Source organism: Nyctibius grandis, chromosome 11 (assembly GCF_013368605.1).
Source record: "Nyctibius grandis isolate bNycGra1 chromosome 11, bNycGra1.pri, whole genome shotgun sequence".
Classification (NCBI taxonomy): Eukaryota; Metazoa; Chordata; class Aves; order Nyctibiiformes; family Nyctibiidae; genus Nyctibius; species Nyctibius grandis.
In genome coordinates this window covers 26,561,176-26,631,360 of record NC_090668.1, presented here as the reverse complement: position 1 = coordinate 26,631,360, position 70,185 = coordinate 26,561,176, and the positions used below count along the sequence as shown (strand labels likewise).

General features: G+C 46.3%; 1 protein-coding gene across 3 annotated transcripts; it reads left to right on the top strand.

Moving 5' to 3' along the window:
- Positions 1 to 12,464: 12,464 nt before the first annotated feature.
- UACA (uveal autoantigen with coiled-coil domains and ankyrin repeats) lies at positions 12,465 to 53,288 on the top strand. 3 transcript variants are annotated; one of them, XR_011048943.1, is made up of 20 exons: positions 12,465 to 12,574; positions 26,808 to 26,941; positions 27,448 to 27,536; positions 28,405 to 28,469; positions 28,733 to 28,790; positions 28,933 to 29,003; positions 29,108 to 29,214; positions 30,150 to 30,331; positions 30,785 to 30,822; positions 32,154 to 32,240; positions 33,367 to 33,474; positions 34,520 to 34,552; positions 35,049 to 35,147; positions 35,337 to 35,373; positions 36,254 to 36,306; positions 37,718 to 40,405; positions 41,022 to 41,174; positions 42,128 to 42,193; positions 42,570 to 42,700; positions 52,971 to 53,288. XR_011048943.1 is itself a non-coding variant. In XM_068410021.1 (19 exons), exons 1-19 carry the CDS (start codon positions 12,518 to 12,520, stop codon positions 42,639 to 42,641), a joined length of 4,197 nt encoding a protein of 1,398 aa, XP_068266122.1. In that variant the 5' UTR covers positions 12,465 to 12,517; the 3' UTR covers positions 42,642 to 42,726. The 3 variants fall into 3 exon arrangements, 2 of the variants coding, with proteins under 2 accessions (XP_068266122.1, XP_068266124.1); XM_068410021.1 differs by lacking the exon at positions 52,971 to 53,288 and having other exon boundaries at positions 42,570 to 42,726; XM_068410023.1 differs by lacking the exons at positions 12,465 to 12,574; positions 52,971 to 53,288 and adding an exon at positions 23,165 to 23,509 and having other exon boundaries at positions 42,570 to 42,726.
- The last annotated feature ends 16,897 nt before the right edge of the window (positions 53,289 to 70,185 follow it).

Genomic DNA, 70,185 nt, shown 5'->3' with positions numbered 1-70,185 from the left:
TTTGGGGTGTGCCAGGGCAGCGTGTGCCCTCCTCGGGGCACTGTGCCGCGGCAGGTTGGGCACCGCTTCGCTCTCGGTGTGGGTGCGTCACACAGTGGCACCGCACAGGGCTGTGCTCGTTGGCAGAGCTGCCTTGCTCCGCCGCCAGTGAGGGAATAGAATCACAGAATCACAGCCTGGTTTGGGTTGGAAGGGACCTTAAAGCCCATCCAGTCCCATCCCCCCGCCACGGGCAGGGACACCTTCCACCAGACCAGGCTGCTCCCAGCCCCATCCAACCTGGCCTTGAACACTGCCAGGGAGGGGGCAGCCACAGCTGCTCTGGGCAACCTGGGCCAGGGTCTCACCACCCTCACAGCAAAGAATTTCTTCCCAATATCTCATCTCAATCTCCCCTCTTTCAGTTAAAACCATTCCCCCTCGTCCTGTCACTATTTGCCCTTGTCAAAAGCCCCTCTCCAGCTTTCCTGTAGCCCCTTCAGGCACTGGAAGGTGCTAGAAGGTCTCCCTGGAGCCTTCTCTTCTCCAGGCTGAACAGCCCCAGCTCTCTCAGCCTGTCTCCACAGCAGAGGGGCTCCAGCCCTCGGAGCATCTCCGTGGCCTCCTCTGCACTCGCTCCAACAGCTCCGTGTCCTTCTGATGCTGGGGGAAGGAGCTGGAGGTGCTGCATTGCATCCCCACGAGAGATAAGGCGCTTACACCAGGGAGTAAAGAGCTAATAGGTCCCCCCGCGGGGCTTGAGCCAAAGTCCATTAAGTCTACGTGTGGCTCCCTGTTAACTGCAATAGGCTTTTCCGTGCGGGCGCTCGCTCTAATGCCGCACGAGGATTACGCCAAAGCCTTGCCCTGCTCACTCCTGTTAATTAGTAACACAAAGCGGAATTAGCAAGTTGAACAGTGGAGAAACACAGAGAGTGGAGAGCACCTGCAGAGCGTGTGTCCCAGCCCCCCGCCCCGCAGGACTCCAGTGAACGCGGCTCCGAAGCCTCCCGGCCCCAGCACGGGGGCTGCTGCCTGGGTGTCAGGACACTGTCACCGGCTTCTCTCCAAGTAAATCAGATTTCTGCAGCTGCTCTGGGGCCAGGAAGGAGCAGGGGCTGCCTGGGAGGAAACTCCTCATCCTCCCAGCAAAAAAAATCATCCCTCCTGCCTTCACCAGCCACCTCTTCCCAGAGGGACGAGGCCCCACGAGCATCGCGTGGCCAGGAGACGCTCGGCCCCTCGTACGTCCCCGCGTGGGAATCCCGGCCGCGCTGGACCAGCAGAGAAGCAGAGATGTTTTTCCCTCTCTCCAGGCTCCAGTTGTCTCTGGGAAGTAAAAGATTGTCCTTGTTTTAACTCTGGCGCACAGGAGCTGCACCCGGAGCCCTGCACCCGCTCCCAGAGCCATTCAGCTGCCGAGGGCGGCTTGTGCCAGTGCCCGGGTGCCCGGACATGCCTGCTCACACCTTTTCATTACACTGTTTGCCTTGTGCCACTGCCTAAAGCTTTTGTGTGGGCAGGGAGCCGCTTTGTGCCAGGCACGCTGTGAGCCTTGGGCCATAGACACTGGCCCAGGTTGCCCAGAGCAGCTGTGGCTGCCCCCTCCCTTGCAGTGCTCAAGGCCAGGTTGGATGGGGCTGGGAGCAACCTGGGCTGGTGGAAGGTGTCCCTGCCCGTGGCAGGGGGGTGGGACTGGATGGGCTTTAAGGTCCCTCCCAACCCAAACCAGTCTGTGATTCTACATCCTGGCAACTGCCCTCGGTGCTCTGACATGGACCATTTTTCCCCCAGATTTTGGGTGCTGGACTCAGCCGCCGGGCCCCGGGAAGGAGGGAGCTGGTGTGCGGCAGAGGCAGGAGAGCTGAGCTGCTTGCCGGGGTGTGCCAGGGCAGGGTCCACCCAAACCTCTGGGGGCTCAGGGCCGTTTCCCATGGGGAAGGGGCTGCCTTCCCTCTGCCCCGGAGGTTTTGGAGCCGTAGTTGGTGAACGTGGATGCAGCTGAGAAAGTCCCGAGTCCCTCAATAGCAAAATGAGATGATGCTTAAACGACAGAAAAACCCCAAAGCTACTGCCGTGCCCTCGAAACAGCCTCAGTTTCTCACTTTGGTCCCTGTGCCGTTGTGGTGTAGACCTGGTTTGTCGCAGTGCTCCACCTCCTTCTGCTCCTGCTTGGGAGCGTCTTCGGGAGGACTGGGGGCAGCAGGCGGGGAGGAGGCAGGTGCCTTTGGGCCTCCCTGGGGCTGGCGGAGCTGCTGACATAAAACCAGGGGCTGATGTTACCCTGAGAGCCCGCAGCCGCCTGTGCCCCACGTCAGAGCCCGAAGGCGGATTGGGGACGCGGAGCTGAGGCTGGAGAAGCTCGGTGGGAAGGCTGCTCGTGGCTGAAAATCTCTCCACAGCGTCCCAGGTGGTTTGTGTCACTGGCTGAGTGGCACCCAGGAGGGCATGGGATGGGAGCTCCGGGGAGACGGGGCAGGTGGTGGCCAGTGCGCGGGGGGCGAGGGTTGCCCGTGCCACACAGGGCAGAGGGGCACAGGGGGATGGAGCAGAAATACCAGCCGGTCCCTCACTGGGGACGGTTCCTGGCAAAGCTGCCAGCTGCTGTTTTGAGAATATTTCTCCTGTTGTTGCATTTGCGGGTGGTCTGCAGGGAAGGGGGACAGTGCCGTGGGGTGGCTGTTGCGCAGGCGTGGCTGGACGGCCTCAGTCTTAATCAGAGGAAGTTAATTAGTGACTTCCATCCCCTTCCCTTCCCCACGGACTGCTCAAGGGAAATCTGCCATCAGTCAGTCTTGCTTTAGCTTTTAATTATTTCAAAACACCTCTGGCGGGGTCAGAAGGGGGCTCTTGAGTTCCTCCTGCGTGGTTACAGCTTGCAAAAAACCCCACTCTAATTTCTTGAGGCTCCAAGTGCATCTCCACTCTCTTCTTCCTTCCCCTTCCTTCCTCTCTCTCTCGTCCCCATTTCTTTAAATCCCAGGGAAGGGCAGGTTTCCACTCGATGATCTCCAGCGGTCCCTTCCAACCCCTGACATCTATGATTCTGTGATTCCGATGCCCGCTGATGTCTGAGGGACGCCGGGACAGAGCTGCACGGGGAGGACTGGGCTGTGCTGAGCTTCAAGGGATTGCCACTTTTCCCTGCTGACTCCCTGGGTTGCCTCAAGTACATCAGCGATGTGACACCCGGGGACCCTGGGAGCGAGGAGTGCCAGGGCTGCCAGAGCCCCTGCCCGCTGCCGGCAGCTCTTGCCCAGGGCTGGCATCTCCCCCGTGCCCCAACCAGCACATCGGGGCTGCTGTCTGGGAGCCCTGACCTGCTCGAACCTCCAGCTTGAACCCGGCTGCAGGTGAAGGTGATGCTCCTCCTCCCGAGGAGGGATAATTACTTGCTTGGCCCTTCCTTGCGTGCTGCTTGCTCTGTCGCTCTCGGCAATTAGCCCTTGGGAGCGGCTGGGGAGTAGTTTCTCCAGTTCATTCTTTCTCACGGGAGTTTCACATCAGCAGCTCTTCCCCATAATTTGCTCTGATGTGTCCCTTTGCCCCAGCTGAACCTGTGCGGCAGCCGTAACCTCACCTGCCCACACGTCAAGATGAATAAAATGCTGGTCCGGCCGTAAAGCCAACACCCGCGGTGGGTGTAAGGCTCCACAGAGCTACCGCTGCGTCTCTTCCCTGCTGCTTGCGAGGGACCCTCTGCTTTCCAGAAATCACTCGTCTCATCTCTGTGCAGCAGAGGTACCTCTGGTACCCAAATAATACCTTGCAAACAGATGCAGTTACACGTGCTGGTGGTTTGGGTTTTTTCATCCTGGGAGAATTAATGATATATAAAAATTAATTTTGATTAGGAACTGGTGTATCACAAAGCGTTTTGGACTTTTAAATAAGGGAAAACCCAGCTACCCCAGAATAATCCCAAGCTGGTGCCTGAGCCAGTCCTCTGAGGCATGCAAGGAGATAAAAATCAATCAGCGGAACAGGGGAAACTGAGGCAGGAGGAGGTAAGAGGAGGTGACAAGAAGACACAGCCTCAAGCTTGGCCAGGGGAGGTTCAGGTTGGACATGAGGAAGCATTTCTTCTCAGCAAGGGTCATTAGCCATTGGAAGGGGCTGCCCAGGGAGGTGGTGGAGTCCCCATCTCTGGAGGGGTTTAAGAAAAGCCTGGACATGGCCCTTAGTGCCCTGGTCTAGTTGCCATGGTGGTGTCAGGGCAATGGTTGGACTCAATGAGCCCAGAGGGCTCTTCCAACCTCAGTGATTCTGGGATTCAGTGAGAACGTGCAGTAGGACAGAGAGCTCACGTCTCGCAGCCGTGGTCTGCAGTCACGGGGGCTGCCAGCGGTGGGGACCCTCTGCTCGGCCACGCTCAGCTGCCTCCGGCTCTCACCGCCCGGCGCTGACACGATGCCGACGGGCAGCGGTGAAGGCTGCGGGAGGGACGGGGCCAGCGGGGCTGGGGCGGGGAGCACGGCAGGTTCGCCCGGCAGAGCTGGTGTTTGACAGAGGCCACTGACAGTTTCGGTGGTCGACCTTCAGAGCCCCTCCTCTGGGCACCCTCCTGGGACCCCCAGCACCTCCTTTCCCTGGGGCTGCTCCGCTCAGAGCCCCAAGGCAGCACGCAGTGAGGTGCTGGGGTACGTGGGCCGGCCGGGTGTTGTGTTTGTGCCACGCTGCCCAAGCCACGTAACCAACCCCTGCAGGTGCCCTGAGCGGTGTCTGGTATGTTCCTGCTGACCCCGAGTGGAAACAGGCTGGAGCGATGGGGCGAGGACGTTGCATCCATTGGGATGCTTCTACTTTTAACATGTTAAAGATCATGTCTGCTCTAATTTTAGGCTGCGGTATATCTGCACTGAATTCCCAGCACGGAGGAATGAGTGCAGGTGTAAAATTAGCTGTATTATTTCTGGGCTGGCGGTTACCAGTGCTCCATCACTAAAAAGCGCCGTGCCCATTCCTGTCCCCACTTCACACCAATCGCCCACCGCCGTTTCCCCACCCCAGGATTAGCCTGCAATCAAAATCTTGTTATCCAGGCGGAGGTTTATAGGGAAAGGGCACCATTCCTGCATTCAGGAATTGATCTGTATTAGGATCAGTTAAACAGAGCAGCCTTTCATTCTCGGTGGCTTTGGCTGGCAAGAGCGAGAAAAGCTCTTGCCAGCCAGATGGTGGAGTCACCATCTCTGGAGGGGTTTAAGAAAAGCCTGGACATGGCACTTAGTGCCCTGGTCTAGTTGCCATGGTGGTGTCAGGGCAATGGTTGGACTCGATGAGCCCAGAGGGCTCTTCCAACCTGGTTGATTCTGTGACAAGCTCGCTTAACCAGAGGCTGAGCAAGTATAAACGGCGTGTTTCTGACCTCTGCCACAGCTGGAGGAAAGATTATGTGAAATAACTAACATGGAAATGTTAATCAGCATTAGCTGTACTCCAAATTCCATTATTAGGAATGCCAAATACAGAGGAGGAAAGCACTTGGATTAGGGTGGCTTGGCCACAGACTCTCTTCCCTGATGTTTGCGTCTTGTGCTCCAGGATTTAAGCTTTTATTTAAAATACAAGTAATTTTCTTTCCCTCGTCAATATGAACAACAAAAATGTCAGAATATACAGCAGCTGTGAATCAGTGCAGTGATGCGCAGGCAGGCTGCAACACTCTTCTGAGGACACGTTAAAGCAGCAGCTAACAGCAGAGCACATCTGTATGGTCCTGCCCGTCCCCCTGCAAACCCCACTGCGCTGGAGGGACCTGCCCTGCCGTGCAGAGGTTTGTGGAAGGAAAGGCTTTGTCCCTGAACGTGATCTCCTGAGCTTTTGGTTTGTTAACACTATTACTTTGTATTACAGAATCACAGAATCAATGAGGTTGGAAGAGCCCTCTGGGCTCATCGAGTCCAACCATTGCCCTGACACCACCATGGCAACTAGACCATGGCACTAAGTATTAGACTGTTCAGTCCCTGATTCCAGTGCTTTTCACTGCAGTACGGAGAGCTCACGTTACCCAGCTGCTGAACCGAAGGGGCAGGTATTTCAGGCAGGTATTTCAGGCAGGTATTTCAGGCAGCCTCTCGCTGCGCACGCTGCGGGGAGGCACAGGAATCAGGACACAGCGTGCCGCCTTCTTCCAGGGCTGCTCCGAGGGCCGAGGCCTCTGCTCTGTGCTAGGTCAGCTCCCAGGTTTGTGTACAGATTGCTGCCTAGCATGAGCCAACGCTCCTTTCCAGAACGAATCCCAGTCACAGGAAATTCACACCCCGTTTTTCATCAGCCAGTCAACGCAGGCGGAAGATTTATTCTGCAGGAGCATCATGAGGTCGGTGGGTGCAGGAACCGGGCAGTGTGAGCTGGCAGCCGTGTGCCAGCCTCGTGGGTCACCCCAGGCATCCCGTTCTCCCGGCGTTACCCTGGGGTTTGTGCACCCCCCCAGCCACCTCCTCTTCCTCCTCTGCTGCAGCTCTGTTCTCACTCCCCCAGTGAACCCCGGGCTGCCCCCGGTTTTGCTGCTGCGGGTTCAGCTGCTGTCTCAGCAGGAGGCAGGAGTTCAAACCTTCCTGGTTTCCCGCTGATCAGACCAGATGGAGAGCAGACAAAGTGCAGCAGAGATAATGAAGCTATTTCACGAGGCGTGGGGAGCTGTGTGCTGTGTCTCTGGCTTCAGCAGGCACTGCCGTTTAGGATTATTGTGGGAGACGCTGCGGTTGCTATTATTACACTGCAAATCCATGCCTGGATGGTTGCTAACCTGAGACACTGCTTGCTCTGCTCCTCATGAACCTAACCATGAATCAAAGATCTCTCCTGTGCTGACAGGAGTTCCCAAGAGGAGACATGATGTGAGGGAGCTACTGAAGGTCAAGGGGCTCCGGTTTCACTGTTGATCCATTTGAGCTTCAACAAGGCTCCGAGCTGCTGATGGGCCAACCCCAGGCATCAGACATACAAGGATAAGAAGCTCAGGAAGACCCTTCCCTTTGCTACTGACTCCACTGCTAAAGCTTTGGAAACTGTGACCGGTGTTGCCTAGGAGCCCGGTTTCCAGTGTAGCCAGCCAGCAAAACCCATCCAGTGAGGATGGAGAAAGACGTGCTAATGACAAACACCCATCTGAGATGTTTTCCTCTGAACGAGGCTGGCTCCCCACAGACAGAGCATCATCTCTCTGAAGGCCTGTCTGCAGCTCTGCAGTGGTCAGATGGATTTGCACACTATACATTCCCACAGAGACACATTTTTCTCTCTCTCTTCCACTGCAAATATATCAGTCGTTAAACTGGAGCATGATTACTCCCTGGCTAGTCTGTTCTAGCAGGCACACAAAGGCATTCAGGTCTGGTTAAGTTCCTTTTGATCTTTGCATTCCTTTAGGCTCCTTATCACTTCTCTTTATCCCCGCTATTTGTCTGTCCTCCCTGTATTTGTGGTAAGGCTTTATCTCTGTGACCAAAGGAGTCCCTGGGTGATGGGGCTTTCTGTATGTGACACACTGCCTTTACTTTCACTTGAAAATTCAGCTCCCTTACGCTTGTTGGAATGTGCTGCTTAATTAATGTGATTTATCACACAGGTGCTGCGGACCACAGTGCTAAAACACAGGTTTACTGGCTGTCTCTGAGTGCTGTTGACTCATCACAATTTCACTTCTCTGAAAACATATTTGCTTTCTCTCAACAGCAGAGATGCTCAGCAAGGCTTGGGGACCCAAGATAAGATGCCTTTACCTGTACATCTTCCCTAGAGATATTTCAAAGTCTTCCCCTTACAAGTGGAACTACAGTCCCATGCAGTCAAGAAAATTAACTTAGCCACTTTCCTGCAAACGTGTGTGTGGGAAAAACTGAGGAGCTGCTCTGTCTCAGCCTTCATCCCAACCTGAGCTTTACCCACTGCCACTGCCAAAAGAGATTCCCTCCCTTTGGGGTGTTATCTTCTTCTGGGGTGTGTTTTGATCAGTAATGAATACATAGGACAGCCTGTTCTCTTGGCTGTCTCGGCGGGAGGCAGCAGCCCTAGTTTCTACGCCCACTTCTGACCTGATGTACAGCTTTGGAAAGCCGTATCCCTCCTGTTCCCATCCCCGTTGCTGCCCCGTTGGTTACTCAAAGGCAGTTCTCCGTGACAAGCACGGTCTAGAGCTGGGTCTGGGCATTGTGCTTCGTGTCCAGGGCTGAGTTTGCTGTGACTGCCAGGCACCGTTCTGAAATAGCCGCTAGTAATCAGTGCGAGCAGCCAAGTTGGCAGCCGAGCTTTTCTCCAGTTCAGCTCCCAAGAGGCTGGCACATGCTTTGTTTTTCCTCAGCTCGGCATCACGCCAGAGTGGTTCAGGAGCACAGTGTGTAAACACTGGCTGCACGGAGGTTTCCGTCTAAACATGTTTCCTCCTTTCTCCCTTTCTTGGAACCCAGAACAAAATGGGGGTGAAAGGAGAAAGAGGAAAGCTTGGACACTGGATTGACTTTTGATAAGTCAAATGCCTGGAGAAGTTTAATATATTGAGTCTGATCTGCTTTGCTGTTTTATAAACCAGCGGAGAACCAAAGCTGGTTGAGACTTCTCTTGGCGACAGACGTTGTCTTGGGGTGGTTTGTTCAGAGGGGGCTCCCCAGCCAGCTCCCTGTGTGGCGCAGCGAGGATGTCACTGAGCGTAGGTGGAGGTCCCGGAGTCACAGTCCGTGTGGGAAACGGCTGCTCAGTTGTCTCTCCTGCTCACAAACCAGGAGGTCGGTGTCACCTCGCTTTGTGGAGTGTGTGACCGCCCAGCCTTGTGCTAGTTTGTGACTCTGATTCAAACACTTGAACTCTGACTGCGAGTGAGAGAACTGCACAAATGGAGTGCTTCTAGTAGCGCAGGCAGGCAGACTCTGAAAAACCCTCCACCGTGGTGAAGCTCTTCCTCCTATCTCACTGTACAGCTTGGCTCCAATCAGTTTGTCTCCACTGCTAGGTGTGCAGGCCAACACTGCTTCTATTTCAGGGGAACTTGCCAGAGATTAATTAGATCCCAGGCCTGTTAGAGGACCGGCCAGCAAATTTTGTGTGCCATTAACTCCGTACTTATCACACAAACATTGGTGGAATAAATATACCCTTTGTTGTGCTGCTGTAAGTGAAGGTTATCGTAAAAATGAAACATTTGAGCAGATACAGAGTGATAGTTTCTGAGCTACATAAGCTGCTTGCTTAGATCAGATTTTAGCCCCGGTTACTGAAAGTGTGTATCAGTGCGTGCAGCCCTGCCGTGCTCAGCAGTACTCTGACAGTCCCCGTGGCCACCCGTGGCAGCGGCTACCGCGTACACAGGATTGCTGATGCATGAGCATCTGATGGCATCCATCAAACCCTGTGTCAGCGTACAAGGAGACGTACAGTGTCAGTCACTGTTCCAAAGAAACCTGTGGTTTGAAGGATAAAGTCACAGAGAAAGAAATGTGTGGAGTTGGGGAGCCAGTGCAACATATCTCCAGCAAGAGCTGCAGATTTCCATTTGGTCTCTGTTTGTCAGCAGTGAAGTGACCTTATCTAACCACCCTCAGGTTGTGCTCCACCGTTTGTGCCCACGCAGAGCAAATACAAGCCACAGCAGATTGGCTTGTATTGGCTCGTCTCACTTACAAGAGAGCTGGGGGAAAGTCTAGCCAGATAAGCAGGGAATGAGGCGATAGAAGCCAAGAAGCAGTAAGAGAGTGATGGTGAGAGCGTACTGCAGAATAAATGAGGCTGTGTCTAGCTAATAGGCAGAGAGGGGATGGGATGTGGAGAGGGGTGATGTAGTGGGAACTACATGCCAAGAGTCTTAGCAGCAGCAGCTTGAATTAATTTGGAGAGCAAAGTGAGAAGTCTGGAGAAAAAGACTGTAGTAGATGTGTCCAGAATCAGGGAATAGTTCTGGCATAGTGGTCAGGGGAAGGACCAGAGCATGGACGTCTGTCCAGATAGCGCTGCTATGGCCCGGCTTGGGCTGGTGAGTCAAGGGCAAGAGCAGCAGCACGTCCTGCTGAGGCAGTAAGATTAGCTGGGTTCCCTCCTGCACGGCCTGGATGCCAGTCAAATGCACAAGTCAGTCCCTAGTAATTTAACGTGAAATGTCTTGTTCTCGTGCTGACACATGCAGCACCAGGGCTGAAAGATGGTGTTCAGACAGGGAGCTTTCTGCTTTGACAGGAGTGAGAAAAGGGGAAGGCTCCGCTCCGGCTGATCTGGCTGCTTGCTGTACCCTGCACAGAGCTGGCTAGTGAGGAACGTGGTGTGGCTGGGACAGGCTTCATCCACAATCCACTCCAGCAGGAGGAAGCTGGTTCACAAGGCAGATGCCATCCTCTTACTGCAGAGGCTGATGAGCCTTTGGAAGAGCAGAGACCCAGCTGGTCGGTGCACACACATGTATGCGTGCGATTATCCGGGGACAGGGAACGACTCTGGAAGTGGTTGGGCATTTGGAACTGCTACGTGCAGCTGCTCAGCACTGACATGACAGCAAGGAGTTGTTTTTAAAATTCTGCTTTCCCTCATACTGGAGTGACTCAGAAGGAGCTTCCTTTAAACAGCGTAAATTTGGTGGAAGGAGGAGAAAGCTACCGCTGTTACCTTGGTCCTGGAAGTCAGAGAATATTTTGTAAAGCTGAAACTTTCAGTAATAAAAACTTATTTTAAATGAACCAACTACTTTCTGCGACAACTTGGCAGACAATGGTTCTGATTTGAACAACTCGAACCAGTTCATCTGCCCCAGGTTGGATTGGTGCTGGGGCTTAGCTTTGCGCTTGGATTCGTGAGTGGACACGGACGCTGCTGGCTCACGTTTGTGCCGATCCTTACGCAAACACCCTTTCGAGGTGCTGTGGCTTGGGTGCGCTCGAGGACTTTGCTTTTTCAGTTCTGTACCTTCAGCTAAAGGAAACCACTGCTTGGATTGCCATGGGTAGAAAATAACCGGGGAATCCTGATCTCACCAGCTTCCAGCTGCTGCTGTCATTTTACCCACCACGTCACTTTGATTTGTGCCAGGCAGGGTCACGTTGCCTGCGCCAGCAGTGACAGGGTGGCGGTCCCAGGCTGAAGTGGTGGGAACCAGGGTTCAAAGGGGACTCACAGGCCTTTGAGAGCCAGAGCGGTGCTGGCTGGCTGAGTGACAGAGGTGACGAGAGGTGTTTTATTTCTGCTCTGAGGGAAAGCTGGTCTTGGAGTGTCTGTCAGTGTCTCAAAAGCGTGGAGGCATCCACAGGGGGAAAGGGGATGGCTCCTGAAAGGAGAGAGGCTGCCTTTAGGGAGGAGAACCCCAAAACCATTAAATGGCATTCCGAGCATGAACTTTTTTCTCTGAAGACTTCAAATCTGGACTTAATCCCTTTTAGATGAGGTTAGGCTGCGGGTTAGACTCCTCTGGGGAAGGTTTTCATTTCGGAGCATGCTGCTACTTCCCAGCGACCCTGATGTGCGCAAAATGACGGTATATTATTTAAAGACACCGGGTATCTTTCCCTCTAAACACGCCACCTATAGAATAACCTAAGTGTTTGAACACATGGTTAGCCTGAATTTATTAAAAAGCAGTGGCATTTACCTAGAGCTCTGCTTATACGAGAGAGATATAGTTTGCCTAACTCTAATCCAGCTGTAATAAGCAAGGTTTTTGAGTTTAAACACAACCCATGGGTTGTAATTAAATAGTCTCAAAACTGTGCATGACCTTAAACTTCGCAGTGCTGTGCCATTGTGTGTGACAGGGCTGTGAGTAATGTGATGAAAAGGAGATGTTAAATAGACTTCGGGCTGAACAAAGCTGTGACCGAAACAAGCAAACTGCCACCCTCAGACATTCCTCACGCAGAAGCAGGGAGTTAATTACATTATTTTAAACGCTGCCTCTACTCAGCCCGTAAGATCTCTTGCAAATGAACGCCTCCTTTATTAAGAAGGAGGATGTTTGCAAGGACAGCAATCGGTTTGCATTTTCCGCTCCTGGCAAGCGTGGGCCAGGCTCCTACCCTCTCCCTCCTGCCACCAGGCCCGGGAGCTCCGTCCTCCCGCCCCAACCCGGCAGGATGGAGGCGGTCGGCGTGCTCCCAGGGACAGGGACACGGACACGGACACGGACACAGACACGGACAGGGGCGGCCCCGGCCCGGCCCCGGGCGCCGCAGCACACCCAGGCCCCGCCGCACTCTCTGTGGTGCCCCTGAGGCGCTGCCCCGGCGCCAGAGCGGCGCACCGCCTGCCGCGTGCCTCTGCCCCGCCCGCGGCGCGCCCCCTGGCGGGCGGGCGGCTCCGCACGGGGTAAGACCCCGCCGCGCCGCTCCCGCCCACACCCCCCCTCAGGCGGCCTTTAAAATGAGGAAGTCCCTCACGCTGTCCCGCCTGCTGATTGGCCGCGGCGCCCGCGCGGGCGGGCGGCGATTGGCTGCCGTTCCCGGGTGGGCGGGGCGGCGGGTTAGAGGTGCCGCGGCGGGCGGGGGCCGGCTCGTCCCGGCCGTGGCGGCGGCGGGTGCGCGTGGCGGGGCCGGTGCCGCGCCCGCCCGCCCGGGGCCGCGCCATGAAGAGCCTCAAGTCCCGCCTGAAGAAGCACGAAGCGGTCATCGGGGGCAGCGCGGTGGGTGCCGGCAGGGCTGGGTCGGGGGTAGAGGGCAGGGAGAGCCCCCTCCCCGGGGGCGGGGGGCTGAGGGCCCGGGGGCTCCTGTGAGGGCGGGTGGGGCTGAGGGGCTGCTGGGCTGTGGGAGCTGAAGGCCCCTGGGTGTACCGGGGGGATGGAGCGGTGGGGCTGAGCTCTGCGGGCGGGCAGTGGGCGTGCGGCTCCGTGGGGAGCGCCGGGGTGGAGGGTGGGCTGTGCTGGGGGTGCATGGCTGGGGAGCTGAGGGGTGGGTCCGGGGGTGGATGGGGCAGGAGGGCTGGGGGGTGCCTGGGAGCTGGGGTGAGAGGAGTGGAAGGCACTGGGCAGCTGAGGCCTTGCTGGGGGCAGGGAGCGTGGAAGAGCTGGGGTGAGCTGGGGGTAAAAGATACTCAGGGGTCTGTGGGGAGTGAGCGCTCTGGGGCAGACATGGGGCAGCAGCACCCTGGCGCTCAGGGGAGCTGGGCTTTGGGGAGCTGCTGGAGGAGTGGAGGTCCTGGGGGTTGGTGTGCAAGGGCTCAGAGGGCAGGAGGTGAGCCCCCGGGCTGCTCTGTGAGCCCCCGGGCTGCCCCGGGCATGGGGAGGGGGCGAGGCAGAGAGAGGAGCTTGGAGCGCTGGCGTGGGGAAAAGCAGAATGAGAATATGCCCCACACCTGGCACCCAGCCTCTCGTTCAGCTGCCCTAGATGACCTGCAGCTCGGAAAACAAGCGTGCAAGTGCATGTTCCCTCTGCCTTCGGTTTTGCTTACTGGCCTCAGCAGAAATTAACACTTTTTTTTCCTGTAAGAGCATTGGGAGCAAGTGTTGAGCTCTGACTGGCAGCCTGCCCTGGGGCTTGCTGAGATATGTGTGCATGGCATTGTCAGTAACTTGTTCAATGTTAGTAACTTCTGTGGCAAATTCGGAGCACTTATCCCAGTACACAGAAGGAGGATTTGCTTAGAAAGTGGACAAAAAGCTTTCAAAGTGGCTAGTGACTTTACACAGTTGTGATTTCTGATCATCCAGTCTGGGAATACTGGGCCAGGGGAGTTGCAACCTCTGGAAATGAGGTACCTTTGTGATGGTGCAGTTGTCTGTGTCTTGTTCTCTGTGGCTTCCAAAATTTAGGCTAGTGTGAACTGGCTTTAAATGGCTTTATTGTTTTTCATTTTTACTTCATTCATCTCTGCAGATGACTTTTGATGAGAGAGGTCTTTGTAACTGAAGAAAGCTATATTGGGAAGTTACTTTGTGTGGTAAATCGTGTTTAATTGTGACCATTCAGTAGATGCTTCCCTGGGAGTCCGCTGGGGCAGTTGCACTCTGAAGCTTAATCCTGTCTTCCTGCACTGATTAATTAAGCTTGCCACTGGCTACATGGAATAGCGGAAAAGGGCAAGTTAATGTGATACACTGACTTTTATCAGTTGTCTTTTAAGATACTGGCTGTCTCTGAAATACTCCTGCACATTTGTCTTGGATCTGAAGCTATTACTTGAAAATAATAGCTCATTTGAAAGATATGTAGATATTCAGGCTTGTAAACTGCTGACCCAGCTCCTCTGACAAAATGACAGCTCCGTGTGGAAGTGCATCACTCTCCTGAACATTTCACTATGCAAAGGAGTGATTCAGAAGTCTGTTATGATAATTTGTAATGTGTAGGCTGGCACTGTTTGTTATTCATTAGCTGCCCTATACTTTAGAACTGTTTGTTGTTTCAGAATAAGCCTACAATAATTAAATTTCAACAAACACTTACAGCACCCGTATTTGTTCTTGAATAGACATGGAGATTTTTCACTTCCATAGGTGAAGGTTCAACCAGACTTCCTTTCAAAGTAGGCTTGAGCAGGCTTAATGCTTTTAAGAGCTGAAGTCATTCTAAAAAGTATGAAGGGAAATTAGTTTCAGGGAGATCCTTTAAAAACTGGGTTTTGTTCCTGTGGTGTACTTATTTCCCCTGTTTATTACATATTTTGGTTACATGATTGCTCTACCAGCTAATCAAACATCAACTTAGAACCTTCTATATGGGGAAGAAAAAGTTCATCTGCATGGGTGGGTGTTACTGGTGAGGCTGAAGGGGGGATGCTTGGGTAAAGCTGGGTCTCTGTTCCCAGCTGCTGGCGAAGGAGGGGAAGTGGGTGGGAATCCTGCCAGCGTGAGCTTTATGGATCCTGCTTGAAGCCAGTGTAAAAGGGTTGCCTGTTTGAGAAACTTCATCCCTCTCTCCTGTCCCCACCCAGTGCTATTTCCTGGGGGAGGAGAGAAACTTAATCCCTTCATTATGTTCTGAAAATTTTCCTCCAGGTTAAGGTAATAGTTACATACCTTCTGTCTTTGATGGTGATCTTTTGGAAACGGCTTCGTTACCTGTCTCGCGATGGAGGGAAGCCATGAAAAGCAGCAGAAAGTAAAAATGATAGTTATTACCAATGCCACAGTTATCCAGAATGTGTCTGAAAATGGCATTGTCTGGTTTTGCCAGCTCCAGCTGGCTGACGGTGCTTGGAAAATAATCTGAGCAGCCTGTTCAGTAACTTCAGCGCTCTGAATAGTGAGACAAATGCTTGTCATTTGTGGTGGTGTAGGCTGGAAACTTGAACACCAGATTCTGTGGAGTACAAAGCCTTGAGAGCATGGTCCTCGCTTTCAGTCAGGGGTGATACCTTGTTCACCAACATTTACAAGGTAGATTTTAATTAATGTAGTCAGTCATATTGGGGTGACCACAGCAGCATGCACTGCTAGTATTTCTGAGATTCCGAAATAAATGCTGATATTGTAAGTGTATGTTTGTGATTTTGTTTGTGTTTAGGAAATGTATTCTCCTGGTAAAGCTAGAAATTCTGTTTGTAGCTGTGTGTACAAGAAGCAAATACAAAGTGCTCACTGGTTGTTTTTTCTTGAGTAGATTGTTGGGGAAAAATTGGTTTATTGTTCTGCAAAGTCATTTTTGTTCCAGACCTTTGCTAATTGGCTTTCCCTGGTGAGATTCTAACTGTTGGCCTCTGGGGAGGGGGGGAAGGTTGCCCACTTATTTCTTTAGCACTTGGGAAATAGCTGTGGAGGTGTTCTGTTAAATTTGAGGTGCATTATCTTCTCAATATGGGGGTTTTAACCTTTCTGTCCTTTGTGATGAGGTCTGCAATTTGGGGAAGGGGCTTCTGGACTGCTTGTGGAGGATGGCTGCTTACTGTGAGACATGGGATCTTGGCGCTTTGAACAGAGCTGAAGCGGGGTCCCTGAGCAGTGGCAGGTCTGCATCTCCTTGGAGCTGTTTGTCTCCTAAGATACGACATCAAAGACAGAGCTGGCGTGAGATATGGAGGCACTTCAGAACTCGGCAGCACTGCCTGGAGCACCTGCAAGGAATGAGAATGAGCAGATGGAAAACTGTGTAAAAACTTCTATCAGTGCTTTCTCCTCTGGGAGAAGTGATGTTGGATTTTTTTTTTTAATTAAGAGAAACTAAACATCATATATAATTAGCAGAAACCATTGTGCAAGAAACAAAGGTAGACATCTGAGCACTTGCCCTGGTATGATGATATGTGATTATTAAATTAATATCTGAACATGCTCTGTAGTTAGTGACAGCTGAACTTGTTTAAGGTAATATTAACACTTGTCTCCTGTGCAGACTGCCCAGTTCCATTAAATGGGTGACTTTTCCTCTATGTGAGGAGTGGAGCTTTGTGAGTTGACAACAATTAAACAACTACTACTGACCCTTCAGCAGCAGAGGGGAGGTACCACCTTCTGTTCTGATCTGACCATTTTCACTCAGGGAAGAATACTGTTTGTTGTCTGAATTTGCTAATTAATCAGCAACACTATATCTTTGTATGTACATTAAAAATGATTTGTAGCACCAGCGTGCTGTAGAATGCACATTAATAACTGAAGGAATGAAGTAAAAGAGATGTTTGGTAACCCAGTTTTAACCAAAGATTCAAGATCACTTCTCTGTTGAACTTCTTAACCAAAAAAAAAAGCTGTGCTGCTGGTGGCACACATTGGTCTGTAAACGAACAAGATTTTCATGGCATTTTGTCATGACTCTGCTCTGTGCAAAGACAAAACTGTTTTGTCAGCCACGCTGATCACAATGCTATGACCTATCAGCAGAATTTTTCCAGCGTTGCTGCTGTTGGCCAGAGCAAAGTTACTCTTCCCTCTCCCTGCCTCCCTCGTGTCTGTTGTGGGCACCTAAGGTGACTTTACGATGCCATCTTCAGCCAACGCAAAGAACCAGCAACACTGTAATATTCAAATGTCGAGTCCGAGACTGGCTGTGGTTATTCTTCAGAGCACGTTTGGCTTCCAGGAAGCTCTTAAGGCTTGTGCTAATGCTGTGTTCCTTGGAAAAAAAGCCTTTGTGATTCATTTGCATTTAGTTAAATAGAATTAAGTGCTTGTTTGTGTGACGTTTGTGGTTGATGTTGAAGAAACAGGAGGTTAATCAAGGCAGGCAATTGTGGTTCAGCAAAAGCTTTGTGGTGCAGCCTGTTTACAGGTGCATTGTAATTTTCGGGAGTATTTATCAATGCTTTATCATTTTGGAATGTAGCAATTAAAAATATTTTAAATATTGGAGGTACAGTGAGTGCCTGTGTGTAAGTTAAATATCCTTAGCTGATTTGCAGACGTAATTACGCAGATAAGGCTGTTTGGTTAGCTGTTTTAAGGTCATCTGACCTTTTGCTCAGATACAACTTACATAGTACTTTGTCAGTATTTAAATATTAATAGTTATTAGCTTATAACGTCTGCGAGACTGATATTGTCTCCTTATTTTCATGACTGAATGGTGACCAAACAGGATCAAGTCAGATGTAACATGGTATTCCCTTCTCCATGCATATGTGCTTGAGGCTGCTTCCCTGCATGATGAGATAGTCATGTCGTGTTTCATCACCCCCTAATATTTTCTGATGCTTTGTTATTAACAAATGGAAGCACACAAATCAATCAGTCCTTGCCTGTGATTTCAAACTCCTGGTTTGCCTCCAGTCCCGAGGAAGGCGGTGTGATATGCTGCTTCTAATGGCAGACAAAGGCAGCTGGACTCTGACCTCGCTGCTGCTTTCTCCCCGTTTAAAGGGGAAATACTTTCTCCTGGGCACTTGCGGGGGCAAAGCTGGGCTGCAGCAGGACCTGGGCTTCCAGGGCCCCCCGTTATTTTTGTGGTGAGAGCCGTGATGCTGTAAAAGGGTGTGATGTTCTTTGATGTGTGTAAGTCTGGCCCCAGTGACCATAAATTGTACCTAACGGACTGTTTTAAGATGCAGCTGCAAAAACACTGCTTTGTTTCCAGAGTGCATAAGCAGTTCTGATCACTTTTGTTAGTGCCTGAGTTGGTCTGTATCTCAGGGCTGAGAATTTGATGTTTTATCCATAAAGTGCACTTGAGCTGTATGTTGGCAATGTGACATGAGGAGGTTGTGTTTAAAACCAAAATTGAATTATTTAAAATTTTAGCAGAATTTGCATCCTTCAGGAGTTATATGCAGAGTTCTTTGACACTTCCACTGCACCTTGTGTGCTGCTGTAGTTGATGTTGGTGGTTTTTGCCCTACCTCAGCCATGTGGAAAAGAGAAACTGGCTGTGCTGTTAGGTACGTGTTACTTGTAGATGGAAATCACAGAATCAATGAGGTTGGAAGAGCCCTCTGGGCTCATCGAGTCCAACCATTGCCCTGACACCACCATGGCAACTAGACCAGGGCACTAAGTGCCATGTCCAGTCTTGGAAATGTAGCCCAGAAATGTACTATTTGACACAGATTTAGAGCCCTTATGATGGTTCTGAGAGGACTATTTGGTGTGTCACGTAGAAGTAGATTTGAATACTTTCTTGATACTTAGTAATTTGATCTTGATGCACTACAACCTCCCTTCAGGTAGTTGTAGACTGCACTAAGGTCACCTCTGAGCCTCCTCTTCTCCAGGCTAAACACCCCCAGCTCCCTCAGCCGTTCCTCGCAGGTCATAGGTTCAACTCCAAAACATTTGTCTGTGAATACAGACATATCCTGATATGCTTATAAAATATAAAATGATATTTTTCTCCCCCATTTGAGCTAACTCTTTCACAAACCTGGGATCTGCAGTATTTTCTAGCCAACTGCAGACAAGCCAAAGTCTGTAAGATAGATGGGTATTGGCCGATGAGCATCTGTGCTGTAGGGGGAAGCTACACCTGGTGTGTACCTTTAAACAATAGTTTCAGCAGTCTGACCTATCCTTTCATTTGTCCATCTGTGCCGTCTTCAAATAAATCAAACTACTTCAAAAGCAGTTGTCATTTTGTGCCACATAAAATCCCAGGGTGTGCCTGCTCAGATGTTAGTTTTGATCACAAATGTACTCTGACCTCTGTAGAAAGAGCAGGAAAATTAAATGTGCGGGCTGATAGATGTGCTGAGCCTGCCCTGCTCATCTGTGCTCAGCCTACGTGACACACGTACGTTTTTCAAGTAACTCTCCTTTGTCAGTGTCAGCCTTTCTCCACAGGAAAAACCACATGAGACCTGAACTGGAAAAATTAATGTCTTGTGACAAAGATGGGCCTAAAATTAATAATTCTCAGTGTATTCTTTGACAAGAATTAGTCTATCTAATGGTCTTCACAGCCTTCAGAAACTGCAGGTTTAGTAGTTTTATAACTGTTTCCACAGGAGTATGATGTTAGTGGTTTTTGACTAGATAATTTTTAGGACCATTCATGTATTTGTGAGCACTTGCTCTAAGTGGTGCCGGCCTTGTTTTACCAGAGCTCTCTGCTCTTGGTGTATCTATGTGCTTATGTCACCCACTAATGGCATTAGAGGAGGATGTGCCCTGCTTGGTTTTTTCATTAATAGGATTATCTGCCTAGCCCAGCAGTGACGAGGAGCTGTGTTCACTTTCACAGGTTTATGTCAGCTTTCAGGCTGAAAGGTTTAAGAATGGCTTTGAATTACAACTGGTGAGTTAGATGACTGTTAAAGATTGTCATGTTTTATTGAAATATGCTGTTTATTTATGTAGTCAGTGTTCTGCAGCTGTGTGGGCAAAAGTCTCTAGAGACTCTGGATGAGCAATTCCCAGTTCAGCTGGAATATTCCTGAGCAATACTTATATTTCAGCAAGAAGTTAACTTGTCACAGTTTGTTTCACTGCAATATTAAGACCAGTGTTTCTTGTGCCCCTGGCCCTGCATTGCCTTTTTAAAGAGGTCAGTGCATTCTCAAATGGGAGTGGTACCTCATGGATTGTGCTCAGATTGGTGACCAGAAATCTCTTCTTGTGGGCTTTTTGCTGGCATGAAAAGGCTTGGAAGTTCCCTTCTGGCTGCTAGAATTTAACTCCGGAGAATATTTGTGTTGAGAAAAATCTCAGCAGAAGAGCTGCTGGGATTAAAGGGTTATGGATTGCTTTCCAAAGGCCTTCAGGGTTGGGATCTTCATTTGTCTGTACTGTTTGGGTCCCCATAACCCCAGTATTACTCTCTCCTCCTCTCATGTCTCAGGATCACTAATAAAGCACTTTCTTTGCTCAGAGTTCCTCAGTGGGGACCCTTCGCTGGGTGGTGGGGTGTGCAGTAGTCCTGTGCACGGCTTTGGGGACTTTTGCTTTTCTTTTTTTGGTTGAGAGCGAGAAGATGCCCAGTAGCTTCAGGCTGATATTTCCTAAGTATGGAGCTAGATTTGTTTATTATTGTTATAGGATGTATATTTGTCAATAAACTTTAAACATTAACTTTGCTAGTAGGTTGTCAGTAGTGTACAAATATATATATTTATTCTTGTAGCCTATCAGAAGTACCTTTGCTGATAGCACCCCATGGCTGTCCTTGCCAGCAGTGGTGCGCCCTTTCTGCTGCCTTCAGTAACTAGAACATCTTGTCTTGCTTTGCTCAGAAGTGAGAGTAATTAGTCTGGGTACCAAATATGCCCTAAGTGTAAATACCTCTAGTGGCTGACATTAATGCTCTCACTGCTCTCATCTTTAAATACTTCACTGTAATGACGGGTGAGGAACAGGCTTGTTTTTGAAGGCTGTCATTTTGAAGAGTCTCCTATAAACTTTGAACTATGCTGTGTGCTATTCTTGGTAAACAACTGAGAGTGGTGATATTCTTTATCTGCTGCCTGAACTGGTGCTGCTTGAGAGCGTTGTGGCATGCAGGGTAGGAGGATGTAGCAATGTTATGTGATGGTCCAAAGATATCTACAAGATGAGAACTGCAGATAGGTCAAGTAGCTTGACTGCTGTTCTGCTAAGTACCTGGTAAGACAAGAGGCTTCAGGTTCAGAGAGAACAGAAGGAGGTAATCATTCATGCAACATGTAGTTAAGTTTTACAGTCCCTTACCAAAGGGTGTTGAGGATGCTCAAAGCTTACCTGGACTTGAGGAAAAACTGGGTAAGTTAATAGAGCGATTCATTCAGAATTATTCAGCATGTAGGTAGAATCCCTCTAGCCCGGGAAGTTTAAATCATTCATGGAAAGCTGGGAGAGCTTTTGGAAAAGGAGACTGAACAAGCACAGAATATGTTCTTTTTCTGAGCATGCTGGTGTGTATGTGTGTCTCTGCACCACTCCTGAAGGTGTTACGCTACCAGGTGGGTGTACAGAGTGTGTGCAGACACCTAAGGTATCTGCTCGGTGTAAAGCCCTTGAACTGAGAGCACACCCGATACAAGTGATAGGAACGAGTACTGCATTTGATCCTAGCCAGATGGTGGGGATGGGGTACTCCCTGATCTTTGGGGACCTGGAGCTGGGAAGAATTCCTGGCAGACTGAGCTTAGGGAAAGCAGGTGCCCTGTGCTAACAGAAAATGGGCATTATTGGCCTTAGCGAGGTGTCTGTGATGTGGTTGGCAATTTAGCACCTCCAGAGATCTGTGCTGCTGGTCTGTCTGATGATGGTCTTTGTTCTGAAAAACCGAATCTGAATTAGGTTCCAAACTTTGGTTACACTGAAAGAATGCGACACAGGCATGTTTCATTAGTTTCTACCCCTCGTGCCCTCTGAGATTCATCTGCTTTGGAGAACAATTTAATTGGTGTGAGTTTGTAGCCGGGCTGTGTTTACTGAAGCTGCTCAGTGCTGATGGAGCCACGAGAGCTGCGTTGCCTGAGAACTGTTCTCTGTGCTTCCTCGGAGCTGGGCAGGAGTGGGGAATGTGGTTTAGCAATCCTGAGTCTTGTGGCCAAGACTGTCTTGGGAGGATCTTCAGCATAAAGGGACTGCAGGATGAGTGCAGCTCACGAGTCACGAGGAATGTCTGCAGGCAGATAAAAATGGAGACAAGCGAAACCTTTGGGATAAATAAATCAACGACTCTTCACCATGTCTTACCTACATGGTTTCTCACCAAACTGACTTAAGTGTTTTTTTTTCCTGTTGCTGTCACTTGTGAAGTATTTTTTTTTTTCCTCCCCAAAATGCCATTTTTAGCTTGAGGAGACAGACTTGGTTCTGGTCAGAAGATAACTTGACATAGTCATTGCACTGTTTTGGAGTGGCTTCGTCACGTGGACGCTAATTGCAGACAGGTCTTGGAATGTTCTTTGGAGAAACACGTTAGCGCTGCGAGGCAAAGGGCTGGTGCTCCCAGCAAGTGACGTGGAATAGTTTAGCAGTTACTGGGAAAGAGAATTTGTGCAAATATGAGTGAGTGATTTTAAAAATATATTTCCTGAGAAGACCCATTGATGGGGTTGTTTGCAGTCTCCTGTGAGCCTCCTCCAGGGTGTGTGTGTGGCTTTTCTGGCTCTGCACCATGTTTCCCTTGTGCAGACAAAACAGTGCATTGCTTGCAGTGTTGACCTAGTCCTCTAAATACGGCACTCAGGGGAGCTCCATTTAAATTTAAGACTTGTGAAAGGAGACTCTGCATCTTCCCCACTGTTAATCATTACGCTGTCTATTTAATGTTTTCACAGCCTCTGTGACTCCTCTCGTTTAACGTGTTGGGAGACAGACTGGCAGCAGCAGTAAGCTGAAACCAGGTTCTATTCAGAATGGGTTTCATCGCTGTAAAAGGAGAATTTTTTTTAAAGCAGAGGCATGCGTGTTTTCTAATTTAAAATCGGGTACATTTCTGTCAAAATAGGATCATGCATTCCATCTGCTCTGCAGTTGTAACTGTCTGAAGTCTGACCGTGAGTCTGGTTTCAGCTTTGTGGTGGGGCGGAATGGGAAAAAATTACTCCTGCAAGTATTTCAGTCCTCCTGTGTTATTAAGGGTGATAAGTATGACCTTCGTTAATGTCAGTGGGCAGTTAATTTGACTAACGTGTTTGTTATTTTAAAGTGAGTGTTTGCATGTCTGGAGAACATAACAACACTGTAGTAAAGTTTCATGCATGCTTGTCTCCTTAGTTAACGTTAAACCTAAAATGCATTACTCAGGGCACGAGCACGCGGGGAATGTATTAATAGCTATTGCTTTCTATCGCCTGGCTATCAAGTACTGGGTTATCAGAAAATAGATCTGGGCTGATGAGACTGTCTACGTATTGTTTACAAGATATTTCGGATCTGGGCAATATTTACTTGTGAGTCTGAGTCACTCTGGCAGTCTGTCTGCAACGCAGGAACACAAGCTTGGGGAGGGTTTTCTTGGGGATCGCTGGGACCCCGAAGGGCTTCACCGGCCGGGCAGCCTCTGGCCGGGGGTAGCCCATATTTTTTAAGAGTTATGAAGTCTGAAGATGATCCTGAAGATGGGGAAAATATCCTTGGGGAGCCAAGTTAAGTGAAGGATGGAACAAAATGACTTCAGGGCAGCGGGGAGAATACATTTCTCGAAGCAGCCTGTTTGAACTCTGGCTTGGTGCTTTGTGACTTGATGCGAGATAAACTGATTGCTTCTGGCAGCAAGAAGCTGCGGGGTCTATGATGACTTGGTGGTTTTCTTGTGCAGCTAAAGACACAGTAGGTATCTTAGATTTCGTATCAATGGCAGGAGTTTACAACTGCAAAAATGCAAAACAAAACGTTGAATTTTGTAAATGTTTAACTGTTCCTTTTTAATGTGTGTTGTATCAGTATTTAACAATTCTTCCTATGAGGAATTTTCTTCAATGTGAATTTTCTTTAAATGTGAAATGCTTAAGTGACAATATTTGATTTACATTGTAAGTAAATTGTATCCTTTTCCTAAGTGTTACAAGCAAAGGAAAAAAAATATATTAGGATAATAGTAATTAAAAAAACCTCCTCCTGTTAATCAGAAGATTTATGAAATAGGAAAGAACGGCTGGTGGAAGGTTTTCTGTAGATTTGAGTGAGCTTGTGCTCGCGAGTATGAGCTGCAAGTATGAAACTCAGCGATCTAAACCCAGTGCAGACATGCAAGATGTGATCGCTTTCCTCTAAGGATGTGAAAAGTGTCATATGCAAAAGAACTTAGAGGGGACAGAGCTTGATGCTGTGTTTGTGCAGTCTCTAAGGTATTTAAAAATAAAACATAAAACTTGTGTGATAAGGTAGCTTAGCAGAGGAAACTTGGCCAAGCTGGAGAGGCTTTTGCTGTGAACAGTAATGTCACCAGTGCAATGACTTCATTATGCCAGCCAGGCTGGCTTGGCTTTTAAGCTAAAGGATGTTTTAATTGATTGACAAATCAGTACTGCACTGTAGCTGGACAACGCTGGTGGTTGTAATTTCATTAGTTGTCTATTTTTATTACTTCATGTCGCTTTTAGCAAGAGTTGTGCTGAATAAGCTATTGCTAAGACTTCATGATGACTGTAATCTTGTTTATCATGAGAATGGGGAATAAAGATAATGATAACGCCGTTATACAAATCATTCTACAGATGCAGGGTGGTGGCCGTGGGTTTTTGGTTTTGTTTTATATCTCCTCTTTTACCTGGCAAACCCTGGCTCTGGCACAAGGTGAGACCTCGCTTGCTGCAGCTCTGGGCTCTGACCATTTTGAGAACTGGCTACTTGGCATTGGCGTGCTCCATCGTGGATCTGCCAGAATTCATTAAGTTAAATGTTGAAAAATCTCAGTCTTTGCTAGTAAGACAGTCTTAAGGAGAAGGTAGTTCTGTCTTGATGGAATGTACCTTTTTTTTTTTTAACATGAAGATTGTACATAGCTTTTGGTTTTTATCTATTATTGGTCTTCTTGCTTTCACATGGACTGCCGAGGCTTTTGTGTAGTGGGTTTGGTGCTTTAAGGAGGCAGAGGAGTATATTGTGTTGAACCCGACATGAAGGATGTAGGATTGATAGGCTGTTTTCTCACTTAAAGAAACAACAATGTTTTCAGCTACTCTTTGGCTGCTTTATTTTGGAAATTATTAGGTTTTCTTTATGCAGTGAGGTGTGGAACTTCAGATCCACAGCGATAAGTAACTTCATGCACCTACAGGCTGTGTGTGTCTCACTGTTATCAGTAAATTCTTTTGCTGTGTAGAATTAGATTTGAATATAATATGCCTTTATTACCCTTTTTGTTCTGTTAGAAGCTTCTTGAATATCATCATCAGCGTCCAGCTTGGCCCTGAGGTTTCTGTCACAGAACAGAATTTCCTGAAAAGTGTAAAGCCATTCAGCAAGGATGGTTTGGCAATGAAGAGAACAAGCTCTGCGTTTTGGGATGGGATGCTTGGCCTGTGTCCTGAAATTCTAAATTTGAAGTAAACAAGGAAAAAGTGGAGGGTGACGAATGTCTGAGACTGAATGTGTGGTGGTCTATTTATAACTGACTTGTACTTTCTTTGCACTCTACGTTGCTTTGGTAATTGCAGGCAACTTAAAGCTATAAACTTTGAATTTCTTTCTACAGCTCAGTCGATGTTCATCTCTTGAATATTACCCTTGGCTAAATAGGGGTTTCTTACCCACTTGTGTGAGTGGGTAAGGTGAAAATAGAAAAGGATAGAATTGCTTTTCTGATGTTCTTTCATCAATTTTAGTTGGGCGTTGGACATGAAAAACTAACTTTCAGTAGAGCTGGGAAGCTCAGCAGTTCTTGATAAATGTGAACTTGGTTTAGAGAGGGCTAAATTTAGTACATATTGCATGTGTTGCTGAATCCATGAAAACTGAAGTCTGCTGTTGATCACATATGGAATCATAGAATGGTTTGGGTTGGAAGGGACCTTAGAGATCATCTAGTTCCAACCCCCCACCACGGGCAGGGACACCTTCCACCAGACCAGGTTGCTCACAGCCCCATCCAACCTGGCCTTGAACACTGCCAGGGAGGGGGCAGCCACAGCTGCTCTGGGCAACCTGGGCCAGGGTCTCACCACCCTCACAGTAAAGAATTTCTTCCTAAGATCGAATCTATAATATATTTCATAATTGTCCTGTTTAAATGTCTCACAAAACTCACCTGTTGAGTTCTCTATGCCACCTTTGCTATATAAGGGTTGATAGAGGGGAAAATTGTAGCAGCTGTGTTTTATCTGCCCACTTCCTTGTGAAATCATGTTTTAATGAATACTGAAAAGCTTATACTGAGGATGATTACTTAGACTGGAAGTTGTTAACAATACTATTTTGGGCTCTGTTACTTGTGATTCCTCACTTATCTGTTCATTTGTGTTGCATTTGTTTATTAATTTGGACTTTTTGAGGCACAGATAGTTAATATATAGAAATGAAAGACTTAATTGTTTTATTTAGACTGTTACAATTAAAATGATTGACAATAAAGACAAACAATAAACCTTCCAGTTTTCATATAGTTAATCGAGTTAATTGCCTTGTTGGTGTGAGAGAACAGTTGATGTGCCTTCCCTAAAGGGCATGAGATTAAGAATAGAGACAGCTTTTAAGATATATAGGTGCTGCAGAGAAAAGGAGAGGGGGAGTTCTTAATGTGCATAGTGGAGAGATTAAAATGTGATAACTAGGCATTAGGAAAAATGTTCTCTGATATGATTAATGAAGGACTGAACTGCAGGTCTCCTTGGACACTCTACCCTTTCCTTCAGTGGAGCTTTTGAGTTAGATGAGTACCAGGACCAAAGTGACTTAACCATCTTGTCTTGTAGCACTGTACCTTCAATGTGCACAGCCTGATTGAAACGCTACCTAATGATGTTACACATAAATAACTCTAAACATCTTAACAGGTACAACTCTGCAGACCAAGATATTTTTTGTTGTATCCCCCAGCTCCATACGATTCAGCCTTTTATTGAAGTTCCTTCAGTAGATCAGTGGTGTACCATAAGCTCACTTGCTTTTCTCATTCTGTCTTATGCAGCTGAACACAGACTGGAACAAATATGACGACAGGTTAATGAAAGCAGCTGAAAGGGGTGATGTGGAAAAGGTTTCATCAATCCTTGCCAAAAAAGGAGTCAGTCCTACTAAACTGGATGTGGAAGGGAGATCTGCGTAAGTACCTTCCAGTACTCCAGTAATGATGTTGGGAAGCTGCTAAGAGTTACTCAATTCCTGAATCTTCTTGCTGCTCTAAAACCTCTTTTTTTATTAATATATAAATCTATGTAATACCTCATGTCATATTCTAGCCTCATCTAAACTAGAATACCAGATAGCTAGAATGTGAAATTCTCATAAACAATCTTCACCTTAAAGTGAAGATCAGTATTTAACTACTTGCTCTTGCCAGATTTAAATATTGAAGAGAAATGGAAAACATTGTTTTTTTCACCTGGCTCAGTAATTCAAGGTAAATAGTGATTGCTTCTCAAGAAAGTTATCTTGTTCCTTAAAGTAATATCTGCAAGACTCTAAACTGGATTTGGATGCTGTCCACAGCTGGATTTGTGATGTATAGTGCTTTCAGTATACAGCTGTTTGCTTTGACTTGCCTGGTTAATAATATCTTTTTTGTGTATAAAACAGTTGTGCTCTAAGCAGGATGGTTTTATTTTTAGATTCCATGTTGTAGCGTCAAAGGGAAACCTGGATTGCTTGAACACCATCCTTATTCACGGAGTGGATATCACAGCCACTGATGCTGCAGGTAGGCTTCCTCAAATGTCCAAGTGCAACTTGTTAAAGTTCTCAGCTTGGTTTTTATCTTGGAGTAGAATTAAGCTGAACTACAGGATAGGTCTTCCTCCTTTCTGTAGTTTCCTGTAATTGGCAAAAAAATTGGTTATCTGTGTGACTTGTTGCTGAACTTTGAGGAAACTGGTCGTGTCCTGTCATGTAAGTTCATGAATGCAGCAGAACTTTAGAACTTTGGTTTTGTGCTGCTGTAAATGTATATATACTCTGCTGCAGACTCACTGGTGAGTTCAGCATTTCTGGTTGAGAATAACAGTATAAGAAAGTTTTAAATGAATTTCTGTTCATTTAAATACTAGGAGTATTTCACTGAGACTTGTATGGTGTGCGATGGGGATTCGAATTAAATGATATGGTAGATGTTCATGCACCCATACTGAGCCCTCAGAACTTCAGAGCGTGTCTATGTGGCCTTCTTGATTTGTGTGTGTGATATCAGTTTGTGTGAAGGTCTTATGGAAGAGGTAGTTAAAAACAGGTGCTAATTTTGCCTCAATTGTTTACCTCGTAATTTAACATGACTAATGAATGTTCTCTTGTTTTCAGCTTTGTTACAGAAATAACCTAGCCTCCTCCTTTCATGTGACAGATTATTTTTAAAATGCTTTAGAATTATGGAGGAGGAGGATGACAGTTTTTTTCTTCAGATGAAATAAACTATGCTAATGCTTTAGTGAAGTACAAATTAACTTCTTATGAATTAGTGTTGAGTCATTAGTAATAGACTTTCTGAGAAATGACAGAGACATGTTGAATTTGTGTGTGGTATTTCTACATGCACGTTCAAAATAGATCCTGAATTGGTGTTGATCTCTTTTTAGGTAGAAACGCATTGCACCTAGCTGCAAAATATGGACATGCTTTATGTTTGCAGAAGCTGTTGCAGGTACTGAAAAATACGACTTGTCTGTTGTTAGTTTTTATTCTTGAGAGGAAAAAAGGTGCTTTTAAATATAGAGATTTAAAATTGGGATTTTAGTGCATGTACCCATAGCTCTTTCATGAATGTCACTATATTTGTAAACTACAAACTCACTTTTTTTTTTCTTAAATCACTTTTTATTGCTTTAATTCAAACCTCAAAACATTTCATGTTTTGTAAGTGCAGCCTGAATTGTAACTCATAACCAGGGTTGCTTATTTTAACAGTACAATTGTCCAACGGAGAATGTGGATCTTCAAGGAAGAACTGCTCTTCATGACGCAGGTAAAAGGTTTTGCTTTTCTGGTAACTGCAGTATGAAATCTAGACTTAATTAATAAAAACCAAATACACCCGTGGAGGTGTTTGGGGTTTCCTGCAGGCTGTTTTCAGCCATATAACTTGCTCTTTCTTTTTCTCTTGAAAGCTATGTCAGACTGTTCCTCTAGCATACAACTACTGTGTGATCATGGCGCCTCGGTGAATTCAAAAGATGGAGTAAGTTGCTGCTTATAGCTCTCTCCTGTACAAACCCTACTGGAGTTCTGTGCTTTCTCTGCTTTCTGTCTCTTTCCTTATTTCTCCCCCCTTCTTTTCCTCAGGATGGGAGGACACCACTAGTGCTGGCCACTCAGATGTGTCGTCCCACTGTTTGTCAGCTTCTGATAGACAGAGGAGCAGATGTTAATGCCAGGGACAAACAAAACAGGTAATGCATGTGGAGTGTTGTCAGAGTGCCTGCTGACATTTAAAGGGTAGAAAGCTGTCCCTTGGCTGTCAGCTTACAGAATAAATATACTAAATTCAGTGGAAAAGAACCTGGGATTTAGTTCAGAAGTAGATGTGCCGATTCAATAATGCAGATAAGCTTGGCCTTTTTTTATTGCTTGTTCTTGCATCTAAAACACATATAGGCTCGTTACTGCCAGCAGAGAAACAACAGTTGGTTTTTTAAGGGTTTGTCTGTGCAAAGCTGCATCTTGCACCCTTTGGGATCAATATGCAAAATGGGTCATGACAAAAGAGGTACTCTGTCAAGAAGAACTTGAGTCCCACTGGAGCTCCTAAGGGGCCTGAAGGCCTTGAAATGTTTGCTTCTATATTAATGAAAGGGGCTCAGGGAGGGGTTTTCTATTTGTAGCTGCTACTTCTGCCAGTTATTTCTTGAAGGATGACTGCCTGCTGGCCAGTGGGCATGAGGCTGCTGGGGGACAAAGCATGGGTACTTGCATTGCATGCTCAGAAGCTGGCAAGCGTTTGGAAGGCGTTGCCAGGGCTCCTGAGCACTGCTGGAACTTTGGCTAAACTTTGGCTTGTTTGTTGTGTCTATTGATGTTTGTATCTAAGTAGAGAGGAAGCCAAAAGTCACATGAGTTTTCAAAACACTGGGTAGCTCAGCTCAAAGGCTTATGTTGGGTTTCATGAAAGTACTTCTGTTATAGTGGGTTTGTTTGCTTTTTAACAAATATTTAAACATTGACTAAGTGACTTTTTAACACTTAGTTTCCTCTCTTGATAGAGGAAAGATTCTTTGACTCAAGTTATGATTAGACATAAGTGTACGAAGGTTTATTTCTGTAAGTGATTGCTCCAATAAAGCGTGAGATCCCAGAGTCTGATTGCAATCTTTCTCCCCATCCTCAGGACTGCCTTAATGTTAGGCTGTGAATACGGCTGCAAGGATGCTGTAGAAGTTTTGCTCAAAAATGGTGCGGATGCTAGTTTGACTGACGGCCTCGGTCATGACTGTGCTTACTATGCCAGAATGGGTGACAATATTGACATTTTGGCTTTAATCAAAGCTGCTGTGGAGGATTCCAGCAGAGGTACGAAGAACACAGCTATAACAGTTTGCTGTTATTCTTTCATTTAAATTGTGTGTCTTCCCACTGCTGTATGTCTTCAGCAACTGTTCTTTGGAGGGCAGCTGTAGTCCTTTAAACAAAAAGGTGATAAACTGCCTGTTTGGGAGGGGAAAGAAGGCTTTTGGTTTCTGTTTGGTTTTAGTAGAGCTTTTAAGGTTAATGCAGGCTCTGATGCCTCAAGGTATTAATATGGCTGAACCTGGCATTGCAGTATTGATCATAGGAATTATTTAGCCATATTTATAGAAAAACTTTGTGCTTGTGAATGTTTTCATATTTGATTAACTGGGAGGTGGGGAATCTATTTCTTGAAATGTTCTCCCCAGATTGAAACTTGATAGAAATAGCTGAATGTGTTGCATGAGTCTGAATGAAATGTGTTTTTAACTTCCTATTTTTGTGGTGCTTTTTTAGCAAGAGGTAGCATGAAGAAAGGGCAGCCTGAACAAAAGGTAAGGCTTATTATCTTATTACTTTATTATCTCCTAAGGCTAGTTTCTGAAGAAAGTGTGAGAGGACACACAGCATTAGTGAAGTTTCATTCTTTTGTAACATTATGCCCTTTTTTTTCCTGTTGGGGGGAAAAAGTTACAAAACAGGGCCCAGAATGACTAGAGATTTTTGAGCCTGGTTTGGGGCTGGTGTTTATTTTCATTAAACTTTCAGCTGTCTAGAGCTGGAAGTGAGCTATTGCTGAACAAGGAGCTGGCTTTTGTGTGTCACTACAGCACCTTCAAAAGCTGGTTCTGCAAGAGGTGCTCCCCACCTGCTGTTCCCAACGTATGGTGGGGACACCTTCTGTTTTAAAACCAGGTGGGGGCAGGAGGAATAAAACAGAACTGATTTTAACTGACCTAGCAAGCTTTTTTCCAAGGTTGTTTTTTTAAATTCAGTGTTCAGTGTGTATCACAGAAAGATTATAGGTGTGTGGTGTAAATTTTACTGGGCTCTTGACTTTGCTGGGCAGCTGGCCTATAAAGGTGATTAATGAGTAAAATCACCTTCTGTCAGCTACTAATGAATGTGTAGTGTTTTTTTTCCCCAACATCAGTGCCTCATTTGATAGAGGACAATATAATGATTTTGAAATATTTCAAGATTTTGTAACTTCAAGATTCATAATCTTAACTAAAGTGATGCTGCTCAGCAGGCCTGTTACTTTAAAATTGTGCTATATGTGTGTGCTGCAGGGCAAACAAAACTTAGGTACTTTTTTTTTGTGCCTGCTGTTTTTTTTTGCCACATTTATACCAAAATACAGCTCTAACTCTGAGACGTGATTGTAAGGTCTATTAAATCTGTTCAGAGGCTTTGGAGAGACTCCTAGTACAAGAGTAGTATCATAGCTGTAGGAAATTGAAAGAGGTAAGATGTAAGCTGCTTGCTTCTGACCACTGAAACGCAGCGTACTGCTGGTGTTGCTGAGAGGGTGATTGAGGTTGTGCTGTGATGCAGAACTAGTTCAGTATTTTTTGAATTCTTAACTTCATATGTAGCTGAGAAGGTTCCCTCTGTAATCAGATGGTGTGTCTGTTTCTATTTGGGAAATATTCCATGATGTGCATAATCAGGATTAGAATTTGAACAAGCATCCCATTTGCTGTCTGGATGAGATCCTGAGTGACCTCTTCCTGAGGAGCAATCTGTCCAAATGTGAACGTTGGTCGTATTGCTCCCCAGTGGGAGCTGGAGTGGAGGCTGGGAGCAGCCCGCTGTCCCCAGAAATGGATGGCTTCAGAAAGCAACAGGAGTGTAAAGTAATACTTTACTGTTGCCATAACAGATTACTAATATGTCACAGAAGTGGAATCGGCTGCATGCGCAGGAGGAGGTGAATGTCAAGCTGTATCAGAAGGAACATAATGCTCAGGTAAGTGAGATGGATTTCTGTGACTTGTGTATTCCCGTATGCGTAATGAACCAGACATACTAAAGACAAGATGTGCTTGTAGAATAAGCGTTAGCAATTCCATTAAGAAAGGTCATATATATTGCTGTTTACTTAAAGCTTAATTGCATGACTGTAATATGGCAATTATGCAGATAAGCTGCAAACTTTTTCAGGAAAAAAAAAATACTTATTAGTGTAACAAATATTTGCAAGTCTCTTCATGTCTTAACCCTGCCCATCTGCTACTTTTGCCTGTGGTAAAATCATAGGGTCACAAACCAGGAAGATTTATTTTTTTTAACATTCTTGAGAGATGTTTAAGTGTCTTACTAAAAACAACCTGTTCTACTAACTGGTATTAATTTTCTCCTTTTGTTACTGTGTCATTACAGTCTTCAAAAAGGTAAACAATGTTTTAAGCTGTGGGGAACAAACCACTGAAATATTTAGTCCTGCATTCTGAAATGTTTTGTAATAAAAGGATAAAGATCTCTGAATGCAGCTTCCCTCGTTTGAGCTAATGTAGTTATCCAGTTAAGGCAGCGATTATCAGGCAAGAGTTAAACATGCATGGAGCACTGGACTGATTGATGGTGCAAAGACCTACCATTTTCATGTGTTGGATTTATTATATGTTACTAGAGTGATTCTTGTGGCTGCTGGAACAGTTACCACATTTAAAGGTTGCTACACTTCACACTGGTGAGGCTTTTTTGTTACACCTCTGGCTGCAGTGGCTGGGTTTCAGCAACTGTTTTAACATTAGTTATTTTTACTTGTTAACAGACAGCAGATAAGCAGCCTCTTGAGTGCTGTCAGCATTGAATGTAATCTTACTCTGCTCATAGTTTCAAAACCTGTGTGTATGCTTATACGAGAATGAGCTATCTAGAGCTGAAAAGCTTGAAGACTCTGGAGCTTGTGCTTATGTAAACCTTCAGAATGACACAGACCTGGAGTAAGGCCACAAAATCATTAGGGGACTTATTAAGCAAGGCTTGGTGTCTTTAATAACTGTTAAAATTGTTGGTTCAGATATTTTTGTTTTCCTAATGCGTGTGTAGTGTGGTGGTGGTTTTTTTAATTTTCTTTTTTACTTTTTAAGGAATTGGAGTTAGAAAATCAAGATTTGAAAGAGCGAATGAGAGAAGTGCAAGAGGAACAAAGGATGTTGCTGGATAGAATCAGTGGGCTACAACTACAACTGAATGAGGTAAACCTGGTATTGGAATAATCTGACCTGAAAGCTGTAATAACCACCTGATGCTGACAGTGAAGGCTGGTAGAAGTAGAAGGGAAAACATGTGTCATTGGGATGTGGTCTTCACTGCTTTCCTGTGACTTATTTCTATATCTGTCCCTGTCACTTTCTACTGCAAAAGCCTTTGGTCTTGTAATAATATTCAGAATGTGAGGAGACCTGTTACATCATTCACTGATACACATAAATTTGATCAATAACAGTTATGGCTATACTTAGCAGTGTAACATGAACTGTGAGATGTTCTGGCATGCTGTAATTTGGAGAGTAAACTTCATTTGCCCAATTAAATGTAGGTGTTGTGTGTCAGTACTTTATCATAGCTGCTGCTTATTTTCCAGCTGTTGTAAGTGGAAACACAGAAAATTCTTCAATTGGCAAAAACAGAAACAAGGGTTTTCAATGGGGAATTTCTCACTCAAATTTGAAACTATTTTTAAAAAAAAGTTCCCTCCTCTTAGAGGTCTAACTGACCAGTACATTTGAGGAAGAAAATAAAAACAGGATTTTTTTTTTGCTTTGTGGAGACTCACATTTATTCCTTCACTGTATTTTTGCAGAGGTACATTTAAAAAGTGTATGCAGCTTCCCCTAAGTGTAGCACATGGAGAGAAGGAATATTTCTTCTTGGAATCATTGGCCTGTCTGAACTTCTTTCATAAGCATTGCCTTTCTAAAATAAACAAAATCCACAAACTCCTTAATACTCACTTTCCAAAGCTTCTACTGAAAAACTACTCTGCTGCCTCAGGAGTGTGTGATCTAGATAATTGAAAAGATATTCCAGTTTCCTAGTATGCATGTGAAGAGACATTGCTCTGTCAAACATCCTTAACTTCTGTTTATCTTTTTCTTGATGGTAAATGGAAGGGGAACAGTCAGAAGCATGTAGCATTAGAAACTGGGGTAGGCTTGTCAGCTAATGAACTGTGTATAAGCCCCTTAAACATTATTGAAAAAATGATTTGTGGGGGAATTTTTTTTGTTATTTTTGCAGGAGCAAATGTTTGCAGATGATCTTGAAAATGAGGTACGATATATCGCCTTAAAGTGGAATAGAACTATGAAATAGGGGAAGCGACTATTGCATTTAAGTAATGGTATTTAACTAAAAAGAAAAGCTATCTATAAATGCTAAACAAAATATATACTGATATGTAGTCTGTTTATACAGCTGCACAGCACTTCTATTACTACAAATAATATATGTAATCCCTATGGCACCTTTAAAGCAGACTTAATATTATAAGTATCTCTTCAGTGACTTTCAGTAATGCAAGACTAATAAATGTGAATAAATTAAAGAATAGCAAATTATGTTGGTGCATATTCCCTTGACTCACTCTTCAAGACTCCTCTTGCAGAGGAGCAGTTGTTGTAGAAGAACTTGAGAATCAAAAATTTAGGGATTCTTTCAGTGCTGATCTTGGTTGAAGCTCTCCCTGAACTTTTAAAAAAGTTGCTTGAGATCTTGTAAGTCTGGCCGTTCTCGTGGCTTTGGCTATTTGGCACTCTTTCTCTTTCAGAAAGATGAGTTGAAGAAAATCCTAACTACCAAGGAAAAACAGCAGGAAGAAAGCTTAAGAACTATTGAAGCTCTCAAAGCTAAACTCAAGTACTATGAAGTACGTTAATTGATTTGAAATGCAATATAGCAATCGATATTTACAGTAGTAAATACTTAAGCAGTTTTAAATTTAAATGGTTATCTCATTGTAAAAGCTTTCCCTGCCCTTTAATCTCTAGCTTAACATATAGTAAAAATTTGAAATGACTTTTCAGCTCTATTTTTATTTGTTGCTGTTTGCTTTTAGGTTGACTTTGTGGGATCTGGAAGTAACTTTGCTAATAGTAAGTATATTTGTAAAACTTGCCATGCATGGTGCAATGTTAGAATACACAGACAAAGGGTGTTTTTTTGGTCATCTCTTCCTTTTGTTGGCCTTAGCTATAGCCAAGCATAATGTGTGTGTCCACACTTCGAACCTCAGAATGCAGTCAGCTGGCTCCAGGTGTGTTTGTACCTGAGTGTAGGGCACTATTGATCATCTCACGAGTAACTGGTCTTGTGAAATGTGCATTTAACTTCTACATCTTCTAATAACACGAAAAACAAGCTGAGCAAGACCTGTGCTCCAGACTGAGTCTCCCCCTTTCCATTCTTCATGTTTTAAACAACACTCATGTCAAAGCTGTGATCCTTGTGAAAGCTTCAGTGTAGGCGGGTTTGAAAGCGACTTTAAACACAGGACCTCAGCTTACACTTCTATTAGAAATGATTCCATGTCCAGAAACTGAAGTCTTCCCCATCCAACTTGGTTACAGGCCTGTCTTGTGCTTGTGTAACTTAAAATGTTACTTAATCTGTCATGAGCTGTTTGGCTGCCTGTCAGGAAGGATCATTTATTTGGAGTGCAAGAGGATGCTTTTCCCTGGTGTGTTCATGTGCAGACATGCAGCTAGCTCAAGGTGGCTTTCATGACTGTTTTGCAAAACAGTTTATCTAGCCTGGCATGGTTGGGGTATTTTTTACTTAGGAGAAGTTTGTCCAGACTTCTGATGTGACTTAACTAAGGTGGAGTTGGTTTAATACCAAGTACTTAAACACCAGCCTGCAGCCTAGTGCCGTCCCATTGAACGCAATAAAATTAGGAAGGAAAATCGTAATTCTTGTGATTATGTCTTGCTGTTTTTGAACAGACACTAAATGCTGTTTGCTTTGCAAATCTAGGAAAAGAAGATTTATTGCTTAAACAAAGCCAAGTGTTTGCTGTGGAATCACAGGTAATAAATATTTTGCTGCTTGAGAGAAATCTAAGATAGTTATGCTTGGGAAAGCTAAATATACTTATAAATGTATTTATATTAAACATTACTTCTGAATACACTTTCAATAATCCTTGCTTTGCTGCTTATTTTTGACTGCTGGTGCCCTCTAGAGCTGCAGATGGTTCATAGCTTTGAATGCTGTGAAGTTGTTGGATGCTGAATGGTCTGGTCCTTGATGAGAATTCTAAAAACTGAATCAACAGACTTACTGGATCAGCAGTCACAGTGTAAAATGCAATTGGTTTTTCATCTCCATAATTTTTTTCTAATTTAAATTCAGCTAAAATTCAGAAGACTTTATTTTCTTGCCAGCTATACAATTTCCTGCCAACTTTGATAGCTGGCTACCTTTTAAAGCAACAATTCAGTTATAAACAAGGTCCATCAGACCCTTACAGTGAGTCCTATAGGGATTGGTCCTGACAAGCTGTTCTTACACGTGAGTATTTTAGCTGTAATGCTTCCAGAAGTGAGTGATGGCTAGAAATAAATCTGTACACCCTGTGCTTTCTTGCCAGATTTCACTGTACATGTATTTTTTGTTCTGCTGGTAACACAGAAGAATCCAGTCTCTTTTGCCATGTTTTACATGAGGTTATCCCAATGGTCGTAGGATTTTTTTAATTCTTAGTTGAAGTTTAAAACGAGTTGACGTGCAATTCTTCACCAAAAAAGAAAAAGGGGAGTGGGCACAAAAAGCCAGCCAGCAGAAAAACCTCAAACCGTGTCCCAAGCAGGAATTAAGTGCTTTAAGCTAGTCATGTCTGGAAGCTACATGCTGCTTTCTGGTCATTGGAACATGAATGAGATCATTGAAGCAAGGCTGGGCCATGTAATAGCCATCATGGCTGGTAGTGAAGACCACACGGCAGGAGGGCAAAACTGTTTGGTTTTTTTTTTTGATATCCTTTACTGGACAATAAATTAAATGACTGTTTTCCTCAGTCCTTTCAGAGAGGAGGTTCTGTTAACCATGACATACTCTGTTCTGATTACTTTTAAAATTATTTTCACATGCTTGAGGGATGGGGGAATCTCTTAACTTTTTTCTAGCAGATGAGTGATTAAATATGGATAACAAGGGAAATAATATACTATACCTGCACTTTAATGTCAGTAGGGTCTGATGATTGGGAAACAGTAGCGTAGAGCCATATCCAAGATTTTTACTGTTAAAAGCTGAAATACAGGTGTTCTGTAATATGGACAAGAATAGATTAGTGTGTTTCTAAGAAAAAAAAATCTCAGACAAATTTTATGCTCTTATCAGCATAGGTTTAAGGCAGTTATGTATATGACAGCTCATATGTACGTGACTTTTCAATCTTCTTTACAAGTATCCAATATTGTGCCAATTTGTCTTCAGTCTAGGTCCATGCTGAGACCCCTGGAGCTCTCCCTGCCTAACCAACCATCCAGTTCAGAGAAGGAAACTTTAAAGAAAGAACTTGACAACGTGAGGACCTGCTATGGTGCAGCAAAAGAAGAAATTAGCAAATTGCAGAGAGAACTGTCTCACAAGGCATCTGAATGTAAAGCTTTGGCGTCAGAGTGTGAAAGAACCAAGGCAGAATCTGATGGACAGATAAAACAACTGGAAGATGCTTTAAAAGATGTACAGAAAAGAATGTTTGACTCTGAAGGCAAAGTTAAGCAAATGCAGACCCACTTTCTTGCTCTGAAAGATCACCTGACTAATGAAGCTGCTTTGGGAAACAGTAAGCTAACAGAGGAGCTGAAGGATCAGTTGAAAGAAATGAAGACGAAATATGAAGGAGCCTCTGCTGAAGTGGGAAAACTAAGGAACCAGATTAAGCAGAATGAATTGCTGGTGGCAGAATTTAAGAGAGATGAAGGAAGGCTAGTGGAGGAAAATAAAAGGTTGCAGAAGGAACTTGTTAAGTTGGAGATGGAGCGAGATAAAAGGGGAAGAAATGTCATGGAGTTAGAAGGGCAGCTCAAAGAAACGGCAGCAAAGTTAGCCCACTCTGTAACTTCAGAGAAATTTGAAAACATGAAGAGTTTGTTGTCAAACGAAGTGAATGAAAGAGCAAGGAAGTTAGCAGAGATGGAAGGAGAGCGTGAAAAACTGCAGGCAGAGATTCTGCTTTTAAAGAGGGAATCTGAGAGTCAGAAAGCTAAACTTGCTCAGCATGTAACGCCAGAAGACCATGAACAAATGAGGAGTGGGTTGGAGCAAAAAAATGAGGAACTTGAGAAGGCAATTTCTGAATTATCACAGAAGAATCAGACTCTGCAGAAGGAACTTGAAAGATTGCAGATCGATAACAAGGTGCTTAAGCAGCAAATCCAAATGCTAAAAACTGAAATTAAAAGCCAGAATGTGCCTTTAAAAATTCATGAAGAATTGAAGAAAACAAATGATCTGACTGTTGGTGACCTGACCAAAAAGCTTTTTGAAATAACAAAGAACTACAATGAAAGCAAAGCAGAAGCTGAGAAGTTGCTGGCAGAGAAGAACAACTTAAGTGAGAATATCAGCCACTTCCAAGCTGTCTACCTGTCTCCAGAGCAGCATAAAAAAGAAGTGGAAGCTTTAAAATCTAATGGCATTGAACTTGAAAAGCAGCTGGCTGAGCTTCAGAAAAAATATGATGATGAACAAGCAAAAGTGTGCGAACTCGTCTCTGAAAACACAGTCATAAGAGAGACGCTCAGGGATCAGTATGTGTTGGCTACAACACATGAAGAGATTAAAACAGTCTTGAATAACACGCTAGAAAAAACTAACAGGGAACTGTCAGATCTGAAGGAAAAAACTGAAGAGGTGAAGCAAGAATTCATGAGGGTAAGTGAAGAAAATGGAACTTTGAAAAATAAGGTGAAACTCTTACACAATCAGTTACAAACTGAGTATATAAGTTTAAAAGATCATGAAGCTACGGTGACTACTTTAAATAAAAGCATGCAAGAACTTCAGGAGAACAATGTTGCGATTATGGCTGAATATAAGAGGGGTCAAGAAGAAATTTCACAGTTGCATGCAGAAATTGAAGCCCAAAAGAAGGAACTTGACACGATTCAAGAATGCATTAAGTCAAAATACGCCCTGGTTGCCTCCTTTGAAGACAGAGAACAAAACTTTGAAGCCACAGTGAAAGAATTAAAGGCACAGTTGCAGGAACAGGTGCAGAAGTGCAGAGAAAGTGAGGAGGAAAACAAGAAGTACAAACAGGAGAACGAAAAGCTCAAAAATGGCATTTTGTCCATCCAAAACGACCTGCAGCAGAACTACATCCTTGCTGAGAAGTCCCGTGAAATGGAGAAAAGGTTCACGAGCAAAATGGAGGAGTTGAATAAGCAATTGAGAGAATTGCTGCAGAAATACACAGGCCAAAAAGAAAAGGATGAGCTGCAAGAGAGTACCGAGCAGCCCGTAATTATGCAGGCTCAGCATCTCTCAGCAGAACAAATGGAGGCCTTGAGGAAGGCTCTTGGTCACACTATAGAGGATCTAAAGGAAGCCCTCAGAAGTAGGAAAGAATGTTATGACAAAGAAACACTAAAAGTAGGAGAACTACAGCAGGAATTGTCGGATCTAAAAAAGTCTTCAATACCTTTGGTAGAATATACACAAATGAAGGAAATGCTAGAACAAGAGATTGTAGCCACCAAAACCAGCTTGAAAGAAAAGGAGGAAGAAAACCAAGTTAAAAATGAGAAAATCTTGAAGTTGCAGTCTGAGGTTCAACTTACTCAACAAGCTTTAACAGACCTGGAGAGCAAAGAAGTGATTGACATAGCAGAATACAAATCCATGAAAAGTACTCTGGAGGCCCAGATCAATAGCATAGCTGAAGAGTTGTCCAATATGAATAAAAAGTATGAGGAAGCATGTGAGGAGGCTTTGCAAGCTAAAAAGAGTGAGCTTTCCTTAAAGGATGAAAAGGAGTTGCTTCAGTTACGGAGCTGCAGTATTGAGCAAGAAATTAAAGACCAGAAAGAAAGGTGTGATAAATCATTGACAACAATTATTGACTTGCAGAAGAGAATACAGGAATCTGCAAAGCAGGTGGAAGCCAAGGATAACAAGGTGAGTTGTGTCAGTTAATGCTCTTGACATTTTCAGTTTAGCAGTAAGGAACTACAAATATAGTTACTTCAGTGTTCAAGCACAACTTGGTGTGCTGAGCATTAGGTGCCAGGCCCAGATCTGCTAAGGTGAAGTCCTGGTTTTGGTAGCATTATACTAAGTTTTTCTAATTCCTCCTATGTTTCAGGCATCATCTGTAGTATTTGAACTCTAGTAAAACTTCAAGCTGAGTTTCAGACTTCTGGGGTATAAGCTCATTCTTCCGTTGGAGCTGTATTTATTGGCATCTCTAGCTTGCCTTCTGACTGTTCATTGTCCTTTTTGGAAATTAGACCTAGAATACCTTTAGAGTGTAAGTCACTCGTGTTGCTGGCTGACCTCCAGGGTCCCTACCTCCATACCTCACTGATTTCAAGGTAGGAAGCACAATGCGAACTGGTGATAGCATGTCATGAAAATGAAGTCCTCTTTATGAAGTCTCTTGGCCAGCGTGATGGCAAGCTGGGACTTTGACCCTTCAGTGCTTGCTGATCTTCATCAGGCTTTAAAAAATGTTAAAGAATATTAGTTTTCAGTAAGTGAGACGTCCTTAAATGTTTTTGCGTGCTTTTTTAAGATAACAGAGCTGCTTAACGACGTGGAGCGGTTAAAACAAGCGCTTAATGGTTTATCTCAGCTTACATACACCACTGGGGTTCCCTCAAAGAGGCAGAGCCAGCAGGCTGAAATGCTGCAGAACCAAGTGAAAACACTGCAACAGCAGCTAGCTGTAAGTAACCATGCGAGGTGGTGTCTGAAATGCAGTAGCATTGTATAAACAAGGGAATATGTACATGGCCACTGGAGCACTGGGGTTGACTATTGGCTTAGACTTCAAAAGTAGAGTATTGATGAATTCCCCCCCACCACGACTGCTTGCTTCTCTGTACATTTGTCTGCTTCCTTCTGCACATTAGAGTTGCAACATGTGGGGAACTTTTCCAAATAAAAAGGACACAATTTAGAGAGAACTTGTGCTTACAAGATACGCTGCTATAGTTCATGCCAAGACCATTTCTGCATGCAAGTGCCATGTTAATATTTTCTTGCAAAAAACACTAGCCATGTACTTTCTCACTTTGAAAGTGAGGTGGTCCTTTCTCAATGGATTTGACTTCGTGTTCCCTTATCTGCAAATGTTGTGAAGTGTATTGCTTGTCATTAAGTACTAACAGTAAAGGGGAGCCCTTCATGGTAAGTGCTGTGGTTTTGTGCACAAACACATTTGTGGCCCCCGTCACTTCAATAAAGCTCATAATTAAAGCTACATATGTAAGCAAAGTTAATTATTTGTAAATCTGCACAGAAGTAGGATACATCTTTAATGGTATTTGCAAGGTTTACCCTTATAAGGCAAAACGTTCTTAAATGGGGTGGTTTTAAACAAATAGGTAGTGCTGTTGATGAAACAAGTTTTAAGCCTTAGCACCAGGGCTGACACACTAATCAGCCTGTCTCTGATTGCTTGTCAGCAAAGTTGCTTTGCTACAAGTAAGCAATAAAAAAAGTGAAAAAGTGCCTTTTTTCTTGATTAACAGAGGGGATATAGCTGACTTTAACCTTGAAATTATGCTTTGGCTAGTCTATAAGTGCACAAAACCAAGCCCAAAAAGTTGGAAATAGGCAAGAGTAGATGTTAAAAATCTGATGACTTCACCTCCTCTTCCTCTCTTCTTTTTCTAGGATGCTAAAAGGCAGCATCAAGAGGTAGTCTCAGTTTATCGGACACACCTTCTTAGTGCTGTACAGGTATGATAGTCCCAAGCTCAGATTGTTTTACTCTGTCATCTCAATGTAGAGATTCTTGAGACACGTTTCTAACTGCCTTACTGGAAGACCTCAAATAAACTTGAAACTAGCATCAAGTACCTGTTTTCCTGTTGAGAGTTTTAATTTAGAATGGACTGATCCAGCGAAAAAGCAAACACACCACAGCTGTAGTCTTATAATAATAACAGGATTCCTGGAGTATTTTGAATTTTCCTAGAGAGCGATGAAAATGCAGCAATGAGTTAAGACTTTTGGGGAATTTTGAAGAATCTCCTAATGTTAGTGATGGATGACTGACACTTTATGGGATTTTTTTTTTAAAATTTTTCTTTAACTAAGTGTTTGCTTGCTCTAGGGTCACATGGATGAAGATGTCCAAGCTGCTTTACTCCAGATCATTCGAATGAGACAGGGACTTGTTTGCTGACATGCTTAGTGCCATTGCTGTTGAAGGCTGCTGCATCTTGTAGGAGTGCTGTGATTACGGTAGTGATAACCTTCATGAGATTTATATAATTATGATAATATTGCTGCAATTAGAACCTCCAAATATGAAACAACTTACAAAGCTGAAATATTTTCTTCTTGTAAAACAGTACAAGAGGGCTACTAAGTTTCAGATCTGACACTTCTTTCAACAGATTAATAAGATGTAGAACATCTTTTTAAAATTGGTATACAAGCTGACTGTCAAAATGATGACATAGTAGTCAAATTATTTTAATGTCTGATTGACCACTTCTTAAAACAAGGCTTATACCCAGAAACTCCAGTTTATCTTATAACTTGAAGTCTCATAGTATGGTTAGAAATAAACTATGATCAAATGAGCTTGGCTAAGTATTGTAGCTCTATATCTGCTGGAATGATGAAGAGAAAGTAGCTGTTTTGTCACGTAAGCTGATCAAGACGTGCTACAACATGCTTAAAGTCAGCTGCAGAGGTAGGTGAAAGGTATGTAGGTGTATGTTGTAACTTGGCTGGCCAAGTTACAGACTTTATTTAAGCATAAGCTTAAGATTTAGTGCCTTTGCTTTTTTGCAAGACTTAAGAATCAGATTTTCCATCAAAACACTAACTTTTATGTTTGCCTTTCCTTCTGCCCTCCCCCAAGGTTTTTCTTGAATGCTTTGTAATATCGATTACTGTAGGCTCAAATAGTGGGACTGGAGTGCCACGGTTTGTAGAGCAGCATTTTGATCTAAATGAAATAGTCCTACTCCTGTGTGATTTCATTCTTCGTTAGGCCTAACAGAGGTGTAGGCTGAGCATCTCATTAAACTGTACACTAGATAATTCAGGTATTGAATTTTCAAGCACTATCTCATGGAAGCTTAAGGTATTTTCCTCTTAACTGTAAATTATGTACTATAACCTTATTTATGCAGAACGATGCAAATAGTAAGGATTAATGAAATGAGAATTTTTATTGGCTTGGAATCTACCTATTAAACAAGACAGAGCTTAATTTTTAACTGAAGGATGATGTTCCCATAAGTTTTATGAAAGGAAACCTGACACTTGGGACTATTCAAAGGAAGTAATTGAAAAATGAGCCTGATAACGTACACGGCTGTTTTAATCGAGCAAACAGTGTAAGTGCTATCAGTAGCCGTGTCAACTTCAGTCTGTTGGTTGAAAGCATTTGCTTATAACTAGCAAGTAGGAATCTGGCATCCTGATGCAGAAAACACAAACTTCCTCTTCCATGTTCCTGAAAAATAAGGATTTAAGTCAGAGTGCAGAGTTCTCTGCTTCGTGTTAGCTGGGCTTCCCAACGAGCTGTACCTCACAGGCTTGGGTCTCACTTTTTTAGTAGTATTATGTTTCCTTTTTTGTCCCTTTTTGGGCAGAGTCTTATTGTAGAATTGAAGAGACAACTGCCACATAGAGGAGGATACAGACATAGTGATGAATGTGTAGGGCAGTTTTTATTATATAAATACACTTAATATATTTACTAAATGTGTCTGTAGTTAAACAGATCTACTGCTGCTTTCCTTTAATTTCTTAGAGGACTATTAAAGAAAACATCTCAGTATATATACATTTTAGCCAAATTCTTTTATGATTGCATTACTTGAAACTCTTATTAGAGAGAAATTGTTTTGATATACTAACTCTAGCATATTTTGATATTGTATGTTTCTTTATTGAGGGAGTTCTATGTATGTTTTTCTAAATTTCTCCCATATTACATTATCAATAAAATGTTTTCTTCTTTTTTTTATTGTAGTGGTTAATTCTGTAAGAGGTAAAGAAATGTAAATAGTTTGGCAAAATAGTCTGGGTAGTGAAGGATACTGAACTCACTTGAGTGTTCTCAGTAACACAGTTTTTAGATGGCTGCTGGGATTATTGTTGTTTTCTATCCGTTTCCAGAGTTTATGGTTAGTAAAATTTTGGTGACACTGAGACTCAAAGCTTCTACCAGTTAGTTCTTCAGAGTAAATGGACTCTGGCCACTTCTGCACCAAACAGGGTAAGCTGTCTGTCAGTCGTTAGGTTTGAGGGTGAGCCAGGGAACTTTTACTACTGCTTTTAACAAAAGTGTATTCACTTAACAGCTGACCCTGCTACATGATTTCAGGCTAAGCAGGCTTTGCAGAGTGATTTCTTGGCACTACGAAAGTCCATTCATTTGGCGTGACTTGAAAGCGAAGGGCTCTCTAATTTCACTATTAGCCTAATTTATTTTTGTTTATTTGGGTTATCTCATCCAGCCAGTGGGACATGAAAATGGGTAAGGTTGTCAAGTTGTTAGGGTATGAACAGTGTAAGTGAAACTTTACTGTAATTAAAAATGTCTGGAACAATGGTTTCTTCCTTGGGTCTTTGAAGGAGTTGCTTGTGAGTTAATAAGCAGAAGCTCTCTTTAGGGTTCTTGTAAATCTCTAATTTGACTTTGGAAAAAAGTGTGTGACTATATATGTGTTTGTTTTCTGAAGAGGAACTGGCACCTGGGTAGGACTGTTTCAAGGTTTGATATGTCTAAACCTTTCCTCTGCTGGTAGATGGATTCTGTCAACTTTACTGAGTCAGCTAATCTCCAGGGTATCGTGAAGTGCTCTTCACTGATAATTTTCTGATAGCTTTCTGTGTTCTCAGGTGTACTATATGTGTATTTTGATCTCCAACCATGCTTTTTCTGTGGAGTGAAGCGATTTATTTAAAAGCTTTTTCAATTATATATACATCTTTTATTCTTTAGTAGACAAAGTAATCTCTGCTAGAATATTTTACTTTTGCCATCTTTGTTTTAAGGGGGGGAGGAGCTTAACATGCCACTTAAACACTTCGAAAGCTTCCACTCCTTGACCTGTACCAGAACAGACACCTGGAAATGCTGAGGTTGTACACTTAATTTTCTGATTGTTTTGAGACTTGATTGTTGAAACTGCTGTTCCAGCAGCCGAATTAAAGTGGTGTAGATCGGAGGTTTCTCATTATGTTAAATGACTTCAAGACCACTTCAACCCAATGTCATGTTACTTGAAGGATTGATACCATTATGGGCTTCATCCATTGCAGGACATATATATATATTTAAAGGAATAATTAAAATTACCATTTTTCTATTAAATGTGAATTGGTAGCTGGGGTTGGGAAGTTGTGTGAGGGTTTTGGTTTTTTTTTTTCCTTTTTTTAAAATGGTTCCTTAATCTTCCTCTGTATCTCCTGTAAATATGATACTAAAAATGAGATAATTAAGTTGAGAAGCTGCTGCTTGTTGGGGAGGCGGAGGGAAACCCACCAAGCCCAGTTGTGCATCTTCTGTGGTAACATTTCAGTTGCACATCAGAAAGTGGCTTCTTCTGGAGGAGTGGTGCCACGGGGCTTTTGCCAGCTTGGTGTCAGTAGGTGGTTGTGGAGTTTTAATTCTGTTTACTTTGCCCTTTGCATAACACCATTCTTAACAGCGGGGTTGTACTCAGGAAGAAAGTCCTACCTGGACTTTCAAGTACTTCCCTGGGAAGAAAGTCCTATTTTAGAAATAAATGGAAGACAAAAAGTGCCATAGAAATGAGAAACCAAATCTGAATTTCCCTGGGATCACTGTAATTCAGTATTTCACGTAATACATGCCAGCTCAGACTTTTTTTGCTACCTTGGAATTGGTGATACTGTTAAAATCATGGCATGCAAGAAAGTGAGCTTAACGTTTTGAGTTTTAATAGGTGTGAATTGTTTAAATAACATACCAATGGCGAGGTCTCCAGGCTCAAGCTGAATGAACAAGCCCCTTGGTAATGCTATATATAAATTTATTTTCCTTTTTGCCTTAATTGACTCATGAAGGTGAATCTAAAATCTGAGCTGTGTCCCTGTATCAGTGCAGTTCCCAAGGCAGTGATAATCCACGTGATTGGTAAAATCAAGTGTGAGGTATCACGTGTATCACGTGCCGAAGGGGAGGAAGCTTTCAGTATTTATGCTTTCATGGACAATGCTGATAAATGAAAAGAAGAAATGGGAGGTCACAAAAATGTCAGATGTAAATGAAATGTATCTGTGAGGTTTGAGGGGTGCTCTACAAGGTGTTTTGTGATCTGTTCCATGAAACAGTAAAGCAACATTAATGAGGTGATGTGGCTTAGAATTGATTGTTGGCACAATGTTCCTTTTATGTAATAGCACTTTTTAAAGTGGGTATGTGACTTATTTTTTGGTTTGAGTGGCTGACTTGGAAATATCTCTGAATCCCGGAAAGTTTATAGAGATTACTGCTTTTTTAATCTAATGCTTGTGTTGCTCTGCCAACTCAGAAAATTAACTTTTAATAGAAAATACACACATATAATTCAGTCACAGCTATTAGATCAGATGGATTTTACATTAAGTGAAAAAGATGTTGAGCATTTAAGGGCCATTAAATAGTGAAGCTTTTTATTGTTGGACTTGTAGCCTTCAAGCCAGCACTCTGCTGTGAAGAATATTTATTTTTACATTTGCAAAGTATGCTGGATGATGGGAAGGGAATACATTTTAAAGGAAAATAGGACATGAAAATGGGATGTTTTTCCACTTTGTGAACAGCGAGTTTTATTTCATAATAATTAGTTTTACACTTCATTAAATGTTGGGTTTTTTGCTTATATGCTCTTAGAATACAGTGGAAAAGACTTTAAGAAGTCTCAGTAGGGTGTCAAGTTAGAGTTTTATAATCTCACGGGGGTATTTCAAAGTAAGATGGGATTTTTTTAAAGGTTCCTCATGTCTTGAGGGTCAGGTGTAGTATAAGAATTATTTTGGGTGCAAAGACACTTGTAGTTGGGGTCTTGTCTTGCCATACTACTTGCTGGAGTTCAGATCTTGTGAAATATTGATCTATGTACCAATGGACAACTTACAAATGATGAGTATAGGTCAAGTAAAGGTGTAGTGTGAGCTGGTTATGACGGACTTGAACAAGTGACTCTGTCTTTAAGCAGTTCTGGGGCCTGGTGGGTAGGATACTTGTGCCTTTGGTTTAAAACAAGTTGTCTATAAAAATCATTACTATGAGAAAGGGTGATGATCTGACCAGGCAGATGCAGTCCAACTTGCAAATTCTCTGAAAGAAATGGTGAAGGGTATATTTGAGGGAAGCAAGGCTGGGAGAGGTGAAGCAGATGATCTTTTTTGTCAGTGAGAGATTCGCTAGGAAAAAGTAGGAATAAAAACTTGGAAAACCAAAAAAAATGCCAGTTGTGGGATACCAGAATAAAACCCTTCCAGAATGACTGGCTCAGGCTTCGAGGGAACAGCCAACGCTGCTTTTTTGTGTGTGTAGAGGAGGGCAAGGACTTACAAGGAGTACTTGCTGCAAGGAAGAATAATGGACAGGTTTTTAAAAGAAATGGGTTGAGAAATCCCCATTAAGTATTTATGGGCCTGCCTTGAAATTATGAAACTGGAATGTGTTCCAGCTGGTGAGCCGTTACAGGAATGTACTGGAGATGGCAGAAGGGGTGGTGAGGTATGATATTAAAGCTACCAGTGCATGGCTTAAAATCAGAGAGAACACTGTCCTCTAGGCTTGAGAGCTACAGCAAGGAGAGAGCTGTCTGTGAGTAGACTCTTGTTGAGTTACAACACATTTTTGAAAAGTTTTATTTTTAGCTTGAGAATGAATGAAAAGGCAGCGGGCCTTCCGTGCTCTGACTGCTTCTGTGCAGTGACAGCTGTGAGAGAAACTTGTGAACATGCTGATTTCGGCTGGTAGTGGTTGGGTTAAGAGATATCAAGAGACCTGTCAAGCTGTATTTAAGAAGTTGGCAGCCTGCTTCTCCTGGAGTAGGACACAGTGGTGGCTTGTCTAGTGGGAAGGTGCAGCTTTGCTACTAGAGTGGTGAAGCTGGAAAAACATGGGAGGTCTCAGCTGAGTCTTACCCGGTAACACGTGAAGAAATACTGAAATCTTCAATTTCTTTCAGTAAGACAGGGAAGTGCGTATACTTTTGCCTTTTATATTTCACATCTGAAGTGAAAATCACTCCAGAATATCTGCTTCTGCTCAGAGGATGCTGAAATGATCTATGCATGAGTAGTTTCTAATGCTAGCATGACATGTATTGAAAACAGCTACAAAACAAATCAGCTGCTTTCTGATCTCGTATGTCCCTACAGAAACCAGCTACCTAGAACAACAATTACTTGCTGCTGGATGGGCAGGAGACTGAAGCTTCTGCAGTGGGTTTCAAGGGGAAGTGGTTGGCTGCAGAAGGGCAAATTTAAAGTGTAGATGAGAAATGCACAGCCTTTAAATGCTGATCTTACAGGAGCTAGGAATTCCAGCACCGACTGGGTTCCAGCAGTAGGATGTGGGCTTTCAAATGGTGATATTCATGGTGTCTTCTGCCTAGAAGAAAATGACCGTGTCTTTTTAGGAACCCTGGCCTGTTGGCAGCTTGCTGTGATCTGAAGTTCGACAGAGTTGTCAAATTCCTGTAAATCTGAATAAAAGACAACTGTGTGTACACATCTCAGCTCTTAAGTCTGACACTCTCAAGCTGTTGGAGGCTTTTCTGGAGGTGCTGTGTGGATATATTCCACACATACAAGGAGTGGGCGTGATGCACTCAGAAAACACGGGACCTTGGGTGTTCATGCATATTTTTGTGCGAGAAATCTGAGGCAGAAATACAGTAACCCCGTTCCAGCAGTCTCCTCCCAGCCTCGGGCAGTTAAGTCTCTCACATCCTACTGTTGTTACAAGGTAAAGAAAATCAGTGGGCATTTGAGTAGTGACACACTGTGATAAGAGGGAGTTCTTTGGTAAAAAGCAAAAACTCGCAGGAGGTTGGGGTGGAGGGAGAACAGGGTCTGGAAAAAGGGTAACAGGGTTCTCGTAGGGTTTCAGATTTACCAGGGGAGATGGAGGGAAGTACAAAAATACATTAATTTGGGGAGCTTTGAAGAATCCTGGCAGGCTTCTGCTACTTTTTTTCCCTCTTCTGAACGAGACTATAAAAGGAGCTGAGGGAGGAGGGTACAATTCCCCTCTGCACAAGAGGGCTCTTGTGGTTCCCTGGTTGTTCCCCTGTGTGCCCGTGGGCAGAGGGCTGGTCATGGGAAGATGGATGGACAATTGCTCACCCCTCCAAGAGGATCCTTAAGGGAGGAGGAACTGCACTCTGTGGTGTTTAAAGACTTGCCCCAGCTGAAAGGGTGAAGACTTGCTGCTCAGACCTACTTCAGCAGATCACCAGCTTCAGATTGCTCGTCTGTCTTGTTCCACTTTATAGATGCTTCCTCTGAATCTGTCAAGGCTGTCTGCAGGCGTTTGTCCTTGCCAGAAGTGTGACATTGGAAGGCTGAAGTGAGATTATTTAGACATCCCCACCACACACACCAGCTCAGCCCACGCCCCTCATCTGTACACCAAACTCTGGCTGTCTGATGGCTTGCTTGTGGCATCTGGTAGAGCGTATGATTTAAAAACTTCCCAGGTCACCTTTGCAGTATCTCAAATGCAATTGATGGGGGATCCAGGGACACATTTGAAAGTAAATTACATGGAACAAATAAACCAATCTGCTTCTAAAGTGCTCTTGTGCCTTTGAAAGCAGGGACACTGACTATCTGCTGGGTTTTTTAAAGGTATTTTTATTCATTCTAATTGAGTTGACCTTAAAAAAAAAAGAGCAGCAACTGAACCAAAAAACCCACCCCAGCGATGTGGGTGTCTGCTTAGGAGATGTCTGTTTTTAATCTATGCCAGCCTGCCCAGACAGCCACAATGGTAAGGGCGTTGCAATTACTCCCTCGTAAAAGGCTTTGCTGCACCCCAGAATCTGAGTTTTGGTGGTGGCTGGTGCCAGCTGCTGCGGCGTGCAGGGTGCGTGGTTGTGCGCTTGGCCAAGAGCAAGCAAGGCAAAGTCTCTTTAGAGCCACTTTAGGCAGTTGTCCCTTTGCCAGCCTGCAAGGAAAGGAAGCCCATGGGAGGAGCATCGTTCTGGTCAGGGCAATCTGATCTGCTCTTCTTTGTCTTCCTACCTTTTAAATAGACCCCCAGTCTTAGGCTCCTCACTCTGTAGCAGAGGTCCACCATCCAGCAATGTGCCTGCTTGTTGCTGGTGTCTCACAGGATTAGGCAGAATTCACAGCAATAGCTTTGCACCGTGGGCCGTGTTCCAAGTGTTTCTGACTGTGGGTGAGTGATCATTAACAACCTGCCTGGGTGCCATCAGATCACCTGGCAGCACAAATTTGTCTGCCTCAAGCATGATCCTGTCATCATGTTTGTCAGACTAGCTAGAACAGGCACTCCTGAGCTCGTGCTGGCCCTGTGGTTTTTGTGCCAGCTGTGGGATAACAGATGGAGCCTGCTCTGGCCTAACCTCTTCTCTGCAATCAGATAAAGCCAGGCTGAGGACAGAGGTTACCTGAGCTGGCACAGAGCCTGCCAGGACAAAGTTGATGTGCCAGCTCTCCTGGAATGTGTTTGGACTGGCTCAGGGAGTTTATACTGGATCAGCACTTCTGGGCTACATGCTTATGGTGTGTTTTCATCCTGTAGCAGACACCTCAGAGCTGGAAAGTGATTAAACCTTAAAAGAAGGTCTCCAGTGTAGTCTGTCCCTGGCTGTTGTATTGCAAGCTGGTTTTGTTCCTCTTCTCGAAGCTGGGTGAGATTTGGAGATGGTGTGTGGTTATTCAGATGAGACTTTCTTATCCTAATGGCAGCTAACTTCTCAGCATCCCTTCTGGGACCACGAGGAGGCTGGGGAGAGAGAGAGAGGGAAGGCTGTGCAGCTTTCTGGGCAAGATAAAGAACCAGAAGGGGCTGTAGACCCTGACTGGCAAAACTGCTATTTCAGCAAGTGACTGTTGGGGGAGAGAAGGCATCTTGCTTGTCACGTCAAGGTTCCTATCAGATCTGTCTCTGAAAGATACATACTTTCCCTGTTGGTTTCAAATGCGTTTAATTGCAGTGTACTTAGAGCTGCTGCCTGTAGGCTCTGGCAGAGATGATGTTCTGCCCTGTGGCTCTGAGGCTTTTTGTGCCAGCTGACTTTCCTAATTGACAGTGTTCACTTTGCACTGATACAGCAAGTCATCAAGTGTATAACAAGCGTTATGGGGGAGGGAAAACTGGCGAGAGGATTCTGGCTCTGCCTGGATACAAAACACTTAGCCAGGAATGTGCTTATCTGGTGTATTCCCATCTCAGGCTTGTATTTCTGTTAAAACAGAGATGCCCAGGAGGGGTTAAAAATGCTGCAGATGGACTTTCCTTAGGCTACAAGAAGGTATAACAAGTTACCTGTGCCACCTGGCTTGTCTTATCAGGAAAAAAATAGATACGTGATTGTCTTAACTGTCCCCAAATCCTGGGAACGTGCTCTAGGGCAGTAGGAGAAGTGAACACCACAAGTAGTCTAGAGCTGGACAGTAAGACAGAGCTTTGAATTCTTAGGTGGGCCAATGTTTGTGTAGGCTTGTAGCTGAGTGTGGAACCCCCTGAGGCTCCACACCAGGGAGGTGATGGGTGTTGAACTGCACAGCACCCTCCCCTGTGTTGCTCTGTGTGAGCCTGGATGTGGCCCAGCTGCAGGACTGCGACTTGTCCACGCTCCTCAGGAACAGATTAATGCTCAGATTTCTGCAGCCTGGGCTGCTGCCCTGTGCTGCCCCTGAGCCCATAATCTAATGTGATACCCCAGACTGCTGGGCCATCAAAACAAACCAGGACATTGTATGTTAATACAGTTTGTGGAAGTGGAAAGGAAAAAAGTGTGTGTGTTCATTAATTGCAGGTGACAGAAAGCTCAGCCTGGTGCAGGCCTGGCTGTGCAGGAGATTTCCTGGCTTATAAGCTTCTGAAAAGAGCTGGGTGGTTTGAAGTACTATAAGCATCACCTAGTATGAATCTCAGACAAATGACAAGGTGGCAGGTGGCCTGGCTTTTGCCAGCATCCAGGATGAATGAATGGGAAGTGAATGCTGTTAAAAGTGTTTCTGTAGGAAGAAAAGTGCCTGCTGTACGGTGTGTTCTGTACAGCTGGGCAGAAGGTATTGTGAAGAGACATTTCTTTGAGCACTTGTGTGGGCACTTCTTCAAAGCTTCCCGTGTTTGCTGTGGAGATGTTGCATGGCACGAAGAGAAAGAGGTGGAGAGTAAGTGGGAGATGCAATTCTTTTAAAAGAAATAAGTAATTCTAAAACTGATCTCAAAATGAGAATTTCTATAAATATGTGATTTAGGGAAAGAAGGATTTCTGAAACTTTGGCTTAGGGGAAGACATTGCAATTAATTCTAATTTAATTGCAGTTTACCCTATCCTGATGTGCTCGGATTTCACTGAACGAGAAGGGGGAGTCACGCACTGGCAGCAGCAGAGCTGCTCAGGCCTCCAAGAAACCCAGTGCTTTGGGCTTACTCATGTTCTGTGACATTTGGCACGTACTTAACAGCTGAATTGTGCACGCTCTCACATGCTCCAACACCAGGATTTGGACTTCCACAAACCCTGGAAATACCGCTGGGAGGATCTTGAGGACATCTGAAGACCTGAATTCTGTTCAATAAACTCCTTAAAGCTCTGATTAAGCCTCCCTGACCCTGTTCCATGTGCAGTTTTCCTTTGAATGTTTCATGTGGGTAAGTCTCTCTGCCTGCGTGGGGAGAGCTTACGAGAGAGGCACTGTGCAAGAGCTGTTCCTGGCGCCTTTGGCACTGCAAGTAGCTTGTGGAGGCTCCTGCTGGGGTTTGGGTTTTGGCACATCTGTGATTGCAGCAGGAGCAGGTTGGATGCCTTTGTCAACTGCTCTCAGGAAGAGGTTGTTCCACTAAGCTTTGCTGCTTGCATGGCTCTGGTGCTCGTTGCTTCTGGCCTGAACTGGTGCATGACCAGCTTTGTGCCTGTTTTGGTCTCACACCAACGTTGTCCTTCAGCACAGACGCTGTTGTGCATTCTCAGTGCTTGCTGCCTCTGCACCTCTGTGCTTACCAATAGCAGTCCCGTGCTCGTTGGGTGGTGAGGCTCTTCCAGACTTGTGAAACTTTGCTCTCCCTGGGTGCTGGCAGTGACTCAGCTGCATCTCCTCAGTGTAATGAGCATACACCAAACAACCTGCTCTCTGCTAACTCCCATTGATCCCCTCACTGATCTGCGAAGGACTCCAGTGTGTGCCAGGAGCAGTCTGACACAGCCACTTCAATGCCTGCTCCCTGCTCTCTCCTCTTTTACGGGTTCTTTATGCTGCCTTTTCCATCAAAGGTAGGTGGCTCCCTGGAGTATGGCATCAGGTGCCTTCTGGAAGTACAGCTGAGACCCACCGTGGTCCTTTGTCTGGAGGGTCAGTGCACCTAACCCCAGCCCTCTCGGGGCAGCCCCTCGTAGCCTGCTGGGGGGAAGCTCTCTGCATGGCTCCATTCCTCTTTCCCATTTATCTCCAGCACATCAACTGTGTTTTGAAACCTGCTCTGGAGTCACATGGGAGCTGCCCTGATCTCAGTACTTTTTTCTCATGCTGTCACTTGTGGGGTTTGCTGCACAGGCTGGACAACAGAAATAAAAGTAAGCTTTAAATTTATTTTTTTAAATAACCAAACCACCCAGATTCTCTAAACTGCTTTGGAGTCTGATGAGCAGCAGATGGCTCCGTGCTCTTTGCAACCACCCATCCTCGCCATACCAAGGAATAACTACGTCATGTTGTTCAACAAGCCACAGAAAATATCAGTTTAATCCAACCTTGCTTCCCCCTTCTTTCTCCCACCCCCCCGTGGTTTGTTGTTGCACTCAGTAGCTTGCCATAACGCGTTTAGCCCTGCCTGCCCCTGATTGGAAACACAAGCCGTGGCTTCATTACAGGCTCTATGGCTTCCCCCTACACTTAACATACCGTACAAATTGTTTGCTCAACTTTGGCATCTTGCCTCAGAGGAATTTTTGTCATTTGAAGGTTTAAAATCAGCTATTTGAGCCACTCACAATTGTAAATAATAGGCTATTAGTTTATAAGAGACATGCTCGCTGGCATTTCAGACCTCTCCAAGGGATCACACTGTCTCGGAAACCCTGGGTTGCCTGTGGAACTGAGCGCTGTTAAACCCCAAAACGCTGCCCTGGGAAAATTCATTTATAGAAAATAAGTGAAATGAATAGATGTTTTTAGCCACATGTTACTCATTTTCTTTTTATTGCTTTAACATGTCTTCACTGGAACACGTTACCGTCGGAGGCTGCTGGTGCCAGCTGTACACCTGGCTCAAGCTGGAAAGGAACAGTTTGGCCTTTCATCTTTTCTGTTTTCTGTTATGATTGGAACCAAGGATTGGCCCCAGATCAGACAAAGGGTGAGCTGAAAACCATCCTCAGAGCTGGTTTCTAGAGGAAGCCTTATAGAGTTGTGTGTGTGGGGGGGTTGGGTTTTTTTTTTTCCCTTTTTGGAGCTCTTGTATCAAGTTTATATACTGGCAGAGGCAGGAAACCATTGTGTACAATATGGCAAACAGAGCTAGCAGGCAGCCAGGCCAAAGGCTATAAATTATTATTTTAATTTCTTGGTTTATGGTTTCTTGTTGACTCCAGATCAATAGGAAAAAGGTGCATTGAGCCACCTCTTTTAATTAAAAGGCTGCTGTGATTAGGCTTCAGTGAGGGATGGAGAGAAGTGTGAAGAGGATGTGCCTGGAAGCAGGGGCTGGTTTCCAGCGTGGGGTGTGTTGCTTTCCTCTTTGCTGTGTTAGTTGCTCGTGTTTTCTAGCGGCCAAGTTTCTGGAGGAGAAACCCAAGTGCAGTGCAGCACGCTTTATGAAGTTTCCTTCTAGCCTGTTTTGTGTTTGCGTTCTCACATCCTCAGCCAGTGGAGCATGTTTCCCATAGAATAAAAAGGCAGTGTATTTCAGTGGAATCTTCTGGTTATTTTAAAACAATTCCAATTTCATTTCACCCTAAACTCGGGACACTTTCCCCGTATTGCTGAGAAATCATTAGCGTTTTGCACCTAACAGGTGCAGCAATATTTTTCTTTCCAAAGAATTTCCAGAGCGAATTGCACATCTGTAACAAACCTTGTATTCTTCTGCTCATCGCCTTCAGACATGGCCATAATTAAATGCAGATATTAAAACTGAAGCCTAGTTTATGTTCCATAATTCTTCGGAGAATGACCCATCGTATGATACTTGTTTGAAGTCTTAGTTAACCTTTAATCATTCGATGCTGAGTCTGGCTTTGATTTTGCTGCAGGAAAAGAGTCTATTTTGCAGAATCTTCAAGAAGGAAATATGCCAGTCCTGCGGCGTGTCTCATTGTGCTGGGAATGTTACGGTTGAAATCTCTTAGGTGATAAAGTCTGTGGAATGAAGGCTTTTTCCGTTTCCATGCTTGGGCTCTGCCTCTTCTGAGGCTGGTATCCGGTATCAGGATAATTATTTAGATGCTGCTGAAGCTCATACATGTGGTGGAGGCCTGGGAAGGCTGAGCAGGGTGGCTTGGTGCAGGTCTCAGGTATGGAATTTCCTCAATACCAACCTATGCTGAGTGGATACTTGAGGAAACACTTACAGGTGTTCAGAAAAGCACAACTAGAAATGTTAAGTCTTCAGCACATTCCGTGATAAAATCAGAGCCAAAAGCTCTTCAGAAGCATGTCTGCTTGTTTGTTTTTGCCTTATGGGAGGTGCTGTTTAACTGACATCGAGCTGCCAGATAAGCCAGCCTGCGCCGTGCCAAAGAGCGAGGGGAAGAATTCCCCTTGCCCGCTCCCACCCGGGCGCGTGGTGTGGGAGCTTGGACTGACGCCTGTGGAAAAAAATCTGCCTTCCATGGTGGGTTTGGCTCTCAGCCTGGGCAGCTGGGCTTCCCCTCGGAGGTGGCAATCCTTAGGCTGTTCCACTGCTTGTGCAAGGTGGGCAAGGAGCCAGGTGCCCTGGGTCAGACCAGCCGTGCTGCACCCATCTCTCCTGAGCAAACCAGGGTTTCTAGCATAGCCCTTCCCACCTTCTGAATTCTTCACCCCCGTGCCAGTGGTTGCTTTGCACCACAATGCCTTCCCCATACCTATCGCAGCTATTTCCTTTTCCAGAGAATAAGAAATAAACTCCTCTAGCTCCAGCCAAAACCTGATAACTGCTGGTAAGTGGCTTGTCAGCAGGGACTACGACAGGCGATGGTGCGAGTGAAACAGCGGCTTGTGGAGGGAGGGACACGTACTCCTAGCCAGTGTTGGAAAGCTCATCCCCTCTTCACGTAAGAGGCTGAACCCTGCATCTGCCGTGGAGCAGGTAAAGCTGCCAGGCCAAAGGAAGCATGGAAGGGGACCTGGGGTCCCCTGGGCTGTGGTGATGTGCTCGGGTTCAGGTGTTGCCTGGAGGCTTGGCCATGGGGTGTGCAGCTGGTGGACAGATCAAAGGGAGGGTTACAGTGGCCATGCACTCCCCAGAACATTTTCTTCCTGCCTTGTATGAGTACTTGGCCAGTTCACTCGCTGTTTGGGCAGGAGAATAGAGAGTGGTACTGAGGTGCAGGGAAAGCACACGGGGCTTGGTTTGGGGAATTCAGGCTTTATAGGTTGGTACGATTTTTCCTCCTGGTGCTGGTTGAAGCTCATGGGGCATCTTTCAGCCCTGAGTTATAAATACTCATGGGCTTGCTTTGGCCTGCAAGCACTTCCACTGAACCCTGGTGAGAGCTGGCCGTGTGCCCGAGAGCACGTGGCATCAGATCTACAGTCCTGTAAGGCTCCTAGAAGTCATCTTAGCTCACAAGCTTTGGAAGTGTTTATTTAACTGTGCTGAAAGATCTGCGTGGGCAGTCCTGGTTCTGCTGTCACAAAGGACTTCGGCGTGGTAAGCTGAGAAGCTGGGAGACACTCAGCATTTTGGACTCGCTGGTTTCGTCCCCAGATCTCTCTTTGCTCCAGCTTTCTGTCTGTGTGCTGATGATAAAGGCGCTGCTGTGTCTCTCCAGGGGCTTGGAAGGATAAACGCTCTAGAGATTTGTGAAACATTGAATGTAATAGAAATTGGGACTGGCTGATGCTGAGAGAGAGCTCTCTGCTGACGTCTCTAAGCACCGCGCTGCCCTTTTCGTATATACTCTTATTAGTTTCCTTTTGCTTCCCTGAACGAACTCGGAGTGATTCTCACATTAACAGGAGAGGCTATTGCAGTGCGTATTGCTGTGCTGGCTGGGCCTCGAGTTATCAGACCTGGGCTGTTCTGCTGTGGTTAAACACACGGTCTCGCAGCTCCCTCTGCTTCCCTTGTCCCCAGGGCCCGGGCTGCGGCTGGCACTGCCACCTGCAGATGGTGCCAGAGGCGTGGGCAAGAGCAGGCTGGCTGCTGCTGCGTGGCTCCTGCCCAAGGGCTGCTTGGGGAAGGCTGTGCTCGGTGGCACAGAGGGAATAGGAAGGTGATACTGGGAGCTAAGTGAAAATTGAGAAGAATTCTGCACCGAGAGTGTTCGGAAATTCAGGGAAAGCTGTTGCAAACCCTGCTGCTTTAGGTTGGTGAGAATATTGCCTTGAAGCAGGAGAAGCATTGAAAACAAGACTAAGGTGTAGAAAAGGTCATTCTTCTGTGTTGTGTCTGCTGTAGCACCAGTTAGGTCTGGTCCTGGACCCTGTTTGTGCAGTGAAAGATGATGGATGCAAAGAAAGCAGCGAGGTTTGCTCTTTGAGTGCCCTGTGAAGAAGAATATCTAAAGGAGGTGCACATCCATGATGGCCTCGTGTGCCAGAGGTTGCATGCCAGCTCGCTTATCCCTGTGTGGTGTTTTGGCTGTTCCATGAGCATCTCCCTTAGTGCTGACTATCCTTGAAGACATTTTCATTAATCTCTCGGTCTGAGAGCATTTAACAGAGTTTAAAAAAACCCTAAGGATAGTCAGGCAGGCTATTGAATTATTCTTTCACTGAGAAAACAAGGATGTCTGGAGAGCAGCAGTATATCTGCCATGATTCATAGCTATCACAAGGCTGAAATACTTGATCTCTTAATTCCCAAAGATGTCAGGCTGTTTGTTTCCCTGTTAAAAGCACTTGTAGGTGGTAAGAATTGGGGGTCAACTACAGGTTCTAGTGAAAGAAATCTCCAGTCCCTCCTGTTGCAGGCGATTCCAGCACAAGCCCAGTATAAGAGCTCTGTTCACACTGGAACCAGCTGGACCTGCGCAGCCAAGCACAATCTCTCAGGGAAGCATTGGTTGTAGAGCGTTGGGATGCCTCTTTCTGCTGTGAAAGAGGTGAAGCCTCCTGCAGTGTCCCCTAAGACCAGGGCCTCTTCCTACTGATGCCCAGGAGCAGCATCCTTGGAGGAAACTGGGACCGAGTGGCTGCTGCACGTGGCACTGGGTGAACTGATCGTGGGTAGTGCCCAACCAGGCTCCGTGGACTTGACTTTCTTAGTCAAAACATGCTTGTTGGCAGTGCTCCTGCCATGCCCCATGTGTCCACCACGCCAATTCCTGCGCTGAATCCCTGCTGATCAGGCTGCGTGTGAAAGGGATGTTAGCTGGAGGCAGGGACTGACTCTTGTCTGGCTTCGCAACAGCCTGTGGACGTAATTTATTTTCTGTGGCCCATCCAGCTGGTTGCCGAATGGGGTAGCGCGGATGGCATTTTCCTTTTCAAGTTTGGTTTCTGTGGAGACTAGTTTCTTCATAGGTGATAACTTTACAGAGGAGACTAATGACCACATGTTGAGGAAGTGCTGCTGTGAGCCCATCTGGAGCTGACCCGTGGCTTTGGGTAACAGCTGGTGAGCAAAGGCAGCAGAGGGAGCTGCCCTGGCAGAAGTGGAAGAGGTTGACCCCTTTTCTCTCTGACAGGGCTGTTAGCTTTTTAGGATCAAAGCTTTTCACATTTGGTCCCTGTACTTGAAGAAGCTCAAGTGTTTCCACTGCTGACATTAGTGATTCTGGCTCTGCTCCCTGCCACCCATCCCCAGATCCACTTTGCGAGCGTTCTCCTTGAAACTGTAGTTTACAAAAATAAAACCTAGATTAAAGCCAGTACAGCTGCCCTGAGGTTTGAATCAATGCTGGTATGATGTGTTGCCAAAGAGAGAATTACTCAGGAGTGTGGATTAGAGCTGTTTGTCTCCAGGAAGACCTAGTCTTCAAAGCCAGGGAATTTTCACAGCTATAGCTGGTGCATCTTCAACTATGAAGCTCTGGTGCGCTTCTCCATGGGCACCAGGCTGTCAGCTATCTTGTTTTTATCTCAGCTTCTTCATCTCTCTCCCTATCTGGTTCAGTATTCTCTCATGCTCTTACTTTGGCTAGAACTTGCTGGCCAGGACTGCCCTCCAGCCTTCCCTGTTGCTGTCTCTCACCAGCTGTAAAAACTTCAGTACTTTAAATAATATTTTTCTTCCTGTTGGGAGAGAGGTTAGATTTTTTTTTTTTGTTGTTTGCTTGTTCTAAACAATCCACGCTCCTGCAGCACTGCTGAGGGTCCAGATGCTCGAGGAAGGTTTAGAAACTCCAGGTCTTAGCAGCTGCTGTGTGTGGGGAAGGAGGTGCTGAGCTCTTGCAGGAGGTGTCTGTGCAGCGCTGGTGCCATGTGGCAACATCTCAAAGCAGCAGCGCGGGGGCTCATGTGCCGGCCTGCACGCGGGGAAGGCTGAGGGTTCGGGAGAGCAAAGGGCTCAAGTCAAGGCTGGTGTTCAGCAAAGCACTCGGGGCCACGTTTTCCTCCACCCAGTGCCCTGACAGTGCACGCTGCCGCTGCGAAGGGCTGCAGCAAATGGTGGTTGGTGCTCTCTCCCAGCTGCAGCAGAAACGTGGCCCTGGCCGCATGGTCCATAGCAGGTCCTGCCTGTTCCATGGTGGAGGCAGGGTGATGCAGCTTTCCCAGAGCTTCCTGCACGCTGTGCTGCTCCTTCCTCTGCGCGGAGGCTGCCGACATGCTGTCCGTGTCCCAGCAGCAGAGGCTGGGCTGAGCGTGGCTCTGCAGCAGACCTCGGTGTCTCTCCTTTGCTTGGATGGTTTCAGCCTTGACCAGAGATGTGCCTGACCAGGACGTGAGGCCCTGCCGGGGCTCTAAATACAGTTAGCAGATGGATAGTCCGTGATGCCCTGCCTCGGATTGGGATGGGATTGTTCAAGGAGCCTTCTGAACGTGTGCAGGAAGGGAGGCGAGGCGGGGAGGGTCATAGCACTCGTAGAAGTGATGTGAGAAAGCAAGGCTGCCCGGGGTCACCAAGGCTCATCTCACCCTTGTCATTTAACGTGTGTAATCCAGGACCTCCACTGTATCCCCCTGCCCAGGGAGTGAAGAGCAAGCTGCTGAATTTTCCCGGCGTGCAGGTGCTCAGCGCTGGCCTGGGCACTCAGTCTCCACGCTCGGCTCCTGGGTCTAGAGCTGAGACCCTGCGTGGAGGTTTGGAGTCCTGCTTTGGGGTGAAGCTTGCTGTCGATATCCAGTGCTCAGGAAGGAAGATCGCTGTCCCAGGGGTGTTGTGGATGGTGAATCTCATCGTACCATCGCAGGGAGCACCTGGCCAAAGCCATGGTAAAGCAACTGAAATGTGTCTGTGTGTGTGGTGTCTGATGGGAAGGGAACTGGTCCTTTGAGCAGGGTGGTGGGAAACGGTGGAGAGGAAGGTGCTGGGGAACTCTCCAGTGTGTTTTCAGAGAAGAAATGATGAGGCGGTGGTGGATGTTTTGATGGATTCAGGCTTTATTTATTAATGTTCCATTTTTGGCTTGTTTGTCCATCTCCTTAATAAGGTCGTGGCTGTAAAACAAAAATAGCATCCATGATGGATCTCAATCTTGCCTATTAAATCTCTTTTAAAAATGCAGTCTGGATCTTTAAAAATAAAAATCCAGCCTGGCACAGAGGAAGGGTGAGCCACTGATTCCCCACCGAACAGAGAATTTCTTCCAACAAATGAGGACCTGCTTCCTTATGTGTCGAGACCCCAGGATGGTTTAATTTCTGTGTCAGTGCTAATTGATTGGAAGCAACAATTTTGCCAGACAAAGCTGTAAATTAGTTTCAAATGGGGGAAACAGGCCACCCACTGCCCAAATATCATATTGCAGTAACAACATTAAACATAGAGCAAACCATAACCCAGGGAAGGAAAACCCAAGTGAAACCAGATTTCCACTCATTCCCTTTCCCCAGGAAAGTGGAACCAGATGGCTTGTGGCTTTGATAATAAGAGAGGCTGATTCTTTCAGATACAGCTTAAGCTAAGTATCACACAAAGGGATGGGCTGAGAAGCAAAACCTCACAGGCATGAATTCTGCCTCTGGAGACCATCGGCATGTGAAACCCTCCCAATAAAAACATTACAGAAAATCGTCTTTCTAATTGCGACCGAGCCCTTCTTGCTTGGACGGCCCCTCTCATCGCCTCGTGCGAAATACCAGCCCCGCTCCCACAAGTTTCAGCCACATATGCAAATCCCTCCTTGCGTTTCGTGCACGGCAGCGGGTGCCCGCCCTGGCTGGGAGCGTCTGCGAAGTGCCCGCGCGGCGGGGACTGGCTTTGGTGGGAGCTCAGCGATGCTCCCCGAAGGCAGCCGGCTGATAACCGCTGCCTGCACCCACCTCTGCAGCCAGGCTTTTGGACTGGCAGGGCGAAGAGCGCTGCGGAGCTCTGAGGTTGGGCCACAGCTCTTGGGCTGACTCAGTCGCCGCTCCTCGGGAGCTCTGCCTGCCGCGAGCTGTTTCCTGCGTCGCTTGCTGGGTCTGGTGCTGCGTGGGTCTGTGTGAATTTCTTCTGGGTAAAGATCTCTTGGCTTATTGTCTCCTTGTGGAGCAGAAGGAAGGAGCTCGTCATGGGGAGACTCTATCATGCCAAAGACAGCCCTGCCTGTGCTGTGCTGCCCGCTTTGTCCCTACCTCCTGCCCCAACAGGGGCCCTCTGGCAGCAGCAAGTGCTGCAGGGTGTGAGGAAAGTCCCCACGGGAACACGAAAGTGTGAGACCTGGTTCCAAGTTCAGTGTAATTAAGCAATTATCCACGTATTCCTGTAGCATCTAGCGCTCCCAGGGCAGCATGTTTGTGCGCTGGGGACAGAAAAAAGCTTGGTCTCTACCGTAGAAAAGCTGGTGGAAATTCCTCGTGACTTCCATGGAATTTGGTTCTGGGCACAGAAAACTTCATCTCCTCTGGGAAGTCCTCCTTTCTCCAAGCTGGTGCCTCCTCACTGTCACAGTGGCTCTGGGCTGGGGGGGTCCTGAGGGAAAAGCCTTCTGCTTTCTTCCCATTTTTTGGTTTTATGTGTGGTTTTAAAATACTACTTTTTTCCAAGCCAAATCTTCCCCCAGCTGCCCTGGGAGCTGGCTTAGCAGAGGTGTTTTCTCGTGCTGGAGAGAAGCAGGTACGTGGTGACGTGAGTAGTGGTGGAGCAGAGACAACAGGCTCCTGTGGCAGCTTTTGGAAAGTCTCTAGGCTGCCTGGTGACAGGTTCAGGGGAGCTGTGTGTACGTTGTGCTTGGATGAGGGCTTTGAAAAACCATCAACAAATAATTGCAATTTCCTCTTCGCCTTGTGGTAAGGCTAGAGCCGAGCCTGAGAAACCGCCGTTGCTCGCCGTAATGATACACAAAACAGAAGTCTCCACCTCACCCCGTACAAAATGCTGTGCAATCACTTCTAAATCACTGTGGGTTGCTTTAGCCACAGATGCAGAGTCTGACATCCAAACGCACAACAGAAGGTGGGTAGGAAGTGCTGCGCAGACCTACATATGTGTGTGTGCTGGTCGCTCCTGGTTGCGGAGGGGTTTTTGTTTCTCTTCTTCACCCAGAGTAACTGGGGAGAAGTAGAGTTGTGTTTGCGCTGGGCTTTCTGCCACACGGTGAAATGGTGAGTGATGGGTGAGGCTGGAGGAAGGTTGGCTCCCCAGGCCCTCGAAGAGGTGAAGTGAGTGCTGGAGGTTGGGTTCTTGTGCTGCTCTGCAGGCTTCACCTTGGTCACAAAGGCAGGGCGCAGCTTTAATCTGTGGTCCCTGAATATCCTGCAAGCCCTGAGGGAGGGCGGTCTGGCAGGGAGGATCCATGGGACGGGTGCTCATCTTGGCCCCGGGGAAAGGAGGCCCTTTGACATGGGGCAGGGCGGCCAGTGCCAGTCACGCAGAATCACAGAATCAATGAGGTTGGCAGAGCCCTCTGGGCTCATGGAGTCCCCCCATTGCCCTGACACCACTGTGGCACTAAGGGCCATGTCCAGTCTTCTATTAAACACCTCCAGAGATGGTGACTCCACCACCTCCCTGGGCAGCCCCTTCCAATGGCTAATGACCCTTTCTGAGGAGAAATGCTTCCTGATGTCCAACCTGACCCTCCCCTGGTGAAGCTTGAGGCTGGCCAGGTGAAGCCCTCTCCTGGCCTCTGCCCAGAGCTGTCGCTTGCTACACGTGGACAGCTTTTAGGAGTTGCCTGCATGGAGGCCTGGCCATGCTCTGGCTATCGGACCTCCTGCAGCTCAGCCTCTGCATCCCAGCTGGCTCCTGCCCTTGGAAAAAGCCAAGTCCAAGTGCACTTGTACTCACGGCAGCTGGGGCCGGGCTGTGCCTGACAAGCTGTTTCTCTGTTCCTTTGGCAAAGTGCTTGTGAAACACAGGATGACACAGCCCCAGACACGGACAGGAAATTCCCATCGCAACCCGAGAATGCCCCGTGGTCCTTGAACTTGTGAGGACTAGCAGCTAGCATTATGCATGCGGCACCTTCCCCCTGGGTGCCTACGGAATTACAATGCCGGGCTCTCCCAGGCTAATCGCTGTTTTGAACAACAAGATTGATTGCTTTCTCTTTTAATTATTTGCAGATCACTGAGACTTTGCAAAATGCTCTAGGTGACATGAACCGCAGCTCAGTCTGTTAACGTTTGCCCATCCTGGGGATTTCTCAAGCTCTGCCACCAGCAGGGCTGTGGGAAAGGAGTGGTGCAAACATCCCTGTCCTCTGATGACCTGACTTGCATACGTGCATTATCATCTCCTTACTGTGAAGCTCTGGGGAGCAGACTGGGTGTCTCATCCCTGTCCCCATCCCTTTCTTGGGGTTGCTGGGATTTGTGGATTCATCCACTGGGATTACAGCAGATGAATTCAAGCACTTGACAGCTTTTGGCTGCTAATTTGCAGCTCAAAACTGTAGCAAATGAGATGGTGCCCATTTGCCTGACACTGACAACCTGGATTCAAGCTATTCAACACGCTGCTTCCAGGCGGCAGCACCTCCAGGACCATCTGCCCGAGGTTGTGGGGCTCTTGGCTCCTCCGTGCTCCCTCTGCCTCTCTCTTGGAGGGTCACTCTTCTTCCTTCATCTCTGCTGACCTGGAAATTGTTTCTGCGAGTGCTTTGTGTGCGAGTTGTCTGGCAGAGGCTCTGCCTGGGAGTCTTTGTGGCGTGCTATTTAAACCTCACGGATCTGTGCCTTCGTAAAAGGTCACGGTATCTGCGTCGACTTTTACAGCTGAAGCTGCTGGAGGGCTGCGGGAGATATTGTGCCTGTCGAGTCACATTTGGCGGAGAGCAGCTCTTCCCGTCGTCACGCAGAAATAGCTCTTCTTGTTCTGGGGAGGATGCTTTGCTCTGGGGCTCCTTCGCCTGCCATGGGGTACGCAGGCGCCGAGTCAAAACGCGGGGCTCATCTGAGGCTTCAGAGTCATGGCAATGTGATCTCCAGAGCTGCTGCTGAGCAGCACGGTGCGAGCCTGGGGTTACTCAGCTGACCTGGGCCCTCCCAGCATCTCCCCTCCATCTTCTGGCTCCTGAGAGGTGCAGGAAGGAGCCGTGGGGGGACTCAGCTGAACCTGGGGCGGTCCCAGCTCCCATCGGGAGCAGGAAGACCTGTCCCAGGCCAGGCAGGGGGATGCTGAGTGCCACCTTGTCCGCTTGACTTGATGGTTTTTTGTGCTGAAGAAACAAATAAGCTGTAGGGAAATGCACGTCTGCTATATATTTCCAATTAAAGCACAGCTTGGTGCTGATTAGATCGAGAAGTTACATCAAGAAAGGGGGAAAAATGTAAATAAGCAGTATTATTTTTTTTCCCCCCTCGTCCTTTTGACAGATGGAGCTGTGCTGATTAGATTATCTGATCTCTTTCTAAAGAACAAATTGTGGATGGGGAGCTCTCTCTGTGGGCTCGCCGGGCGCTGACTCCGCTCCGCTGCGGGGATGACGCTTTGTTTGTTCCCCGCACACCGAACCGCTTCCGCCGGCCCCGCTGTCGGCAGCCACCGGCCGCTCCTGCCGATGACGGCCTGCCTCCGTCTGCTTTTGGGAGTCAGGTTCTTCTGAAATGAAATCACTTCCTCGGAGTAATTGCATCAGCTAATTAGGGATCTAATTGGCTAATTAGAGCAATGTGACAGTTCCTTCGCTGCGCGGGGAAGGAACACGGTGTAACGGCAGGAAATCTGCGGCGCTCCTGGCTGCCAGCACCCGTGGTGGAGGAGACAAGTGGTGGAGGAGATGCTGGGTGAAGCCGTCAGCCTGTGCTGTCCTTCGGCTGCCTCATCAGCCTCGTCTGCAGGGGCACGAGCTCCACAATCCCAGAGCTGCCGTTGCGAGCAGGCAGCCTGCCCTGCCCAGTGCTGGGGGTGTGGGCACACGGGCAGAGGCTGTGTTGGGTCAGTGCAGAAGGTCTCACGGGGAAGCAGGACGTCTTCAGAAAGGGTTATTAGACATTGGAAGGGGCTGCCCAGGGAGGTGGTGGAGTGACCATCTCTGGAGGTGTTTAAGAAAAGCCTGGACATGGCACTTAGTGCCCTGGTCTAGTTGCCATGGTGGTGTCAGGGCAATGGTTGGACTCGATGAGCCCAGAGGGCTCTTCCAACCTCATTGATTCTGGGATTCTGTGGTTCTGTGGGTGCCATCAGCCTCCAAAGGTGTTGTCGGAGGCAGCGACTGGAGCACGGCAGAGCGCTGCTGGCTTGAGCCCACGCTCCCTTCCCCTGGGCTCGGCTTTGCTGATGTATCTCCTGGTCAGAAAGGTTTGGGAAGGACTGAAGGGAAAGGAGGGATTTTACTCTCACCATCTTTTTGTTTGCTTCAGACAAACCGAGACGTGAGCACTGCCCAAGTCTGTGGTTTGGTTTGGCTGCATCTTCGGGAAGCCTTTGGATGTGGTTCGGTTGTCGAGGGCCTGGGGTGGGAGCGGGAGACCTGGATGCCGTTCTCTGCCCTGGCACTTGTTTGGTGTGGCCTCGAGCAAATTTCTCCACAACCCTAGGCCACTTTTTCTGCTCTTTTGCCAGCCCTGCCTTATAAGTAATCGCCTTGGAGCACAAACGTGTCTGCGTATCCGCAGTAGAGCTCTGATCTTGTTTGGAGCCACGTACACTCCATCTCAAAATGACCTGGGCATCTAAATACCGCCTTACTATTTCTGTGAGCATCCAGATCTGAAATTTAAGTTCTAGTTCATGTGTGATCTAGCGGCTAAAGGACCATAAAGTCTGGCTGGCGTGTGTGTTTCCGCCTGCAGGGTCCCTAGGCACCAAGGTGGCTGTTGCCTGGTATTCCCAGCACATCCGAGTCCTCCGTGTGTCTGTCTCATCTCGGGATGCACGGACTAGGGATTCCTCAAGGGTCATATTGAGGGACCTCGGTCCAGCAAGATCTAGGAGGGCCAGAGCAGCTGTCTGTGTTGGCTTGTGGGAGAGCAGGAGGTGGTAGGTACCTTCTTACCCAACCCCAGGTTGCAACATGCGCCCGGGGCAGCCAGAGGCTGGACGTACCAGCCTGAGATGCCTTCAGTCTCCCGCTTGAAAAGGTCACACTTTGCATGAAATAATTATATATGATTAAGGCTGGAGAGACTGACCGTGTCTCAGCTGTGCGGGGGTCTGGGGGGAGCCCTGGCTCCAGCCTGTCCCCGATGTGTGTGTAGCCTGGAAGCACTGAGGATGTTCAGGTTGCGTGGTACGACCTTGTGTTTTTCTGCATCGACGCGTTTTTTCACCTTAAAGCTCTAGATGAGCCAAAATCGCGGCCCAGCAGGAGCCAGAGAGTTTTAAGTTTATTGTGAACGTTTCACCAGGTTCTAACATATAGTTACTTGTTCTGGTAACTGCTTCTTCGGTATTTAAATTACGGCATAGGATACTCCCTCCGATGCTGTAACGCAGCCTGCAACCTTCCTCTTGCTGTATGTATTTGCCACGAGGTACCATGCAGGAAAGCCACGGCCCTCTCGGGGGACAAGTTCAACCTGTGCCGAGATGTTTTTGCAGCTGGAAGAAAAAAGGCCTTGTAACGCTTAAGGATAAATTGGTTTCAAAGTATTTTTGTAGTGCATAAAATAGTATTTTATATGTACAGACCAAAGCAGGCAAGGAAAGGATGTTAAATTCCTCTGGTAAGTTGCTCAGGGAATTTTTGTTCCACTCTGTTTCTACCAGAGGAAAAATCTGGCCGTGATCAGGGTGTTAAGTGCCAAGTGAAGCATCCTCTGGGCACACGGTGCCGTGCTCCCCGCGGTACAGCCCCGGCACCCACGGGGACAGTCCTGCCCCCTCGGGTGGCCCGCGGGGCTTCCCTTCACCTCCATGGGATGATGGGAATTAGCTCGGGAACCATTTGGAGAAGAGGAGGCTCAGAGGTGACCTTAGTGCAGTCTACAACTACCTGAAGGGAGGTTGTAGCGCAGTGGGAGTCGGCCTCTTCTCCCGGGCAACCAGCGATAAGACAAGAGGACACAGCCTCAAGCTTGGCCAGGGGAGGTTCAGGTTGGACATTAGGAAGCATTTCTTCTCAGCAAGGGTCATTAGGCATTGGAAGGGGCTGCCCAGGGAGGTGGTGGAGTCACCATCTCTGGAGGGGTTTAAGAAAAGCCTGGACATGGCACTGAGTGCCCTGGTCTAGTTGCCATGGTGGTGTCAGGGCAGTGGTTGGACTTGATGATCCCAGAGGGCTCTTCCAACCTCATTGATTCTGTGATCTTCCTGGCAGAAAATTCTTAAATGAAAAATCTTTTCTTAAACCTGGTTGTTCACAGAATTTGGGATTCCTGGGGAGTTTGCTCAGCTCACCTAGGAGGAGGCAGCGCTCCGGAACAAGCCTTTCTCTTGTATCTCTGACTTGAAATAGAATTTTGGTTTCTAAAGTGAAACAAAAAAATAATCAGTTTGAATTGACGTTTTGACTTGAAATGTCATTTTGTTTTTAATTGAAGAACCAGAGTGAAATGACATTTTAAGTCAAAATGTTAATGTTTTGTTTAGACGTCTCCCATAGAAAAATTGAAATGTTTCCTCAGAGCTGACATTTGCCTGTGAAAGAATCCCAAAAACCGGGGTTTTCTCCAAACAAGGGTGAGAAGGTTTCCCCTGCTGGGTGTTTGAACAGGCTCCGCAGAGGATGTGCTGGTCAGCGAGGGGCGGGCAGGGGCATCCCCGGCCGTGCCGTTAACCAGACCCGCTCGGCTGCTCCTGACAGCAGCGGAGGAGTGGATTGAGGGCTCCTTCAGGGGAGGTGAGCGGGTCACTGGGCTAATGCCGTGCTATTAAGCTGCTGCATCTCAGCGAAATCCTCTGGCACTTGAAATAATGAGCTCTGCTAATTCAGTGTGTTTTATACGCCCTTGCTTAGCTGGAGAGATCCTGCCTTTCCTCTGCTCATCAGGCCGAGTGGTCCATCCCGAAACCTCTGAGTTTCACTAATTCTGTTTCAAGGAAACGCTCAATTACCGCAGAGTAAAGGTTTGCTTTGCTGGAGAGCCCCGTCTGCAGAGGCACCCACGTGTGCGGCGGCGAGATGCCTCTCGCCCAGGGCTTCAGCTGGACTTCGTGGCGATTTCCAGGGGCAAAGGAACAGAAAATCAAACGCGCTGAAGGGGTTTTATCGCCCCCATCACCCGACCCGTGTTAGTGGTGAGGTTTCCTAATCCTGTCGCACTCCTGCGGCACAAGGGCGCGATTTGCTCTTGCTCTGAGGGCACGTCCAGGGCTGGGAGCGGGATGGGGTGGGCAGTGACACCTCCCACGAGCAGAGCAGTGTCAGCAAGCCCACTGAAGCCCATCATAGGCAGGAGCAATTCCATAGTGCCTGGGGTCCAAGCAATGCTGTGAGGATGTTGAGGTGTTAGAGAGAGTCCAGAGGAGGGTGGCCAAGCTGGGGAAGGGTCTGGAGGGTCTGACCTGCGAGGAACGGCTGAGGGAGCTGGGGGTGTTTAGCCTGGAGAAGAGGAGGCTCAGAGGTGACCTTAGTGCAGTCTACAACTACGTGAAGGGAGGTTGTAGCGCAGTGGGAGTCGGCCTCTTCTCCCAGGCAACCAGCGCTAGGACAAGAGGACACAGCCTCAAGCTTGGCCAGGGGAGGTTCAGGTTGGACATGAGGAAGCATTTCTTCTCAGCAAGGGTCATTAGGCATTGGAAGGGGCTGCCCAGGGAGGTGGTGGAGTCACCATCTCTGGAGGGGTTTAAGAAAAGCCTGGCCATGGCCCTTAGTGCCCTGGTCTAGTTGCCATGGTGGTGTCAGGGCTGCTGGCTGCTTTTCTTTGTGGCCAAATTTGAGGAAAAGGCCATGAGCCTCTGAAGACACCGAGCGATGGCTTCAGCG

Coding starts and splice junctions, on each gene's coding strand:
- UACA (XM_068410021.1), top strand. CDS start 12,518: ATGAAGAGCCTCAAGTCCCGCCTGAAGAAGCACGAAGCGGTCATCGGG. Junction 30,823..32,153: donor AAGGGCAGCCTGAACAAAAG/GTAAGGCTTATT, acceptor TTGCCATAACAG/ATTACTAATATGTCACAGAA. Junction 34,553..35,048: donor CAGATGATCTTGAAAATGAG/GTACGATATATC, acceptor TTTCTCTTTCAG/AAAGATGAGTTGAAGAAAAT.